Here is a 68160-nt window from a genome sequence, read left to right on the forward strand (position 1 = left end):
AAGATCGGAGAGATGTCAGCCTTCCTCCAGTCCTCAGGCACCTCTCCTGTTCTCCATGACCGTTCAAAGTTTGTTTGACTTATGCACCGTGACTGCCCTGTTTGAATTCTTCACTGCAGACTGCTACCGTGACTCCAGGCTCTTCCTCTCCCCGTCTTGGGGAAAGCGTCTCGTCACCTCTGTCATCATTTCAGTTCTTACCATTATGCTCAAGTGCCCAGTCACTGTGGAAAATGGCTTCTGAGGGCAGGTTTAGTTTTCTGTTTTACCCCTGCAGAATGCTTGCTCAGGTGTTAGGGTGCCATTCCAGGGAGGCTTAAACTGCTCTAGTTTTGGGTTTCCATTGCCTGGCCTCCTCCTGACCTGCTGGCTGTGCTCTCACACCTCAGTCTCTCATCTCCCCTGTGGGCCTGTCCTGCTTAATTTCACCTGACACAACCAGGGACTAGTGTGTAGTTGGTTGACTCCCTGGGCTGCCTCGCCACCTGGTTGCACACACACCAGTGCTAGTGCAAGGCCAAGGGGTAGCAGCATCCAGTGGGGGAAGCTGGAGGGGGCAGGAATACATCAGCCCGCAATTAGATGGGCTTAAGTAGTCCCACCCTTAAAAATAGGTTATTTGCTGTGTACTGTGACTCCTTGATGGCCAGATGGTTCTTGCTGAGGGGACCATACTATGGGTGAGGGGTTGATTGCTGTGGAGTGGAGGACAGGGATGGAGGTAGCAGCTGCCCAGTGAATTTTCATTTAACGTGAGATTAGTCGAGGTAACACGTGTTGCTAAACCCTGAGGCTGGAGCCCAAATAGGTTTTGTTGTAACCTCATAACCTGGTCAGGGCCTTGCTGCCTAACTGTATCGGTGCTGGCAGAAATCCTTATGGTTGCTAATGCTGTAGAACTGGCCCTGACATCCCCGCAGCTGCCACCCAGGGCCCTGGGCTGTGTTGTCTGCCATCTCTGGGACTAGTTCCTCTTTCAATGGCTGCCATCATGCTGCTGAGCCTTCCCATGCCCGTTATTCATGGTTAGAGCACTCAGACGGTGCACGGGCATCCTCTCCTCAACCCTCCGTATCACCCCTCTGCCTTTCTGCTGGGGCTGTAGGCTTACAGCCGCAGGAGGCTGAGGCAGAGCAGAGTTGACAGCAGAGCTTCAGTGCCATGAAATCACGCACACTTATCTCACCGGACATTTGTCAAAACTTGCAGTAACAAAGCTGCAAGTACATTCTTGTCACTGCAGAGATGCCAAGGAGTGCTAGCTGCTCAGCCAAGGCAGACTGGCTACTACTACACCAAAGAATTCAGATTCAAGACGACAAGTTTTGCAAGGGCTGGAGATGCTCTTGCTTCCTTTCAATGACTTTTTTAGTCTTTTCCAGCCTTCCCCAGGTGCCCTCACGCTGAGTGTTTGGCTGCCGTTCTCCTGAGTGTGCCAGGGATGACAGAGTTAATGTTGATCCAAGGCTTGGCAACCTTGTAAGCATGCTGCTGATGCTAGAGCAGACATCGCTGTGTTTGCTGATTTAAAACACCAAGGAATGTCCAGAGGAAGATTCCTTCTGGTCCAAACCAAGGCTCTTTGGGAAACCTGGCATCCTGGGGAGCCAACTCTGCCCTGTGTCCCCCTGCTGAGGTTGTCACTGGAGCCTGCTGGGTCTCTCCTGAAGCAGTTATTCCAAGAGGTTCATTTCTGGTCTGAGTGTAAGAGGGGACATGTCATCCTCAGCATGCTCCACAGAGCAGTTTCATCCTCCTGCACTCCACAAAGCTGATGCTCTTTGGGCTTTTGGAAGCATTGTGCCTGCACTCCTTGCCAGGGCTGCTGCCCAGTGCCCTGTCCCTCTGGGCAGGGGAGAGCTCCGCTGGGAAACTTCCCTGTCCCAGGCCAGTGGTGGGACAGTGTGTCCCATGGTCCTGGCCCAGGGCAGGGGTGGAATTGTCTCTAGTTTGTGCTGCCTGAAAAATGGCAACCAAAAGCCACCACCGCTGCAAAGGGTTGTGGCTGTTGGGAGCATCTCCCTGCCCCGATCCCTGGGGCCGGTGCTGCCTGCACCACCATCCCAAGGGCTGGCACTGCTGCGGGGATTCTAGGGCTCCGTCTGTCTCCATTCCTATGCCCGTTTCTCCATCCCATCTCCATCTACTTTTCCCTCAACACTTCAGGCTGTTTATTTACGCCAAGGCATGGTCACGTTCTTGGTGTGCATGTCTCCCGTTCCCCTTAGAAGCAGCAGGGCTGGGGAGCACTGCCGTCTCCCTGGCTCTGACTCTGCCTCCCTGCGTGGCTTGGAGCAAGATCGTTGTTTTATTTTTTGTTATTAACCTCTCTGTGCCTCAGTACCCCATTTGGGATAAAAAAAGGGGATGAACCCAGTTCTGGAAAGCAATTTGGGAGCTCTGCGTGCCGCGTGGTGCTACGCTTTCCTGGGTATCTACATATCTGGCCGTTAGTGCTTGTGCTCCCATTCAGCAGCTACACCGGGAAGGTGGAAGTGATGCTTGAGTCTCTGCTGGGAAGTAGAGCCTTTTTTCCTTTAAAAAAAAAACCCAAAACAGGCAAGTTGGCAGCACTCATTCACTCAACAGCTTCACCCCTGGACCGCCGTGGTCCCGGGGGCCGATGCCCCACGTCCAGCCCACTTGCCGTGCCGGCCGACTGCTGACCCGCCTCGCCGGGGGCTGCGCCGTACCTAGCGTGCGGGGGGGGTGGGGGAGGGGGTGTCGCTTTGTTATTAAGCGATTTGTTAATTAATCTGTGGTGGGGGAGAATTGCTCTCCGAGGGTGGCATGGGGCTCCGGGCGGATGTGGAACAGATGTCTGCTAATAAAGCCATGAGATGGAAAGCGGACGGTGGTCGCCTCCTTCTTCGCGCCCCCGGGTCCCCCCCAGACCTCCGGGCCCGGGTACCCCAGAGCCCCGCGGTTGGCAGCTTCGCTTCGTGCCGAGGTTTGGTCCTTCTCGGCTACCGTCGTTCTGGCGGGTAGGCCGCCGTCTCCGCCCCTTCTCTCCATGTTTATCTGTTGCCTTGGAGACCGCTGGTTCCGGTCAGCTCGGCCAGCCAATCGCGGCGGCGGCACGGCGGGCGCCGACCAATCAGCGGGAAGGCGGGAGGAGAGTGGCGCGCACGGGCGGGTGGCGGCCATGAAGCGGCGGCGCGGGTCTCCCCCTGAGCCGGGCTGCCTGCGGGACTGGGCCACAAAGAACCGGGCCCTGGCCGACCGCTGGCGGGTGAGATGCGTCCTCTCTCCCCCTCCTTCCCGATCCCCGGGGCTGCCTTTCCCGCGACCGCGCTGCCTTCGGTGCCGGTTTCCATGGGGAGGGTGTCGGCTGGGGCTAGGCCGCAGCCTGCCCGTCGGCCGCGGGGCGGGCCGGTCCCGTCGCCAGGCCGGCGAGTGAGTGTCTCCCTTGCAGGGAGCGCGGTGCTCGGGGGCCGACGGAGCGGTGGCGCGGGAGATGCGACAGCAGCGAAGGGGCTTCGGGGAGCTGCTCCTGAGGATGCAGGGTGAGTGGCGGCCCGGTCGGCTGGGGCTGGCCTGTCCTGTGCCTTGTCTTCATCCTCCCTCCCGCTGCCATCCCGGACCTGAAGCGCGTGGGTGTGGAAGCACCAGGCACTGGTGTTTACCGGCCTGCAGCTCTGGTATCCCCGTGCTGGAAACAAACTTCTGTAAGGAAGTGAAACGTTCCTAAGCTGAACTGGGCCTGCAAAGGGATTAAGGCCCAGCCCCGATCTCTGCCTAATCTTGCTGAGGGATGTGAACAGAACCTTGGGGTTTCTGGAAAGAATGAGGCAAATGTTGTACTGGGAAGCTGGGGAAGGGGCTCCCTGCCATAGCTGTAGTACAGAAAAAGCTTTATGTGAGGGAAAGTGGGAAACCTGTGCAAAAGGGTGAATGTGTATTGGAAGAGGGTAGGCTATTTATACTCTTTTGGGAAAGCTGAAAGATCTTAGTTCTGGAGGACTGGGGACTGGATGTCTAAAGCAGTGTCTGTGCCTGGAGAGGTGACACTTGCTGTCTCTGTAGGTGCTGCAGTTCCCAAGCTATTAAATATCACCACCACAACAACAACAAAAAAATACTTGCTAGGACACTTCTGTTGTTACAAAGCCAGGTGGTGACACCTTAGCATGGATGGTTGTTGGATTTTTTCCTAATCAGCTCAATTTCTTGTTGGGTTGGCTGTGATCGCAGGGCTGCCGGCTGCCCTCCCTGCCCTGCCTCTGGAGCTTACTGTTCTCTACAACTCCCTGCTTTTTACTATGGGAGCATCTGACTCTGCCAGCAAAGCAGACGCTGAAGAAATACGCCAGTGGCTCCTCAGGGGTAAGGAGATCGTTCTCTGTATGGGGGCTCCTTGGGCTGAGGAGATTGTTCTCTCTGCTTCAGAGATGTGTGGTGAGTGGCTGGAGGCAGGGGAGCTGTGAACAAGGGAAGCTTGGCTTTGCTGGGAATGGCAGGAGGTGGGGTGGCTTGTGGCCAAGGATGATGTGCAGGTGCTTGGCTGTCTCCCTGCTGCTTCCCGCAGGGATGAGCCAGAGGTTTTAAGGGAAGAGAGAGTTTTAGTATGGTGTCAAGTCTCTTAGCAAAGTTTTAGTGATGGTAGAAAAAGAGTGTTTTCTTTAATTATGGTGTGCTGTCTTCAAAGAAAGCTCACTGAAATAGGCTGCAGGTCAGAGGGGGCTCTTCAGTGTTGGCACATGCTTGTTCAAGGGCAAGTGACTTTAGGACACCTCAGCAGAGCTGGAGATGTAGTTCTGAACCGTGTGCTGTCTCCTGAGTGTGCTGCTGTTAACTCCAGTGTCTGAGAGCTTGGTTTCCATGCCGCTGAGGCGTAGCGAGCCCTGTAACCCCATTCCTTCCCTCGCTACAAGGAGCCTGAGCTTGCTTGAGGCTCTGCCTCCCTCTTGGGAGGGTGTCTGTTACAGAGCACCAACCTGTTGTCTCCTGGCTGGGTTTTTTTTTGTTGTTTGTTTTTTTTTTTTCAGTTTTGGAGGCTTGTGGGGCATGCGGGCAGGATCTTAGCACCGAAGAATTGTGGCAGAAGGTGCTGCAGGAGGTAACTGTGGAGGAGCTGCAGGGACCTTTGCACCGACTGGGCGCCCTGCAAGCAGCATGGTGGCTGGCAGCCAGCCGCCTGGAAAGCACTGCTGGCCTCTTCAGGCTCCTGAGCAATGATGAGGTAACTGGGCACGGGCGGATGCTGCGCAGTTCCCGGTTACCTGCACCAGAGTGTCTGCACAGATATAAATATCCACGGGTTTGCTAAAGGAGGCAGAGCTGGCATAAATACTGTGTTTGTCATAAACTCCACTTGGCAAAATGTTGCTGTGGCATTTGGAGACCTGAAACTATCAGTGCTGCCTAGTCAGCGTGAGTAATCTTCTCCCTGGTGTCCCAGTGCAGCCTAATGGCCCCCAGTGCCTTAATAGTCCCAGAATATCTCCTCCCTGTTGGGGTCCCGGACCTCAAGGTGCAAGACAGAAGGCTTGGGCAGGCTGGAGGAGGGGTTGCAGGTGGATTTACAGCCTATGTAGGGAGCAAGCTGGGAGCAATGGGATGCAGAGGAACCTTCTCTGCTGATTGTAAGGCTGCTGAGGGGTCCCACCTTGTTGAATGCCCTCCAACAGTGCTTGCATCTGCCTTTCCAGGAGCCCCTTGAGGTACACCTTGCTCTGAGATGAGGAGGTGCTGCCCCGGGCCAGGCAGGAATCACTGCATCGAGGGGGATGTAGTTGAAGTGAGTGGGTGGTAGGATACTGCTCCCCACCACAGAGAGCACTGTCAAAGAGTTTGGTGGGACCTCTGTTTCCCTGTGCCCTGGGATCAGTGTTCCCTGCTCCACTTTAGCATTCCCTGCTCTCTCTCCTCTGTGTATTCACAGGACTCGGGAAGAGCTTGCTGCAGCGAGGGGAAGAATGAACTCCTCTCCCTGCTCAAGGCATGGCAAGTGCCTGCTGAGGTGGCCTCTCTTCCCCTTGTACAGAGCGCCGAGGACTTGAAAGAGATCCTCTGCACTGCAGCAGCCTTCCTGCAAGGTTTGTGTGGAGGAGGTACTCATGCCTGCACAGTCTCTCACTGCCCTCCTGTCCCAGGTCTCCCGCTCCCTGCCCTTATCATGGTTTCTGTTCCCAAGCAAACCAGCCCTTGGGGTTTTCTGGGCTGTTCCTTAGGAAGAGGGCCTGGACTGAGCCTCTGGGTCTCAGCTTTGCTATTCAGTATTCAAAGAGCCTCTCTGCTTTTTTGTCAGCTAAGCCTTTCTCTCCACTGTCACAGGGTTTCTCTGCTTGTCTGTAGCTTTAGGTAGGTGTCTGGGCCCTACAGTGATCTTGTATAAAGCAGAAGGTTCGCAGGGGGCTTATGAGGATTTTCCTTTCTTCTGTCTGTCTTCTGGCACCTGCCTTGTTCTGTCTGTCTTCTGGCACCTGCCTTGTTCTGTCTGTCTTCTGGCACCTGCCTTGTTGCAAGCACATTGTTCCTGTCAGATTATGGTGCTCTGGGAGCCACACAAAGCTATTGTGCATCTTTGTAGGCTGGTGTCACAGGAGGTTAATGATCTCATCCGACTGCTGTGTTCTGTCCTGCTTGTGGTTTTCCTTCGCTCACTGTCTTGACAACCCCAGCAGCTCTGGGGGCAGCCAGTACTGCCTCACTGTGCTTAGGCTGACGTCAGGCTTTCATGCAAGGAGGAAGGGCAGGAGCTCCACAGACCTCTCAAAAGCCTCTAGGGTGGCAATAGCACTTTCATTGGGCAAATGGCAGATGTAAATGTGATGTAGGCATGTGAGAGCAGTCACAGAGCTTGAAATGAGGACTGAAAGAAAAGCAAATACTATTTGCAATAAATACTCATGAATTAATATCCCAAAGTATCCTGCTGGGAAATGGCACAGATATGCTGGAAAAATTGTTTCTGAGATTCTGTGTGTGCTTTCCTATCTGCAGTTCCATTACTGTGGTTGAATGCGTAGGTGGACCTGCCTAACACCTACCTCCGCCCTTGTTCTAGGCCAAGGCAGGCATCTTGGTATCTGGGCTTGGAACCTTGGAACTCTGCTAGACATTTCCATTGAGTGGCTTGTTCTCTTGCAACACCATCAAACCAAAGATGGCAGCTTGGCACCATCCTGCTGTGCATTGCTGGGTGCGGAGGGAATCAGGCAGGTCCCTATGTCATTGGGAAGAAAAGAGCATGTATGCTTGTTTGGGGACCAGGCGGGCCTGGAAGCGGAGCTGCAGAGCTGAGATGTTGGGTCTGTCCTAGGGCTGCAAGAGCTGGAGGCTGGAAACTTCCCCACTGCCCTCTCCCTCCTTCAGGAGGCTGCTGGAGGATTCTGCTCCAAGAGGGTCCTGGCCCAGATCTACACCTGCCTCGGCTGCTGTGCTCAGCGAATGGTAATGGCCAGGCCTCTTCCCCGTCAGTGGGGAGAGGCAAAACACAGCCTAGAGCAGGGTGGGAATGTTCAGGCTGATGTCCGTGCTCCTTCTGCATGGTCGTAGGCTGCTGCAGCAAGGTGATGTTTTGAGCAGAAGTTGGCCTTGTGGCCCTAGCCTCCTTGTGCAGCTGCAAAATCCAGGCAGGGATTTTATCTGAGTGCAAAGGGTTGCTGCAGAGAGAGAAGCTCAAAATCCAGCCTGAGGAGGCCTGCCTTTGGCTAAAGTGCTGCCCTTGCTTACTGGGGATCACTGGGGAAGCAGAGCAGGGACCTGGATCCCACTGAACAGTAAAGATGTCAGCCAGATGACCTTGCAATATGCACCTCTTCCCATCTAACTAGAGCAAGCCTCAGACAGCCCTTCAACACCTGAAACGGGCCCTCCAAGTGGACTTCTGGTGCCTTCCTGCCCTGTCCCATGTGGCAGCAGTGTACCACGAGCTGGGGGAGACCGAGGCGGAGCTGCAGGCCCTGGCTCTGCTCTATGAGGTTTGTCTGCTTCTTGTAGTTCTGGGTTGATTTTTGCCCAGGAGAGCCTGCACATTGCTTCAAGCAGACTTCTCCCATCTGGGGGGCTGTTTGACCCTGGAGGGTTCCCCAAAGTAGGCTACAGCTGATCCAGTCATGGTGCTGCCTTCAGCAGTGGGCAGGAAGGAGCCCAGTGAGGTCTGAAATTCCTACTCAGCACCTGGCTGTTGGAAGTGTCAGGACCTTTGGATCTCAGTACATGTTCTTGGTGGCTTGGGAGATTAGGTTACTCTCCAGTGTCAGAGAGTATCGGTCTCTTAATAAGCTATCCAGTAAAAAGGCCTTTAAAAAGGCAGACTGTGGCTGTGGCAGGGTGTGCGTTAGCTGTGGAAGTCTCGGTCTGCCTGGGAGGAGCAGGTCACAGCAGTAGACCCAGAGTTAGCTCTTTGGCTGTTTGAAATCCCTAAGAAACAAACACAGCTATGGAGAGCAATCTCCCTCATTACAAATTGCCTAAGATCTGGTCTAATTAGGTCCACAGCTGCAATGGGATATGGTGTTCCAGGCAGCTCAGAGCACCTTGAACTGAAAACCTGAGGTGATCTGGGTGACCTTGCACACTTTCTGATGCTGTATGGAGATCAGAAGTCTGCCTGTCCCTGTGTGATCCTGGTTGCTCTTCCTGGAAGTGGCTGTGCTGTACTGAGTGAGAACAGTGTGGCTGTGCTTATGAAGTGCAGCGCTTCTGCTTGTCTGGGTGCATCTCCAGATGCCAGAAGTGGCAAGTGATTGCAGCTGCTCAGTACTTGACCAGTGTTGTGTTGACCACATTTTCTGTTCTTGTTTCACAGGCTCTGGAAAAAAACCCTCCAGCAGCTGCTTTCTCTAGTCCATATTTCCTAATCCAAACAGAGCTCCTTGTCCACACACCAATACTAGCTTCTCTCCTTCGCCATCGCCACCCCTCTGAAGTGAAGTACCTGCTGGCACAGCGGTGTCTCCAGGATGGGAGGTAACAGCGCCTCTGGCCAGCTTGCAACAAGCTGCTTGTTTGGGCTCTGTGCTTTTCTCTGTGCTCCTGGAAACTGCCCAGTTCAGTACTGCTGTTGTAGGTCTGCTCAAGTCACGGGTATCACCACCAGAGCAAGTGTGGTGCAGGGAGAGCCTGTGGGCTAGTGACCCAGGTTCCACCTGAGTGCTGGCACTTCTTTGGGTCCCCCTGCCCCTTCCACCACATCTTCTGGCCCCATTGCAGGGTGACTGATGCAGTGGAACATTACCTGGATTTTCTGGCTCTGATTCAGGACGGGCTGCAGCAGCAGGTAGGTGTCCTGGTAAGGAGCTCCCTTGGTGACATGGTAGATGAGGTTTGGATCCCCTTCCTAAGGTGTGGGCCCAGGTGTCACCCATGGACTCCAGGTTTCAGTGTCTAGTTTGAGGTGTGAAGGAAACGAGGTGGGGGTCCGCACCTCTGACCTGTAGCATGTGTACCTTTGGATTCACACCAGACACCACTTGCCACCGCTGTTTGGAGAAACAGCTTCCCCTCCCCTGTGGGAGCAGCTGTTGGCTTGGTTTTGGATGTCCTTTACTTCAAGAGTAGGGATTTGCAACCTAGACTATTGAGCTGTTGGTGCTTCACAGCTTCTGCCTCCAACAGGCTCCATTGTCTGTGGGAGTGGGTCTGAGTTTTGCTGGGCAGCAACTACGGGTTCCCAGTAAGCGTAGGATCATTCTTCTTGGCTGGGTGCTCTGCAGTTCTGCATGGGTGCACTGCCACTGCTCTTGCACCCCAGGTACCCCTAGACAGTGGCTCAGCTCTGCCCAGGATCCCCGAGGTGTTCCTGGAAGCAGCGTCTGCCTTAGAGCAGGCCGGGAGGTACCAGGATGCCATAACCCTGTGTGAGGAGGTCATCAGCCGGACGACTGACCTGATCCCACGGATGTTACAAGTAGAGGAGAGGCTGCAGCAGCTGGAGTGTGCATCGCCAGGGGCAGGGCTGTCCCAGAAGAAGGAGAGTCTGTGCTGCCTTGCCTGGAGAGCAGCTGGGTACCTGCACCAGGGCTGGGCATGGGCCACGCTGGGCGAGAGCAAGGAGGCCATAGCGCAGTTCAGCAGGTGCCTTGGCGATCTCTTGCGAGTCCAGCTTTACAGATCTGGCGTTGAACCGACAGGTAGGACGCTGCACAGCTGGGACCTGTGTGGGGCCTGGCTTGGTCAGGATCTGCGTGCTTGGCAGCACTGAGTACAGGAGCAAGGCGCCGGGCCCAGCGTCACCTCTGGCAAGAGACGCTTGTCCCAGCGTGCTGAGCTCTGTGCCATCCCAGAGCTGCTGAAGAGACAGGCTGGCTTTGGTTGGAGCTGTGTTTGGCCTCGGCTCTGCCTCCTTCACTGGTGTCCAGGTGACAGTTAAATGGGTTGTGAACCATGAAGCTTCTCAAATCCAGATTTTAAGAAGAGACCTGTACCAGTTGTGTATATGAGCAGCCAAAGGCCAGGCTGCTGCAGAGGTCACTGTTCACCACAGCCATGTAATGTACCAAGCTCTTGGCGTTCTTCACCATCACCCTCTGCCACCTCCCAGCCTCTCCCAGCCTGGTGGAGAGGGTAAGCTCTACCACCAGATGTTCGGGGAGCTGGAAGATGAGTAGCCCAAGTAAATGTTTGGCCTATCCCAACTGCTAACTAGGCTCAGCCTACTGGGATGAGGGAGGGAATGTCTGGAGGATGCTGTCTCCAGGTCCTTGTGTCTTTCTGTGCCAGAGAATATGCTGTCAGAAGTGGAGGTGCTCCAGAAGATCAGATTGCTCTCCCTCATCGGGAGAGGTATACAGTTCCTGGAGCTGGGGAAGCACAAGGAAGCCTTGTTAGATTTCCAGCATGGTTTGCAGATTTCACCAGGTAAGAGCCTCGTTTTGGAGAGGAACAGAGGCAATTTCCACCAGTTTGTCCTCGGCTGCTTTGCTGTATTCAGCAGAAAGGTCATACGCTTTAGACCACGCTTCTGTGGATGTCACAGAATACAGTAGGGCTACTAGCAATGTTACATACTTTACATGCTGCTCTGGGGCCTGGTCAGCTGCCTGGAGAAGCAGACCAAACCTATTGTCAGAGGAGTATATCAGAACCCTGCCCACAGCCTGATCCCTGAGACAGCTTGGAAGATTCTCCCTGCCCAAACCCCAGCCTGGTACAGCCAGCTTTCTCCTAGAGAGGGTCTCTTTGGCAGAACAGAGCAGCTGGGGTCTCACTTCATCCTAGGAAGCGGCATGTCCGTGCCTGGCAGCCCAGAGGCCTGTCAGGGGAGAGGGGAGCGGAGTGGGGAGCCGCATGTGTCCCAGGCACAGCCGAGGCGTGGCCAGTGTTGCTCCCAGGGGTGACCTCCCCTGTTCAGCTCTCCAGCCACGCTGCAGGTCTGCAAGTTTCACCGGGATTGGCCAAACCTGCTGGTCCCAGTCCTGACCGCGACTCACTCCCTTCTGGAGTGGGTGCAGATCTGCCTACAAGGAAAACCCCAATGTGCGTCCAAAAACAGGCGTGGCTGGCTGTGCTGCAGGGCCGATGCCATCCGCCTTGGGTGCCAGCCTCAGGCTTAATTAGAGCCTGTGACACAGCTGGGACGGTCTCCTCCCCATTACATCACCTCTCCTTGGGCATATGTCCTTCACCTGGCTCCCAAGCTTCTTTTGCAACGCCTTGCAGCCCACAACCAGCGCTGGGGACCTGCTCCTCCCTTGCTGAGGACTGAATCTCCCTTTGGGTCTTGCAGGTGACCCAGCTGCTGCTCCCTACCTGGTGCAGGCCCTCTGGAAACTGGACCGAAAGCAGGAGGCGGTGGCTCACTGGCAGAAGTTCTCCCAGAGCCCCCCCAGGGAGGGCGGGCAGGGAAGGTGTGTGGAAGGATAGGTGGGATCTCAGTGGGCTCACACATAAGAGCCTGTGCGAGCAGGTTAGTCCATCTCCCACCAGCCTGCAGCTCGGATGTGTCTGAGGAGCTTCTTCCCTCTGCCTCTGCTCAGAGAGACCACGGGCAGCAGCTCTGCAGGGCTTCCCAGAGACACGGAGCTAAACGGGGGTGGGGGGCAGCGCTGGGGGCTCTGCGCAGTACACCGGGAGCAAAATTCCTCGTCGGATGGCGGCGCGGGAACACTGCCACCGGTGAGGCTGCAGTGCTGCCCTCTCCTGCAGGCCCGTCCCTTTGTACCTGGCCTCCTGTCTGAAGCGGGCGGCATTCCCACATGGAGAGTCTCTTGCCAGGACCATACGGGATTACCTCGGGACCCCGTGAGCTAACCCCGCCTGCCTCCCCACGCCGGAATTTTAAGGCCAGAACCGCTCCCGGATGCAGGGTGCCCGAAGGACTGGCACAGAGCACATCCCCTTTTTTGTAATAAAACCCTCAGCTCCAGTTAACATGCTTTTCTTTCTGTGCCCTTTTTCCCGAGCATCACGCTGCCTGCAGCTGCTGTCAGCCCCTAGGCTGTGCCCTGGGTGCGTGGGACATACTCGGAGTCCGTCTCTGCCTCACGGCCGTGGCCACGCATGAGGCCCTGCCATCTAAGTCACGCCCTGGTCCCTGAGCACCCGCCTCCCACACCTTCTGATTGGCTGCAGCCTTGCCGCCCCTTTCCTTTTGCTCGGGCGCTAGCCAATCGCGAGACGAGGCTAACCTGGATGGCCGTCGGGGCAGGGCCTCCGGCCCGCATTATCTCATTGGTGGATTTTTGCCATTGGCTGCCCAGCGCGTGTTGCCCGGTAGAACAGCCATGGCAGGAGCGGCGTTGCGATTGGCTGATGGGTGTTGCGCTTGGCTCGTGACGATTGGGAAGGGAAAAGGAGAGGGGCGGGGCGGAGAAGGCAGAGCGCCCGTTCTCTTTTTTCCCCCTCGTCCCCCTCCCAGTTTCCGCCTCTCCCACTGGCTGAGACGCGGTCCAGGCGGAATTTTCGATTGGTCAGCGCACTCTGTTGCTAGGCGGGCGAGGCGGCGCGGCGCGGGGCGGAGCTTCCCGCTTCCGATGAGTCGGCTGTGAGGTTCAGTCAGCGCGAAGCGCCCTGACCCGCTACCGCCGCCAGCCCGCCGGAGACCCGCCGCCCGCCGCCGCCGCCCGTCCTGAGGAGCCGCCGCCGCCCGCCTCCCCTCGCCCCTTCCCCCCCAGCGTCATGGCCTCGGGATCCGAGTAAGTGCGGGCCGCCCGCCGGCAGGCCGCGGCCTAGGCCCCGCCGCGGCGGCGCTGGGCCCGGCCCGGCCTAGCTCGCCTTAGCTCGCCTCGGCGCGGCGCGGCGCGGCCCGGCGGCGGGCCCGATCCGTCCCACCGTCCCGCTGTGTCACGCAGGCCCTGAGGAGGCGGAGGCGGTGCCGGGAGGGGGATCGGCCGTTCCCCGCCGCCCCCGGGCCGGGCCTCCCCGGGAAGTGTCGAGTCATGGGGGGGGGGCGGGGATGGAGGGAAGGGAAGGCGAGGCCTGGCCTGGCCGGGCCGGGCCGGGCCTCACGCTGAGCCCCAGCCGTGTCCCCGCGCGTTGCTCGCGGCCGCCTGCCTGCCGTGCCCTGGTGCGGCCCGCGCCCTCCCGCCTGGGCTAGGCCTTATGTAGGGAGGGCTTTGTCTTCCAGGCCCCGGAGCGGTTGGCGGGGCAGCGAGGGGGGGAGGGGGTGTCCCGGTCCCCTCCTCGCAGCAGCCCTCAGGCCAGGGCTAGCAAGTGACTTGGCATTAGCAGAGGCAGACATGTTGTGCCCGGCTGGCTTCCGTGGCAGCTGAGGCAATCGGCTATATTTTCGTCTCCGGTGCCTTGCCTCACTCCGTTTTCAATTCCAGGCTGAGGATCATCTTTCATGCTTCTCAAAAATTAGTTGAGTAATAGTAGTCTCTCAGCTTCCGGCCCACATGCACAAGCCACTTCATTGCCCCTTGCAAAAAGTAAAAATAGAACCTAAAGATAAATTTCCCACATTCAAGAACACTTAAAGTGACTTCATGGACTTGCTAGAGGCACTTTCAGTCTCTTTAGTGTCTGTCGTTTACGTTCACCTTTTCTTTTGCAACTCCTGAAATTACACCTGCTCAGTTCTACTGACTCAGTTCCAGCAAGGCGTGCCAAGAATTCAGTGGCCATGGTAGATTTTCTGACGGAAGTGATGGTCTCAGAGGCATATTTTGCAGCTAAGTGAGGTGAACGGTGTCTTTAGAAAGAAATTTCTACTTTAGCAAAGTTATTTTCACCACACGGGAATCAACTAAAGTTACTTTGCAACTGAAAAACAGTTACTTTTTAGTTGCCATTTTTGGGTCAGTGCAGTTGGCAGCCATCTTGCTGAATTGGGCTTAACATAGCTTCTGCAATGCTACTCGCTGAGGGAGTGCAGTTTCTAAAGGGATACTCGTTTTTTCTGTGCCTACCTGTCTGAAACAGTGATTGAGAACTTGGCATCTTGAGCACAGGTATGGACTCACCACTTCTTTGCCATGTGCTGTTCCAGTAAGTGGTTGCAATCATCAAATACCTCACTTATTTGCTTCAATGGATAAAATTTTTCTTCAATTTTTTTTTTTTTTTTAATACTTACCAGATCAGTCTGTAACATGGATGTTCAGGGTGGTAAGAAACTGGTGACAGGTTTTAGCTTGGAAGCAGGTTCATGAGGATATTGATAAAAAGGCACACCAGCATACAGAAGGCATGACTGTTTCACTTTCATTACTGCAGCTGGAATCGGTTTAGTCAGTGCCTGTTCATTATATTTTTAGCACAGGCTTGCAGGAAGAACTTATTTCCCTAGTTTCAGCGGACCTTTGGAGGTTGGTAGCCGTTTTCAAAATAATCACTAATTGGTAATTACTTTCTGCTCTTGCTCTTGGTACCTCTGGTATAATGCCTGGCCATGATACATGCTGAATGAGGGGAGCTTTGACACAGAGAAAAACGATGAAGTGATGTAAGTGGTAAAAAGTTGTCCCCACCCCTCCCCTGTGACAAATGGGGCTTTTGGACTGTGTTACTGAGAGAGGAAACGGGGCTGAGGATGGGAACCGGGAACCTATTTATTGTTGGTATTTAGGGCTAGTACATACTTACTTCAGTTTTATTGATGTCTTGCACTGCATATGCAAGTTTGGCCATTCGCTGTGCTGGGGACTATGTCCTCACTTCTGGCCTCTGTCTTGGGGCAGGCTTGATGCAGGCTTTGAATTTCCTTTTAATTTCAAACCAGCTTTAAAGCTACATTTTGTGTTCAGTTTATCTCTTTGTTGAGTCAGTGAAAGAAAGGAGTGAGAGGGGAAGTGTGTGAGGGAGCTGACAAAAGGGGTGAGTAAGGGATATGATCTAGAGGATTTGCACCAGGCTCTCTCTGACGGGAGACTCATTGAGGAGCTTTAAAAATTACCTAGGTTAGCTGTCTGTCCTGCCCTTTGCCAGATTTTACCAGCACACATAGGGAGGTTGGTAGGAGAGTCCCAACCCATGCCTTAGGCTTTCCTGCTTGGTATTTTCCATTCAAGCTCTCCTTTGATGGACTGATATTGGGGATTGTCTGCGCGTGGTTGAGGTGCCCAGACGTATTTTGCTCCGTCATCTCAGTTACAGCATAAGGAACCCCCAGGAGAGCTGCAATAAGGGGTAACTGAAGCTGACCTCATGCATTAAGATGCCTGCCTGCTGTTTCTTGGAGATGTTTATTCCATTTTTAATGCCTCCAAGCTTTCTGGTTGCTTTAAGTGCAGTAATGTACTGACAACATTGATCCATCCCTCCTGTATTACTTTGGAAGCTGTAGATTCAGCTCTTCAGTACTAAAACTTTTTTCTCACATTCAGCAGAACCAAGCAGACCTCTTGCTGTGCTCTTCAGCACTGCTGTGTGTCAGGAGGTATCTGAACTTTATTCCCAGATTTATACAGCTTTTGGTTTATTGACAGTTTTTGTCCAAAAGCTTCCACTTGCTGCCCAGTTCCTCTTCTGTTTATTTTTATCGTGTGTCCCAGACTGTTTTTTTAGTTTTTTACAACTCTGCATCCTGAGGGACAGCCACTCAGTTTCAGTGACAGTTTATGTAGCTAAAGTCTGGCAGTGGTTTCTAATCAAAAGGCCTTTGGATCTACATGTCATGTGCAGAAAGATATGAGTTACATTCACACTTTGAACAGCCTAAGTAGGAGTATTGTTTCTTCTGGTCTCCCTTGGCTCAAGTTTTAAAATCTACCTGCTAAATTGATTTCCAGTGTCCAGGCGCTAATGCCGAGGCAGGGTCCTTACAAGTAGGTTGTTGGTTTTATCCTCTCTGGCCTGGGAGTATATCAGTTCAGTTTTCTTATTGCGCATTCAGCTTTCCTGGAAATCCCAGACCTTTTAGGACTCTGCCAAGACCATGTTTTAGGTTGAATCCATGAGCTCGTTCCTGGATGTATCCAGCAGCCTTTCTTCTGTCTTTTTGGCTTCAGAGAAAGGGTCTGTACACCTCACATTGAAAGGGATGGATGTCGATTCTTACCTCTTGCACTTGTTAATGTAGAGAGGAAAAATGCAGCTTTCTCTGGCAGTCCAGGAAAGATGTGTTTTACGACTCCTTCTTTCGTTCACGTAAAATAATGTTGTGTCTCATTTCCACCATGTTTCCTATGCTTCCAGGGCTTATGCAAAGCTTGAAAACCTCTTGGAAACAAGCTTGCTGCCTTCATAGGCTTGCTTGGTATTGTTCCGCCTTTTAAGTGTCAGAGAAAGGAGCCAATACCACATAGTCTGTCTTGGAAAAACCTCTGTCTTGAGGGGCAGGGAGACCAGGGGTAACATCACGCTGTAGGTATGTCACCCCTCTCTGATGTACTTTTAAAAATGCAGTGAGTGTGCCAAGTGACACTCTACTGCCACAGTCTGCATTTGTGCTGTGTAGCTGCTTGCTCTGCCACTTCCACTCAGGATTTGATTTCTTCTGGTTATTTTGTCCCTAAAGCAAAATAGAGCCAAAGTGCATGGCCAACACTGTTGTGCACAAAGCTCCCTGCTCTTTGCTGGTGCTTGCTGCTTGCTTAGGGCAAATGAAGACTTTCTTTTATTTTCTTTGTCAGAATCAACCCAAAATGTGCAAAGTTTTCTGTTCCAACCTTAGACAGTGGCACATCTGGAATACTTGGAGAAAGTAGTCAGGTGCCTAACAAGGGAAGTTACAACAGTCTGCCACTGTTGTGGCAGCTTCCAAGAGCTCCTTGGGCATTGGCTGATTCAAATTCATATTTCTTTCATACAGTGAATTATTTGCTGTATTAGATTTTGAAGGGAATTGCTTAATCTGCCTTTCTTCCATTTCTTTGCTGTTTGATTTGCTCCACCTCGTCAAGGCAAACAAATTCACTGTCATATTTGTTGTGGTGTAGTGGGCTAGAGCTGCAATGACTCCTGTGAAAATATTATGGAAAGGTGCTTATATCCTAAAAAGGTGCTTATATCCTAAAAAGAAAGCCCCATTTTTCATGAGCACTTGACTATTTCTGCAGGCTTGCTAGGTTTAACTAATAGGCCTTGACAGGCTAAACTCTTACAACTCTTCCTGTTAGGGGAGCTGCAGTATTGTCCTGTAATTCCCCTATTTATCTGGGATTTGACACCAAATAGACTTGAACTTTTGTTTCGGTGGCAGTGGTTACATGTGATTTCAGATGAGTCTGACTAATTCTTTTAGGAAAAACATCTTACAGTCAGCAACATCTCACCGACCACTTCTTTTCATAGATAGCTTCATAGCTATTTCCATTTGAGGCTAGTAAAGTAGTTGTATTTACTGACAGAAAACTTTGTGCTTTGAGCTCCTGCAACTAGTGCCTGGGAAAAATGTTCTCCTTTGTCTTACAAACAAGTATAGTTTCTAAACAACAAGACAGCAAAGAAACCTGTAGGAAATGGAGATGAAAACAGGGGGGGTGGCTGGAAAGGGGTGAGCAGTATCACTCAGCCTCATAACTTCTATTTTCTTCACCAGTTCTAAAGCGGATGACTTATCGACTGCTATTCTGAAGCAGAAGAACAGGCCCAATCGGTTAATTGTTGATGAAGCCATCAATGAAGACAACAGTGTTGTGTCACTGTCCCAGGTGCGTCATCTGTAAAAGCAAAGCATTTAATCTGGTAATTTGCAAGCTGTGTTAACTTGAAATGTAACTTTGCAACATGAATCTTAAGTATTTGTGTCAGAAGCTGCAGCTGTTACGGGTAAGGGAGGGTTGTTTTGTTTTCTGACACTCTTCCATGATAAAATGTATTTTGATTATCAATTTGTAGGATTCAGTTGAACTTGTGCCCTTAGTCTGGCTTCAGGATTAGCTCTTGACCAGTGTAGTGGGAGCCACTATCCTTGTGGATTTAGTACATCACTTCCAAGATGTAATTCTCTAAAGTCAAGTAACTCTCCTTCAAATGCTTGAATTCTCATTTTGTCAAAAGCTTATTCTAATGCTATTACTGTTTACAGGCAAAAATGGATGAATTGCAACTGTTCAGAGGAGATACTGTTCTGCTAAAAGGAAAGAAGAGGAGAGAAGCAGTCTGTATTGTTCTGTCAGACGATACCTGCTCAGATGAGAAGATTCGAATGAATAGGGTTGTTCGCAACAACCTGAGAGTGCGCCTGGGTGACGTGATTAGGTGAGGACTCATTTGCTAACTGTTGCGTATTCCTGGGTTGCCTAAATAATTTGTGCGCTGGCTCTGAATTGAGTCATTAGCAGAGGCAGGATCTGCAGGAAGTATTCTTACATCTTCCAGAGTAGATCACAGAAATGTGTTGAAGTGCATGGCTTACATTGGGGACCTCTGTTTGCTTTTGCATGTGTTTCTGGCTGTATGTATATTCGGATTAACACTAAAAAATTACGCTGAAGATTCTTGAAGTCTCTTGAGGACCTTTATTAGCCCAGGTCCTGTCATTAAATTGAATGGTTCAGTTATCCCACCGTTGTCATAGTCATCTGCCCAAATTTACATTGTTGGGTGAACTCTCAAATTTTTCTTGTCTAAACTTTTAATGTCTACAGTGTTAACTGTGGAAGGCATTAAGCAACATTGTAATTGGCCTTGTAGTATTTGGGCTGCCCGCCCTATGGCAAACAGAAATTAAAACTTGCTAGAAATGAGTGATGAAACCACGAAGCAGTCAAATAGCAATATTAAAAATCCCCAAAGGATGTTTATATTCTGATTTTTGTTGTAAAAGTAACTTTAAAATTAGGAATGCTTTAAAAGTGTGGCAGGGATTTTGCTGTGCAACACTTGCAGAAAGTATTGGGAAAGCATTGAAGACTACATCTTTGCTTACGGGAGACAGGTTCCATTCTGTGATAGGAGTGGGGGGAGGGGAATGGGAGCATTTCTTATACATAAATATGCTAATTTTCAGGCTTAAATATGGGAGGGCTGACAGCTCCTCCTCCAGAGCATCTTCCTAATCTGGAATATCCTGCATGTTCTTGAGAAATTTGGAGCCTGGTTTCTGACACTAGACTTTTGGGGTGCTATCTGGAATAATCTTTAAGTGAAAAATGTGTTTCATACAAACTTTGTAGAGTAGAGCAATGAGGCTGTCCACCCATCTCTCTACCACTAGAAAATGTTTTGAACACCACTGTGTTTGGAACAGAACAGTGCGTTTTAAACACCACTGTGTTTGGAACAGAACAGTGCGTTTTAAACACCACTGTGTTTGGAACAGAACAGTGCGTTTTAAACACCACTGTGTTTGGAACAGAACAGTGCTTTGAGGCAGTCTGTGAGTTTAAAATAAAGGTGAATCCTGACTTTAACCTCATGTGAGGTTACTGTCGAGTCATTTCTAGTATGACAGTTCAGCCTGTGCTCTCCCCTTCTGTGCTCGGACCGTGTCCGTAGTAGTTCATGGCCTTCCGAATGTGTTACTGATTTTTGTAGCTTTGTTGTGAGGGTCAGAGAATTTTCACACCTCTTGCCCATAAAGTTTTTCTTGCTGGTCTTTAACTACTTATTGTCTTACTTTCTGTGGCCTGGTTTCTGCCAAAATGCAGATTCACGCGCTAATTGCTTCCTGCTTGTGGGTTGTCAACTGTTTTCCTTCTGGGGCAGTCTGTCTTTTTCTTTACCCTTCTGCTACGTCCTCTCTGTTAAGCATGTGGTAGAAGAATCTATCAAGAGTCTTGAGCAAAGTCCCATATGAAAAGTCATATGCTCAACTGCAGTTCCACATAGGCTTTTCTTCGCTGGCAAAGTCAGTTTGAGCTTTCTGCCACAGCTTGATAACTCTGAGCTATCGCTACAGTAGACTGTTGGCCTACACTGTAAAATAATAGCTGAAGTGTTTATTTAAAACGGGCGAAAGAGCCTTCAGACCTAAATGTCAGCCTCCACAAAGTGGGACTGACAGATGCCTGGCTGTAAGCTGGTTACCCTTGGCTGGTACTGTGAGAGCCTTTGCTCAGAAACAGGATTATCAGCAACAGGGGCTCTGGTCTCTGTAGCAGGTTATGAGAGAGTGAGGAGGGAACAAAGAGCTTCCCCCAGCTCCCTTTCCCTTGCAGTTGGTTCAGCAGTAGCTCCTTGTTGAAACAGAAGTTAGCTTATGACTCTTGCAGGTCTTTAGTAACTTTTGAATGTGCCTTGGAGGTGGCGAGGGGGGCTACAGAAGAGCAGGGGGTAGGAAGAAAGTATGAAACTCCCCAGCAGTCTTGGGCAGGGCTGAGAGGAGTGAAGGAAAGTGTGTATTGCAAAGAGTAGCTCTTGATGGGCATGACTTTCATTTACCTTGTCAGCACTGAGATGTTCTTATGCAGGTGGGAAGTCTCACCGGGGCTTTGGAGGGTCCTTTCTGGCATTTGTACTGACCTGGGAAGGGGCATCCCTGCCTTTTTCATGTAAGTCCAGCATGTTGTGGTTAACTGGAGTTTTCTTCTGTTGCAGCATCCAGCCTTGCCCAGATGTGAAATATGGCAAACGTATCCATGTGCTGCCAATTGATGACACGGTAGAAGGGATCACGGGGAATCTGTTTGAGGTCTATCTCAAGCCGTACTTCCTGGAAGCATACAGACCCATCAGGAAAGGTAATAGCGCCTGTTATTGAAGTCCTGATGGCAGCGAGTGTGAGCTAGTCCTGAGATTGAATAAAGAGAATTTCTAGGAGCTTGCACAGATCTCCATGAAGCATTATACCGACATGTGTAGAGTGAGATTTTGCTGGTACTGATGAAATTTTTTCTTGATCTTCAGAAGAAAGGGTGATTGCTGCTGCTGGCTGGCAGAGCAGCTTGATAGTTCTGCGTTTTTTTGCTACATGGGATGGGAGAGCATCAGAAAAGCCTCAGTTAGAACACAGGAGAAAATCTCATTAAACTAAGTTGCTACCACTTAATGGGATTTGGGAGTTGCCCACATATTAATCGATTGGTTGGATATACCAGCTGGCACCCTGACTAAATTCACTTCTTCAAATTAATTTAATTAATAACTGGAAGAGTGCTTAGAAAACCAAATGCACTTTTAGAGTTGTTTGAGTAGCACTTTTGCTGAAGCAAATAGGTCCTAATACAGTAGAAAGACAGGTTGAAGTTAGCCAGCTTCTGTAGCCCAATTTAGTCAGGAGTCCTACTGCAGTATTAAATATTATTCTGCTTTTGGAGACAACCAGTTATAACTAGTAACAACTAGTTATAATAACTTCAAAATGAATTTTTCATTGTTAGGGCCTTTTGCCTCTTTTAGAAGTGCTAAATTGAAATTGAATGGAAAAGAAATGTGATTCCTTGCCTTTGTGTTTTGTATTTAGGCAGAGTATTCTTTTCTATTGTTTGCTGGTTTTGTTTTCTGGTTTGTCACTGGATGAAATTTGAGAACTTGCAACTGCTGTGGGTCTAAACGATGCTTGGGTAGTCACAGTGCATTCAGCTCTGGAGCTTAAAATGCAGAGTGGTGTTAAAAATGCCAGCAGTGTATGCCTGTGTAACCCACCTCCTTGTCCTCTGAGGCTGTTGGTAGTACAAGGGTTGACATTTTGCAGATGTCGGTTGCAGCAGGCTACTGAAGTGTGGGGTTTCACAGGTGACATCTTCTTGGTGCGTGGAGGGATGCGTGCGGTGGAGTTCAAAGTGGTGGAAACAGATCCAAGTCCATACTGCATAGTGGCTCCGGACACTGTGATCCATTGTGAAGGAGAGCCCATCAAACGAGAGGTGAGCAGATTCCTGCCATGTGGTTCTTCTACTGGATCCCCTCTGTCTGAAATTTGTTTCTGTGACAGTCCTTGAGAGCAGCAGTGTTTGCAGTTCTTGTTTTGGCATTTTGTGTATTGAATATAACGGTTAGAAACTCCAGTTTCAGGAGATGAGCTGCTGCTGAAGATAGTCAGAGAAATGTACTTCCAGCGTCCTTCCTCATATGCTGAGATAGCACCAATGCGTAGGTTTGATGATGAGTTGCCATATTTTGGCAGCAGCTGGTTTTGCATCTGCTTCCAGATAACTCATGCTGGGTTTAGATGCATCTTTTAGTTCCAAAGTTCGCTTGAGGGAGGGAAGCAGGGAGAACTTACAAAGTTGCTAAATTTCATACCAGCTGAAAAGAAAGCAATTATTGCTTTTTCAGTGAGAAATTTGAAAATCTCCAAATGGTTGATTAAAAAAAAAAAAAACACAAACAAACAAATAAAAACAAAATTCCCTAGTCCTTTAAAATATCTATCCTTGAGCTTCCCAAGCTTGAGGCAGCCTGAGTGGCTTCTCTGTCAGGTCTTGGCCACCTTACCATCACAGAGTAGGAAATCTCAGAGAAATGAGCTAAGGTGGTTGTATACTTCATAAAGTAAGTGTCTGCAAATCCGGGTGAGTGCTGATTTGTAGTTGGCTGCCTTATGAAAAACTCACCTCTATGTGACACTTGTGAGACTGTGTCTGGGCACCAGATGAGTCCAGTTTGGGCTCTTCAGGACATAGCAGAGACAGATAGGAGCAAGTTCAGCCAAGGCTACCAAAATGTGAAGGAGTTGGCGGTTAGAATAAATGCGGAGGGGCTGGGAGAGTGGGATGATGGAGCCTAGAGAAGGGAAGGCAAAAGGGCAGACTTACTGGTGGGAAGGGGTAGATGACCAGGCTCTTCTGAGACCTGTGGCCAGGGACAGGACTAGAGGCAGTGATATAAGCTGTATCAAGGGACATTCCCAGTAGATACTAGGAAAAAGATTTCCACCAACCCTGGAGCATGGCCCAGAGGGCAGGAATCTCCAAACCTGGAGACCTTCAGTGCTTGATGGGGCCAGACCTTGAATGACCTGCTTGAGGTAGTAGTTCCTGTGTGTGGGGCTTGGCCCGAGCCCCTCTGAGATTCCAGGCTGTGTTGGTTTATTATTTTAGCATGGCCTAATGTTACAAATAACTAAGGCCAGTAGAGATTTGGACGGCCAAGTGAATGGATGCTGTAATGCTGTACTGAAAGAATTGATTACAGTTGATCTTATCTACGTGTCTGGATCTTATCATTCTGTCTTAATTTGAGTCAATCCTAAAGACAATGCTATGTCTGAGAACTGTATGGTAGCTAGAGTATGTCAAGTAGTTAGAGGTACCACTTAAAGTTTAACAAATAAGTATATTTTATACTGAGCTTCGTTGTCTATTGCTATCTTTGTTAGCCACATCAGAGGGTCATGGAGCTTGTTTTGTAGTCTGTAGGGAACCTGGCAGCAGAGGCTGTCATTCAAGGGGATGGGCTTCAGTGAGGTCTAGGTTTGTGCATGAAATTCTGTTTGTGTGTCTGGGAAGACAGCTAAAAAATAATTGCAGAAGGCACCAGGAAGACTTGAAAGTGAGACTCTCAAGACAGCAAAGAAATGGCTATGAGTAAAAACCTGTGTTCCTGGCTCCTGTAGACTGGGAGAGGTTGTTGAACTATTGTTTTCACTCGCATGTTTAATATATTTCCTTCTGGATAGGATGAAGAGGAGTCACTGAATGAAGTGGGCTATGATGACATTGGTGGCTGCCGGAAGCAGCTGGCTCAAATCAAAGAGATGGTGGAACTTCCACTCCGACACCCTGCACTCTTCAAGGCCATAGGGGTGAAGGTAAGTCCCTGTGTGCACCAGGCAGATGAGTGGGCTTGCTCTTGCAGATAGCTCTTGATCTCAGAAGTTTTATGAGGAATTGGTGGGGGCAATAAGTAATTTTGGGGGGTTTCTTTAATATTGGTGTTAGGAAAGTGGTTCCTTATGTATTCTGGACACAGATTAAAGTACTGGCAACTTGTAAAGTGGAGTGATGCTTTGAATCGGTGCTGTCAGTTACTGGCAAGGTTTTGTTTGTGTGTCATGCAAATTAGTAAGGGTGTTGATAGCGATGCTGGGATGGCAGCTGTTGCATGAGTTTGCATCACAGTTTCGGACTGGCTTTATCAAATGCTTACAATTTCACTGTGAAGCTACTTAGGCATTCAGATACTAGCTCACCACATAAGTCCCTTGCCTTTGTGCTCAGCCTCCACGTGGAATCCTGCTATATGGTCCTCCTGGCACTGGTAAAACACTGATTGCCCGAGCAGTGGCCAACGAAACGGGGGCTTTCTTCTTCCTGATTAACGGTAAGTTTTGTGGCTGCTTTGGTCCCAGATCTGCTGTGTGCTCATTCATCCATCCATTCATGCATCTTATGGTAATGAGTGGTGTTAACAGGACTTGTAGACCCACATTGTCTCCCTGACATCCTTCCTTACCTCTTTCAAGTATGTCTCTGTGGACATTTTGAGGCTATTTGTGTGGAAGCATCTGTAGTTGCACTTCCCCTAAGCTTGACTGTGTTGTAGCAGGGTGGTTGGAAGACAGCTCTGCAATGCAGGGACTTGGAGCCTATCTGGGTGTTCATTTATATTGGTGAGGGCAGAGCTGGGAGTGAAGTGCTGAGATTATCCTAAGTTTATGGGTGCAAGACACTTGTTTCTGTTGCTGTGACCATGTTTCATTAGGAAAAGCAACTGGTCTGCTGTGGATTTCTCTTTCCCTTCAAGTAAAACACAAGACCTGTTTTGTTTCATGGAACATTAAGTGGGAGGAACTTTTCTGAAAGCTATAGTGAGTATCTTGGGACTTAGCTACAAGTGGCAGAACCTCCTACTGATAACTCTCACCTGTAGCAGTTGAGATGGTTATGGGGTTATGGGTTTATGTCCAGTAAGAACCAAATTCTAAATTTTCCTCACTGCTTTTCTGTTCCATTTTACAGCCATATAATCATAGAATTGTTATGGCTGGAAAAGACCTTTAAGATCATCAAGTCCAACTCCAGTCAGTGCTGGAGTACCTGAACATTTGTACTGAAGGAGTGCTGCTTTGGTTTTCTGGTTACAATCACGTACACCCATGAAGGTGATAGCATGATGATAGCAAAGGAGTGTAGAGCACAGGGTAGCAGTGACCAGTGGTAGGGAAGTTACTTGCGTTGTATCTCAAGACATGAGGTGTAAATGGGCTAGTTTTAACCATATGTCGCCCTTGTCATATACATCCTAAGTGTGTGGAAGCTGTCACTGAATGCTAATGAGCCAGCCATTTGTTTAGACACTTGTACTTCTGTTGCATAATAAAAATAACATCGTCAGAGTTAGTGATGCATTCACTGTGTGCGGGTCTCAAGCCTGGAGCTGCAGACGGTGTTGTAGACAGAGCTGGTATGAACTGGTGAGTTACCTGTAGTGAAACACTCTTAGTACCTGCTCACACCAGTGTCTCTGCAGCTGGCATGCTTCAGTCAGCTAGCAGCTTTGCACTCATGGGGCTCAGGTTTCTTTTCTTGGATCTTTTAGAAGCATATTTTCATAACCACTCTCATCAGCGTGATGGAAAAATCTGTAAAAACAGAATACATCTGTAAGTCTGGACTAGTGTTCAGCAGTTGTAGGAGATCTCAGGGGAATGCTGTCCTTCCTTCTGGGATTGATGTGCTTACATATTTTTATATTTTTTTTATTTATTCCTTGAGAGGAGATGGGATTTGGACTTTTGCTTTTTTGTTTTGTTGTTTTTTTTTTAAATCATTTGTAGGATCTTACAGAGGTAAATGTATACCTGTGTAATGTAAGCGCAAGGCCGCTTCAGTATCTTACAGCTTTTTCCTTCCCTACCCTGATAATTCATCACCATATAATTTGATTGCTTCTCTTGCAAGCTAGGACTGGCATTAGCAGTGTGTGGTGGCACATTACAGAGAAGCTCACCAAGTGTGAAATAGGGTAAGGAAAGAGGCAGCTAAAGGTAGCTCATTGATTAGCGCTGTATTCTGTTAGAGTAAACTGAAACATCAGAATAATAATAGAAAGTAATTCCTCTGTTCTTGCCTGTTCAGCTGCAAATTTAGTAAACTTGGTTGATAGTACTTGCTTTGGCTTGAAATATAGATTCTCCCATGTGAATGTCGTATTAAAAAAAATGCAGCTGCATGCCTTGGGGCTAGCTGCCTCTCTTCTGGGTGCCACAGTGCTGCTGTTTTTCAGGTCCTGAGATCATGAGCAAGCTGGCTGGGGAGTCTGAGAGCAACCTGAGGAAAGCCTTTGAAGAAGCAGAGAAGAATGCTCCTGCCATCATCTTCATTGATGAACTGGATGCCATTGCTCCTAAGAGAGAGAAGGTAAAGAAAGTCTGTAGAAGGTAAAGAAATGTGTCCTTTTGGGTAGCAGCTGGTGTGAATCTCTGCCTTTGAGAACAGGGTAAAGCAGTATTTAACTTGACCTCTGATTTCAGTTGGGCATGGGAAGAATCAGATACAGTTCATGATGTTTCTTAACAGCTGGTGGCTGTTGCATCTGTCCGCTTTGGTGCAGTCCTAGCTCCTGTGCTGTATTGTAGAGCTTTTGGCCTAACTACTGCTTTCTCTCTCCATAGACACATGGAGAGGTGGAACGTCGCATAGTGTCTCAGCTGTTGACTCTTATGGATGGACTGAAACAGAGAGCACACGTGATTGTTATGGCAGCTACCAATAGACCTAACAGCATTGACCCAGCACTCAGGCGATTTGGTAACCACGACTGCAGTCTCCTTGTGTATCACATACTTTGTTACAGGATTGGAAGGATTGAGCAGAAATTAATACTAAACATCTTCTATGTGTTACATAAACTATTGACTTGTCTCCAGCTGTTTGTTTGAAATTCATTTCTAGGCTTCCAGCTTTCAGTATAATTTTCTGTGCCATATTAGGTTAGAACTTGTAGAAATAAAAAAACGCTTTGAAGTGGAAAAGTGTGCTAGCCTCTGTTAGGTGAAGCTATTTCAGGACACACTGCAGGAGTAAAAGCTTAAAAGGATGTTCATGCCTTAGGTTGCAGAAGGCTCTGAATTTTCTCATTTCTTTTTTTTTGTATTGATGAGAAATCCAGTAGTATCTGAGATTCAGGTTTTCGAAACTTTGCAGTGTGACTGCGCATATGGTCTATGAGCAGTTGGTAAGGTCTGTAATAGCAAACCAGTTGAGTGTGCAGGGGAAAACAGCCTCTTAAACGTGTAGCGAGGCATCTGAATGCACAGCTATGGCTAGAAGCCAATGATGGGTGTATGTTCTTTAGTTAATATTGCAGCAATACCTAGGTTTCCGGCCTCTCCAGATATTGCGGCAATTCATGTTTTTCACCACTTGGGTACTGCTATGAAAGTTGTGAAAAGCTAAATCTCTCAATATTTGCGGACCCCTTTGATGAGGACATAAAGGTAGACATAAACAAAAATGTCTCATGGTATGTTGGTTCAGGGATGCATATTTTCCTAAAAATGAGGCTCAGAAAAAGTTACTAAACCAGCAGTCCTCTGCGTCATATAATCTTGAACTCTAGTTAATACAGTGGTTTCGCTTTCCCTAAATGGCTTAGGCCTTTCTTCCTTCTCTGATGTGACTCTGCTAGTGTGCTGATAGATGCTTCAGAGAGACCCAAAGCTCTGGCATTTTATGAAATTGTATGTGTTTGTGGCTTGTCATCGTGTTGTTCAGTCAGAGGAAGGCAGCAACTGCAGCTCCTCTAGTTCACAGAATCAGCAGCTTAACATATATTTTCTACTCCCCAGGTCGTTTTGACAGAGAGGTGGATATTGGCATCCCAGATGCCACCGGGCGCCTGGAGATCCTGCAGATCCACACGAAAAATATGAAACTCGCTGATGATGTGGATCTGGAACAGGTGAATAGCATGCTATGAGGAAAGCTTGTCTCTACAGACCAGGCATTCCTGATGCTCTTTTTTGTAGTAGAAGAGTTGTTAAGGCTTGATTACATAAATGTGGTTGCTCGTTTAGGACAGCATGAAACTGTGTAAATGTATGATCTCTGGGCTTCCCTCTGACTAGTTTACCAGTGACCATAAATCCTCACTCCCTAGGTGAGAACGGCATGGCTAAGTGAAACAAATGTGTATCAGTCCACTCTGGAAGTGCCTTGCCAGTGTCCTGTGTTTGTCTTTTGTGGCATTCTCTTTAAAAGCAAAGTGTGCCTGAAACAGCTCACACAGAGCTGAGTGAGCATTGTGGTGACACTGGACACCACATAAAACCTGGATGTTTCCTGGAATCTCTGTCCTGAATGAAGAACTGCAGTCCTCAGGGTTATTGTGCTGCAGACCATCTGAATTCCTATTGCAGCTTTGATCTCAAGTAGGAGGTGGAACAGTGGTGTCTTTGCCTGTTAAATATTGGGTAGCACTTGTCTTGAATCCCCAGCAAGGCACTGATGTTCCTGTCCTCCAGAGCTTTGTTGCGCTTCCTAGTGAGTGACCAAAACATGCATTGCCCTTGCAGAGCGCTTGCTTGTATCCCTGTGAGTCATAGTCAGTGCTCTGCTTTCAGGTGGCAAACGAGACCCATGGCCACGTTGGTGCTGACTTGGCTGCTCTTTGCTCAGAAGCTGCTCTTCAGGCTATCAGAAAGAAGATGGATCTCATAGACCTAGAAGATGAAACCATCGATGCTGAAGTGATGAACTCGCTGGCTGTGACCATGGATGATTTCAGGGTAATGCAGGAGTGCCCCTCTTTCTTTTGAGTGTAGTGTCTAATTGCTTATCTGAAGCAAGTGAACATAATGAGTTAGAATTCATATAATACTGTTCCTTCTAACAATAGTGGGCTCTGAGCCAGAGCAACCCTTCTGCTCTTCGGGAGACTGTGGTGGAGGTGCCACAAGTTACCTGGGAAGATATTGGTGGTCTAGAAGATGTAAAGAGAGAACTCCAGGAGCTTGTACAGGTAAGGGTTTCCAGCAGATTTTTGACTAGTCAGCTTGAAAAATAATTGTAATAATAAAATCCAGAGCAACTTCAGATTCCTGTTTGGGCTGTCAACAGAGTAAATGAGAGGTTTTTTGTGGTACTTGCTTGCAATGGACTAAAGATACCATGCTGTTCCACCTGAGTGAACTTGGAGAGGAAGGTGCTGGGAAGCAGCATCAGGCTTTCTTTAGCTGAGTCTACAGTGGGTGGGTGTTGTGCTACTTGCAGAAACAGCAGCAGATCTGCTTCTCTTACATGGAGACCAGCAGTGGGACCACTGCTGAGAATCCTCTTATGTAGTGGCTATATATGCCAGAAAGTGGATGAAGATTCTCATATAGAGAGCCTCTGAAGGGCTTCCCATCAGTGTTAGCACAGGGACAGGTGAGAAGGAATAGTAAAGCCTACTACAAAGGAAAAGACTGGGACGTTAATGGTTTGTGGAAACACCTGCTGGCTGCATTGGGATGGTTTAGGTTTGATGCATTCCTCCTTTCAGTTGGCACTGTACAAATATCCTGTCTGCAAATAAAAGAATCTAATTTTCAATCTAATTCTCTGATGTTAAGGTCATCACCTATCTCTGACCTCATTGCGGAGGATAAATCCTCACATCAGACACCTGGCCTGTCTCTGGAGAGCAGAACGAATCGGTTAGATAATGAGCTGTTCGGTTTTGCTCCTGCAGGGCAGAGTGAAGTTGGGGTTAAGCATGCTGGAAAACTTCCTGAACTGGTACTTAGTCCTTAGAGGTAGATAGTTTGTTTAAGGCAGCTTTCTAATTTAGCTGTGGTGCTTTTCAAAACTGTGTCCATTTAAAAACTCCAGTAGCACCAAGCAGGCAGGATCTTGTGTTTAATGCACCAGAAATCTCAGGTGGTGTTTCTGGTTGCAGGAGAAACAAAACTGACCTAGAGAAAGATGTCCCTGCCCATGGCAGAGGCGTTGGACTACATAATGTTTGAAGGCCCCTACCCACCCAAGCCACTCTGTGATTCTAAGATGGAGGCCTGTTCTGCCTCAACACGAGAGGTTTTTTGTTTATTTGTTTTGTTCTCCTTCAGTATCCTGTGGAGCACCCAGACAAGTTCCTCAAATTTGGTATGACCCCATCAAAAGGGGTCCTGTTCTACGGGCCACCTGGTTGTGGTAAGACACTGCTGGCCAAAGCCATTGCCAATGAATGTCAGGCAAACTTCATTTCCATCAAAGGGCCGGAATTGCTCACCATGTGGTTTGGCGAGTCTGAAGCCAACGTGCGCGAGATCTTTGACAAGGTAAGTGTTTCTTCTACTCCCTGTGCTATGTTTGTGCTGAGGTATTCCCAGAACTTTGTCTCCACTGCGTCTGTCTTCCTGGCCTGGTTCTTGTTTGTGTCTTTTGTGCTTTCCCCGCTTGCACTGAGAGCAGAAGCTGCTTTCCTGATGGTGGGAAATTAATCCTCTTTGGCAACATAAGTATTTAAACTGTTTTCTCTGAGTGCAGTTTGTATCTGTTCTTATGGGATGATAAATGCCCCAGTGCCTTAGCGAGGCTAGCATTAGGATGGCATAGGTATTCTCCACATCCCTGAAAACTCACCTTCACACCTCATTAGCTGCCACCATCTACAGATTTTCAAAATATCCTGTGGGTTCTTGTCCTGCAGTATACATGGATTAGAAGGGAGCTCACTGCTACTTCCCAGTTGCCCTGTAGATAGTGTTGACTCCTGTCCCAGAAGGTATCTGCATGGATTATCCTGGGAATCTTTGCTGTTGTGGTCAGGGAAGGTGTTGACAGAACAAAGTTGGAAAGACAGTGAGAGAGAAAAGTTCGGGTTGGAAAGGAACCTCAGAGGCCATCTAGTCCAACTGTTTGTCCAGAGCAGGGAGATAACTTGGACGTTGGATCAGGTTGCTCAGCACCTCGTGTTCTGAACATGTGCTATGGGATGGATAATCCCTGTCCTCTCTGGACCTCTGTGCTAGTGGTTGAGCTCTCTTGCTGTGAAGAATTTTTTTTCCTTATTTCTAACTGGAATTTTCTTTGCAGCTATTTGTGCCTGTGGTCTTGTCATCCTTTCACGGCACACCTCAAAGAAAGATCTGGCTCCCTTTCCCCTATAAATAACCATTAGGTATCTGAAGACAACGATTGGATTTCCCCCTTCCATTGGATATATCTTATGTACTGATACTTGAGTGCCTAAATAACCAATTAACATCCCCAGGTCTTGCAGGGAGACTTCTAGTCCAGGCAAACTGGATCCAGCTTTCCCTCTAGGCATGGGAGTTACCACCCTTCTGCCATGTTCACAGTGCTCCCAGCTTTGGGAAAATTCAGCTTGTTGTTCAGGAGAATTTGATTGAGGGTTTGTGCGGTGGGAGGCTGTTCTGGAACAGCTCCTCCAAGTTCTCTTGCAGCAGCAGTGGTCTGGTACTCCTCTGAGCTTCTTTAATGGTAGGGCAGGCTTACTGTGAAATCATTGTGCTACTCACTGGGTGATATTAACATGGAGTAATTGTTCCCATTTGCTTTTTGCAGGCCCGCCAAGCAGCCCCTTGTGTGCTCTTCTTTGATGAGCTGGACTCCATTGCAAAGGCTCGAGGCGGGAATATTGGCGATGGTGGTGGTGCTGCAGACCGTGTCATCAACCAGATTCTGACAGAGATGGATGGCATGTCCACCAAGAAGAACGTCTTCATCATCGGTGCCACCAACAGGCCAGACATCATTGACCCAGCCATCTTGCGCCCCGGCCGCCTGGATCAACTCATCTATATCCCCCTGCCTGATGAGAAGTCCCGGGTTGCTATTCTTAAGGCCAACCTGAGGAAATCGCCAGTTGCCAAGGTAGGATCTGCACCCTGACTGTGTCAGACTTGGATTTGCTGTGTGCCGTATGTGCTCCTCACAAGCTGGGAACAGAGCAGAGAGCTGGTGGCTGCTCTATGCAATACAGAGCTGGGAAACCTTTAGTCCTTGAAGGATGGAAGTGAAGAGGTAGGGGGAGGCTTGAGCTCTGAGGCTAGGTGTCAACGAAGCTCGGTGTCAGGGTGTGAGCGCAGCGAGTCTTTGTCACATGGTGGAGTTCTGCCCACGGTGTGGGAACTGGAAAGCCTGTTCTGGCAAGATGGAAAAGATTCTTGTACTCAGAAAGAAAAGTAAATGTAGAACACGGGGGTGGGAAAGGGAAATTGAAGCGGAAGCATTGCAGTTAATTGTTGCTGAACTCTATCATAGGCAAGAGCTATGTCCCTTGCCTAGGGAGCAGGCAATAATGCAAGTTAATTGGAGAAAAGCAGATGTCAAGTGAGTGGTCAAGCTTTTTTTGTGCCAAGCTTAGCTTTTTAGGTGCTGTTGGGAAGCAAAGTTTCAAAGGAGGCTGCAGTACTGCCCCCTCGGTTGAGGGTAAGGAGGAGGAGGTTGGTTTTCTTGGTCTACTTGTGCCCCGTCTCCATTTCCAGTCTGACAGTTTCATTTGACTCCTAATGCTGAAACGTGAGCAAATCGTATCCTAAATCCACAAGTGCAGAGGCATTTACAGCTACTTCACAGCACCTTGCTGGGTGTGTGGGGGATGTGGCCTGCCTTTGTGTCTGGTTAACTTTTCCCAGAAACAAGAACCTTAACAGCTCATCTTTTCAAAATTGGGCAAAGTAAAGGCAGCGCCTTGGTACCACGGGATCTGGAGACATCGCTCTGTCACCTGAGGCTGCAAGGTGTTAAGGAGAGGTCTCTCTTTTTTTTCACTAGGATGTTGACCTGGATTTCCTAGCTAAGATGACCAATGGCTTTTCGGGGGCCGACCTGACAGAAATTTGCCAGCGTGCCTGCAAACTGGCCATCCGTGAGTCCATTGAGAGTGAGATCAGGCGAGAACGCGAGAGGCAGACCAACCCTTCTGCCATGGTGAGTGGGGCCCTCTGAGCTTTCCCCGCTCAAGTGGGTGAGGCGTGATGTGTTCCTCTCTGTAATCCTTGTATGGGGACAAGTGGGCTCTCACACAGAGCATGGAGCTGGAGCACTTTGTTCTCATCTTGTGGGAGGTTCAGGGCCTCCTGGGGTGCCTCACGGCATTGCTCAGAAGGTCCCTGCTGCAGCCCTGACTCGCGGTCTGCCGCAGCTTTGCTCTCCAGCCCCTGCCTTGGCGGGTGTTGGAGCATCCTGGCCAGGAGGAAGGCTGTGGGTGGTGAGCTCGGCAATGTGGCTCACCTGGGCCCTCTGTCCCACTGCAGGAAGTGGAGGAGGATGACCCAGTTCCCGAAATACGCAGAGACCACTTTGAGGAGGCCATGCGCTTTGCTCGCCGCTCTGTCAGTGACAACGACATCAGGAAATACGAGATGTTTGCACAGACTCTACAGCAGAGCCGTGGCTTCGGCAGCTTCAGGTAACCGTGGGGGAGTTATGGGAGGGCAGCGTGGCTCAGCCGGCCCCAGAGCAGAGCATCAAGGCAGCTTTCTGCTGGATTTTGGGTAACAAACCCCTCTTCCGCTGTGATTTCCTATTCTCCCCAGTATGTACAGCAGCCAGTAGATGATGTGGCAGGTGTAGGCTGTGCTGCAGGTTGGTTGTAGCTACTCTGTTAGTGCTCCTAAGTCCATTGTCTCTTTTTTCCTGAAACACGAGTGACATCCAGCAGCCGTATGAGCATTTTGCGTGACCTGCTGTAAGGCTTCATCCCATTTCTCCTGCCTGTCCTATGTGGCGCACCAGGGTGTTGGCATGGAGGGGAGGGGATGGTGCTGAGCTGCGAGGAGGCTTTTGAACAGTGTCTCTTCTCTCCCCTTCTGCACTGCTGCACACAGGTTCCCATCGGGTAACCAGGGCGGCGCCGGTCCCAGCCAAGGCACAGGAGGAGGCAGCGGGGGCAACGTGTACAGCGAAGACAATGACGACGATCTCTACGGTTAACTTGCTGTCCTCGGTGGACCAAACTCCAAATCAGGCCACGTTGTACAGGGAAAAATCCAATGTTCAGTGGACTCTCGGCTTCTTCATTCCTCAGTCAGAACAGTGTAGCTGCACGTCAGACTTTGTACAGGGAATGTTTTCTGCAAACACCAATCCAGACCGGTGTTCAGTTGGGAGGCAGACAGTGAATTAACAAGGAGGGGAACTGACTTAATTTCTGAGAAATTTCTGTTCTAGTTTATGTGGCAGAATCAGCAGCTTTAGCAAAGGGTACAACGCTAGCCTGTATAAAAAAAATACAAAACAAAACAAAAAAAAACACCAAAACCCACAAAAATAATAAAAAAAAAAATAAAAACCCCACAAAACTCTAGCCAGGCCCCGGCAGTTCCTTTGTGTGGCACTGGTGTGGTCTGTAAACCCGTGTCTCGGGTGTTGTCTGAGCATGCCTCACTCTGGTGGAGTCCAGCTGTACGTGCGCTTCCCTGCTTTGTACGGGGTTGCTCCTCATTCTTAACACCTCTGAGCTTGAGTTAATGCAAGAAATCGGTTTGGCAGTGTCTCTCCCCTGCCCTGGCTTGGCAGGAGGCACTGAGCAAGAGAGACCAGCAGCAGGTCGCTGGCGTTGCTTCTCTGATGCTGACCGTGAGCTGCCCGACCTCCTCTTGCTTTGGCTCCAAGCACTTTTCCAGACACGAGGGGGCTTTCAGGGGTGTGGGAGCTGAAGATTTCTGCAAGGAGGATTAAATGCAGGTTGTGTGGCAGAAGGGTGGCCCGGACTTTTGGGGCTGAGCCATGCTGGAGAAGGCAACCTCCTCCCTGGCAGGAGTTGTGTGAAGCCCCCAGTAGTGGGAATTTCTGCCCCAAAGCCTGGCAGATCCTGGAGGTCTCCATCAAACCAGCTAGATTTAATGGGAGAGGGGAGTCTCAAAATGGCAGGAGGACGTGACTATCCATGAGAGGGGCCTTGTGTGCAGCAGTGGGGAGAAACAATGAAATTGGGAACGCTGCATTTAAATAGCACAACCTCCTGCTGGGGTAGGAGGCCACGAAGGGCCCTGGGGAGGGTGGGCAGCTCCGGTGCTCTGCCCTACTTCAGTGTGCTCTGCCAGTGCTGCTCCTACCTTGTCCTCACTCCACCTCTGTTAGAGAAGATGCTGCTGTTGACTCCTGCCAGGATGAAGGCCGTTGGTGACCATCACCTTGTTCCCTGGCAGGGAGGTTGAGGAGGGGAGGGCCGGTGCCTTCCCTGCCCCTCACTTGCCCTGTTTTGGGGTTAACTGGCACCTGGAAGCTCTGCAGGGACACAGATGGTGGTTTTGCTTTCCCAGTGCAGCTTTTCCCAGAGGCAGCTCCAGACGGGGTGAGGAACCAGCTGCTTTCAGCCTCCTGGGGAAGGGGGAAAGGGCTGCTCTACACCCACTCCAGGGCCTCTCCAGGACTCTCCCCAAAACCTTCCCCAGCTCCGTCAGGGGGTGAGTTTCTCCCTCCTTGCTGGTTTGGGACCATCACCGTCTGGCCAGTGCTGAGAGAAGATCCAGCCTGGCATCTGTCTGCTGTGGAGGCTGGAGCAAGCCTGGCATTGGATGGTGGGGTGCGTGTCCCAGCTCCCAGCAGCCTGAATCTTCCCTGCTGCCTCTGCTAATTGCAAACGCTAATTAAATCCAGGAGGAGGGCTGCAAAACCTTGTCTTTTTTCCTTGCCATCTGTGGGACATGGCTCCTGGTGGGGACAGCACCCACGGGAATCCCGACAGCACCTGCCCCTATCCCGAGGGCCTGAGGGGGTCCACAAAATCAGCACCTGCAGCAGCCGGGGAGCTTGGCTGAGCCCCAGGAGAGCAGTTGGCACCAGGGTCTGGGTTTGTCCCCAGCCCATGCCCCTGTCCAGGGGTGACCCCCCCAGCAGAGACCCCTGGCCTTCCCGTGGCACCCCCTTCCACTGCCCCACACCATGCTGGGGGTCACTGGGCATCCCCAGAGCTGCTTGGGGGAGGAAGGTGCTGGCTGGCTGGATGGTGTGGGATTAGCGATGGGGGACAGGTGAGGGCGGCCCTTTCATTGCCACCATGATCAGCGTCTCCTGCACCCCTAGGGTCCCCTGTGTGGCCCCAGAGCCATGTCCCATCTGTGTCCCCCTGGCCCAGTGCTATAGCTGGGTCCACTGGGGACTGTGCGACCTCATGGGCCACAGCCCACCTGCAGCAGGTGCAGGATGGGGGACCTCTAGCCAAGGCGTTGGGTTTAGGGGCCGGTCCCTGACCCGAGGGGACTGGGGCCATCCTGCAGCACCCCAAAACCCTCTGGGCACAGCAGGCGCTGCTGCCAGCAGAGGGCAGGCAGCGGCCGCGCTCAGCGGGTGCCCTGTCCTGCATCCCTGACCCATCCCTTTGTCCCAAAGGCTTTCCCTCCTTATGGCCATCCCCTCCCCATGGCCATCCGCTCCCCATGGCCATCCCCTCCCCATGGCCATCCCCAGCAGCGTTGCCAGCTCCCATAGCCGGGGTGGGGGCTGCACTGGCTGTCCCCCCTCCCCGAGTCTGCTCACCCTGTTAGCTGCTCTGCTGTGTGGCCTTTAGGGCTGGCTTTGGTTTCACAGCCCTGAGCTCTGGCCTGGGAGGGGGCAGTGAGCCATAGCCCCCATTGGGGGTTTGGCAGCCTCTGCCCTGTCCCCTCCTGAGGCACGATGCTGGTGGGTTTCAGTCTCATCACCTGCCCCTTGTGAGCTGCTCCCGCTGAGAGCTTTTGGGGAAACTTCCTGGGTGTCAGCAGGGCTTTCCCAGGGTGTAACTGGTGCTGCTGCCTCTTACCCTGCCCCAGGGCCCCTCCGAGAAGAGCTGGGCACCGGGGTCTGTCCAGCCCCCACCGGGGCAACCAGCAAGGAACCCCTTCGCCACCCCATCCCCAGCTTCACCACCCCACCACCCATGTTAGCCACGTCCCAAGAGCCTCGAAGGACCACACAGCCCCTGATGGGTTCTGATCCCGACTCCTGGCAACATGGTCAGCACAGCTAATGCTGTTTTATGAGGTGAGTAGCCATTCTCCATGACCCAGCAGGTCACATATGTTGTCTCTCTTCCCCTGGGGTCAGCCCAGCGATGGGGACGACCCCGACACAGAGACCCCCGGCCCCGATGGCTGCGTGGGAGCAGCCCAGCACCTCCCATCACAACACACCCCAAGGAACTATATTTTTTAAAATATTTTATTTCTTTTTTTTTTCTCAATACTGACATTACAAAAAAAAAAAAAGGAAAAAAAATTACAAAAAAAAAGCACTATAAAACATTCAGATCTCACTGAAACCGAGAAAAACAAAGCAGCTTGCATCTGCGCGCTGGCCTGTCTTCTCGCTTGCGGTGTCCACCAGATTTTGCTCTACATTGAAGTCCACAGGGACCAGTGGAAGGAACCGTCAGCATCCCCTCGCCGGCAAAACCGGGCAATTAATTAAGCAGCGCCCAACGGCTCTCCTCACCCTGTATAATACACTGTACAGCTGTACACCCAGCCCTGATGGATGCCCCGTGCTTGCCCCCCTGCCCCAAAAGATCCCCTATTTCAAGTTAGTGATTTATCTTAAAAAAAAAAAGTATTCTTGGGGCGGGGGGTATATTTTGGCTGGGGTTTTCTCGGTAGTGCTGCGGTGGAAGAGAAGCGGTACAAACCCAGGTAGGTTGAACACACCTCCCACTCCGTAGAAGCTCTTTCCCGGGAAAAAAAATACTGGCACGAGGCAGAGTGGGCCGAGAAAGATAAGAAATATAAAAATTCTCCTGATGGAAATCCAAAGGTTTTAAAAAAATACAGCATTTGAAAACAAAGCCACCAAGCAGACTGCCTCATGCACCTCCCAGCTCCACCCTGACACCCAGAAATGCCTCCTGAATGAATTGTCCCTGTAGAAAAATATATACATGTGCCTGTCTCTTCTTATTAAAAACCCTAAGGTTGAACTCAAACGCTAGTGAAACCCACAGCTCTGCTCACGCTTGGCTCTGCTTTTGCACCCAGACTTGTGCTACAAACCCCCCACTCCTCTGCTCTGCGGTTGGCTTGATGTTTGTGTGGCTGAACCATCCTCTCCCGCCAAAAAAAAAAAAAAAAAAAAAAAAGTCAGGGTGCACCACGCCAGGAACCCCAAAATGGGCAGAGAAAAAACCCTTACTGAGTTTATCTAACGAGCTCTATATATATGTATTTATAAAAGCAGCAACGCAAACTCAACACATCTGAACAAGAAAGCTCCACCCTGGGCTTTCCCCCCCTCCTCCGGCCGCCTGGGGCTCTGCGGGCAGCGGGTGCAGGCAGCTGCTGCCCACGGGTACCAGGGACAGCCCCGGGCAGGGGCAGGAGGATGGACGGGACCGTCCCCACGTGCTCCGTCGTTTGGCACAGCCGAGGCTTGGTTGTAGGCTTGGCACAGGAGAGCGGACCACGGTTGGACTCGCTACCGTGGTCCCAAGTGAGAAACAGTCTGGCTACAGGGTGGGGAGGAGGGGGGGCCACCACGGGCGGGAGCGACCCGCACCGCGGTACGGCCGGGACCCCGAACAGCAGCAAGTGTCAAAGAGGGGGAGAGAAAAACCAACAGCGGGGACGCCAGATCCTGCGGAGTCCTATTTACACTGCGCCGGACCCCGACAAGTCCAGCCTCTCGTGGGAAAAGTGGCCTGAAAAGCAGGTGACATAAAAAAACCCACAATGTGACGCACCTCCCCGGGCAAAGGGCCCGCGCGGCTTGCTTGTGCGAGGTGGAAAAAGCTGGACCGCCGGGGAAAAAATAGAGTCCGGCAGCTGGGAGAGCTGTGATGGGCAGGAACCTCCCCGCTGCCGGAGTAGAAAACAGGCCAAGAGGGATGGATGGGGAGAGGGATGGATGAGGAGGGTGGGTTGGGTGGGATTTTTGGGGAAGGAAAGCGGTGTGATGGGGTGGTTTGTTGTTTGTTGTCTTTTTTTTTTGTTGGTTTTTTTTTTTTTTTTTTTTTGCATTTGAAAGTGCTGTGGCACCTCTGCTCCGTGCGGGCCGGGTGCTGCGGCACGTGCGTTTGGAGTATTGCTGCTTGGAGGAGAGTCCCCAGGCTCTAGGAGCACGGGAGGTGCTGCTTGAGGATCTGTCTCGTCTGGGGAGCTATTCTGTCCGGGAAGCGGATTTTGAACTCCACGATCAAGTCTCCTCGCTGGCTGGGGGCCTTGGGGAAGGGCAGCCCCTCCCCACGCAGTCTCTTCACTGTCCCTGGCTTGATGATGTCGTTGCAGGGCAGCGGGATCACCCGCCCGTCGATGGTGGGAATGTTCACGGTGCAGCCGCACAAGGCCTGGGGAGGGGGGGAGAAGAGGAGGACACGCCGTCAGATGGGGCTGACACCCCAAAGCATCCCGCCGGACGCCCCCCGTCCCCCCTACCAGCCGCTCCCTGGGTTAAACCGCTCGGCTCTGCTCAGGTGACGCCCAAGAGCATCGCTCGACGCTCACCAGTGCAAACCTAGGTCTCCACTGGTGACAGCCCAGTCTAACCACCATCAGCTGTGTGGGAGAGGTTGCCCCAGCTGAGGGATGCCCCAGGAGAGGGGTTCCCCAGCCTCATGGTGGGGAAGGATCTCCCCACCCCAACACCTCCTGGGCTCCCCAGGAGGCACCGCCAGCAACTGCCCGGCCACTCGCAGCAACAGGACAGGTTAAATTTAGCCCCTTCCCTTCCCCAGCCTCACCGCCCAACCTCAGGCAGCCGAAAATCCAGCTGAGATCATCGGATGCCGCCGCGGTTCATCAGCTGTCACCCTCTGCAGCCCAACAGCTCTGCCCGGCGCTGGGGGTTATCTATAGCACAGCCCTCGTCCTGCCTCCCCCAAAACAGCCCCCAAAAGGTTACGCTGGGGTGGGAGGGTGGTGTGGCCGCAGCACAGCACCGAGCTTTCCTAGAAGGGGACCTAGAAGGTCCCGGAGGGGCTGGTCCCTGTCACCAGTCCCCATCGCGAAGCCATGATCCGGTTTTGTGGGTGCCCCCCCACTGCACCCCAGCCCCCGGCAGCAGCCAGGGTGGTGGGTGCCGCGGCAGCCGCAAGCCGGCCTGCATTAGCCAGCCACGTGACGCGGGAATGCAGCAAGAAAATCCTTGTGTCCTTAAATAACTCAGACAGCTCTGGCGTACACGTGGGCAGGACCGTCTCCAGGCTTTCGGCAAGGGCTGAGGGAGAGAACTGCGGAGCGATGCTTCTGGAAGGGGGGGCGGGGGGGCGCTGGGGGTACAGCAGGCAGGGAGCTGGCGCAGGCCCGTCCCCTCCGAGCTGGGTCCTGGGGGGCCCAGCCCTCCCAAAATGGCCTGCAAAGGGAGGGGAGGAGGATGCAATTGCTGTTTCTGGGGTAGATGGGGGGTGGGGGGGATGTTCTGCACTCCCCTCCCCAGGAAAAGCCTCCCCAGTGGCAGAGCAGCAACAGGCACCAGGAGAAACATCTCTTCTCCTGCTGGCCACCGGCTCAGGGCCAGCGGCTGTGGCTTCTGTGGCTGAGCCAGGGCTTTGCACCAGGGTGATCGCAGAGGGACCCATGCCAGAGCCAGCTGGTGGGCTCTGGTGAGCAGGGAACAGGAGACATGTGGCCATCTCCTTGCACAGCTCCTCTGCGTGGGGTCTGCTCCTGGGAAGTGTCTCCTCCAGGGATGAGCTTTTCTGGCTGCAGGACGCTCCTCGCCAGCTCCGTGTGAGCAGCGGGTGCTTGGCTGGATCTCCAGCAGGTTGGGGGGGAATTGAAAGATGACCTCCCCCCATATTCTGCCCTGTGCTCGCCCAAGGATGCCGGAGCCTTCCTGCTGGCCAGTGCCCACCATAATGCACCGTGGAGGGTTGTGTGGGTCCATGTGTGCCAGGGAAAGGACATCTCCAGCCACAAAATGGGAAGGAGGAGTTCTCTATGGGAGCGTGTGGATGGGGCAAGCAGAGGGATGCGAGCAGGAGCAGGCGGTAACAGCGAAAGCAGACAGGATCTTAATGTTTCCTTCCTAGAGCCAAGATGCGAGAATCTGAGCCGATTGCTCCTCCACCGTATGTCCCTGTTTTTCATTCTTCTTGTCCAACTTTGCTGGCATTTGGGAAAACGGTTGCTGAATTAACACCAGTAACTGTGGGAGCTGCCCTGCATCCTAGAAAGAGGCTCGGATTATCCCTAGGGATGAAATCACCCAGGGTTTGATAGCTGAGCGCTGTGCTGTGAGAGCAGAGCTTTATCTAGGTCAGCGTCGGGTCCTCCTCCGCTCGCAGCAAAGCTGCCGGGGGGGAGGACGGGGACGTCGCCACCGGCCGCGTCTCCGCCAGGATGCTTCGAGGAAGGTGACGCCAGGTAAAGGATGCAAAGCGGGCGAACGCCGCGGGCAGGCGTGCGGCAGCCGGGCGGGTGCAAGCCCCTGCCAGCAGCGCTGCCTGAAGATCTGCCTCCCGGGAGAGGCAGCTGCCGGTGCAGCAGTGCCATTCCTCCTTCCTCCGGCCTCCCGCTGCGATGCACGCCTGTAATTTTAGGAAGGGACACTTCCCCGCAGCCCACGAGTCCCCTGGGGGAAGCCCTCAAATGCCTCTGTCTCCTGTAGCAGCCGGGTGGCAAACACCTCACGCTGCCCCGGCCGAGGGCACGTGGCACCCGTTGGGGCTGGGACGCAAAGGCCAGGAGGGCATCGCCTCCCCGGGTTGATCGGTGGAGGGGTCTGTGGGATGGAGGAGGAGGAGGAGAGGAGGAAGATGCTCTCCTGAGTGCCCCCATCCCGAGCACCAGGTGCTTTGCTGCCCGTGGCAGCAGGGTGCCGGTGAGGGGTCTCCGGCACAGCCACCAGTCCCGTCACAGCACCCACCGCCTGCCAGCTCTGCCTGCTGGCACCATGCCGTGCCGCTCTCTCGGCAGCGGGAAAGACTAAAGCTCAAGCTAAAAAAGGGAAGACTCACAGGGAGAGAGTGCGCTAGGAGAGTGCCCGAGGCTACGGCCGTAGGCTCAGGTGATGGAGAGGCTGCAACACAATGGCGCTCCGTCACATACTGAGGTGGTGGCATATGGAGTCAGGGATCTCCCAGCATCTGCTCGTGCTCCAGAGCACTTAAGGTACTTCTTCTCATGGAAGATAAAAGTAGCAAAATGTCACCCTGCCCTGTCAAGCAGCAGGCTGGCGAGCATCCCTCAGGATGCTCAGCACGTTGGATTTGCAGCGGAGGAGGACAGAGACCAGACTATCCAGCTCAGAGAGACAAAGAATTTGCCCGGACCGGCAACTTTCCACTTTGTGACCGCCTCGTGCAGACCAAACGCCAGCACGCCCGCCTTGCTCACAGAGCTCACAAGCGCCCAGCACCAGCGCTCCTGGTGCGATAGCACATGGGGCCGGAGCAGGCTTCTCCACTTGGTTCTTGAAGGGCAACTCCAGGCAAGAGTCCCTCCAGCCTGAGCAGCACATGAACTCGGGCCAGTGTTGCCAGGACATCAGCACAGCCAGCTTGGGGTTAAATTTACAGATAGGGGACGGCACAGAAGGAAAGATCTGAGATATGGCATGCATGGCTCCATAAATAAGGCAGCCTCTCCTGAGTATTTCTGGAGCGGCCAGGGAAGCCGGCCACCGCAGGAATAAACCTCTGCACTTTGCACCGCGAAGCAAATTCAGCTCCTGATTCCGCAGGTTAACTCGAGCTGAGTTTGCTCCTGGAGCACCCAGCTCTGCCTGACACACGTGGCTGCCCCTTGCCCCCAGTACACCCAGTCGCAGCCCCAGCCGGGGTGCAGAGCCATCGCAACACCCTCCCAACTTGCTGGCACACTAACGAGCTCACGTTTCCCTACCTCAGGTCTGGCCCATTGAGCTTATTTCCATTAAATGCATTTGGGAACATAAATCTGTCTTCAGAAGAAGAAAAAAAAAAATCAGCTCATTAAGAAGACAGACAGCGTCTACAGTCTGAAAGGAACAGCAAATGGCATCTGCCAAAAACGTCAATGTTAAATGCAGCTGCCAGCAGGGATTTATTAAAAGGTAGTTATACAGCAGCAGCGGCGAACGGCACATCTTGTCCTGGGGTAATCTCCCCTTCCTCTCCCACCTTCGCGCAGCTCGCTGGCTCTGATGCATCCAGCCCCGCTGTGACCTCCAGGGCTGGCAGCCGGGATGTGTTGGGGTTTTGCTCGCTGCCTTAATATTTCATTTGTTTGGTTCTTTATCTAAGGAAGCCAGAATCAAGGAAAAGAGCTGGTTTGGGCTAAAGCATTGCTCTGGGAGGGTGAGGTACCATCTTTCTCTGTGTGACCCTGCTCTCCATCCGTGGGGGGAGGCTCCCCACGCTATCCTGGACAGTAACTAAGCCACAGCAGGCTCAGCTACGAGAACAAGCAGGGACCGGACTCATGCCAGCCAACTTGGGTTTTCCCTTGTTCCTACGGAGGATCTGGGCTCTCTTCCACATGTGAATACACTATGCTAAAATAGAAGGACAAGACATACGGGGAAGGGAGAAAATGGGTAAATACCACCTGTATTGGCTCAAGAATCAAGGCGCGTTCAGCAGGGACCGCAGCACCTGTGTCCTACTCCCCAGCATGGAGGATGAGCACCTCCAAAACCAAGCACGAGTTGGCCTCTGCAGCTTCCCTCTGCAGCGGCCTTTGCTCATATCTCTCATGACCTACCTGGTCCTTCCTCATCAGTGCAGGACAAGGACTGACTGCCATCTTGGCCCCATGTGCCATGACCCAGTGTTACCTCCCACCCCGTGGAATTTCCCACACATACCCACCTCTTTAAGACTGATGTTTGCCGTGTAGACCACATTCGTCCCATCCCTCTTGAAGTGCGAGTGAGGCTTGTCCTTGAGGATGAAGACGATGTCAGCAGGGATGTTGTCTGGGGTGGCATCCCCTTCTTTGGGGAACGTGATTTTGGTTCCCTCCTTCCAACCCCGTTTGATGACAATGTTTAGGATCTTGTCCTCAGTCCGCATGGTCCGGCCATCAGCATTGAGCCTTCTGCGGGTGATCTTCATCCTCTTGGTGGAGCCATGGTAGATCTCTTCCAGGGACACCTTGAGCTCATGGATGACAGGTGGGTCTTGGACCTTCCTCCGCGTATGCAGGGACTCTTGGTGCCGCCGGTGAACCCCGTTAATGCCATTGAAGCCAAACCTACCGAAGGCACTGAAAGGGTCGTCATCGTCATCAATATCCATGTCTTCCTGGTCAAAGCCATTGAACATCCGGGAGCGGCTGCTAGCAAAAAAGATGTCAAAAGGGTTGGAGCCTCCAAAGAAGGATGCAAAGGTGGCATGGGGGTCTCCGTGGAAGGTGTAGTGGAAAGTGTTCCCTGAGCCACCTGAAGAGCCACCTCCAGTTTTGAGACCTGGAAGAGAAGGGGGAAGATGAGACACTAACGCTCCCCACCAGTGGGTGCTGTGCTGGGACCGCACTTTCCAAGCGGGAGTGTGGTCTCTGCTGGCTCCAGGCAGCCTTTCCAGCATCTCCTGGGGGTGCAGGTCACCCCCTCCAGCCCAGCCACCTGCAGAGAGCGTGGGCAAGGAAGGCATCACCCCAACCCACAACACACAGCCCTGCCCCTACACCCATCAAGCTGAAAATCCATTCAGGTTTTGTCCCTGCTGCCCCTACTGAAGTGCTTCTTTGGTTCTCTCCACCTAATCATGGCCTTTGCATTCAGAACATTTCCTGACCGGCCCATCTCCATTTTTCCCTATAGGCAGGCTCCCTTCTGCCCACATAGCCCTAGCTCTTGGGCTGCACTGATGGTCCAGGAGCATCATGTCCTGCAGGTGAGAACAGGCTTTGAGCTCAGCAAGCGACTGTGACTCTGGGTGGCAGAGCAGGTGGGGGTCAGCAAAGCCCCAGGTCGGCACACATCTCCCTGTATAACCCCTCTACAAAATGACAGGTAAGCTCAAGGGCTAGACCTTTTGGGAAACTCCTCTCCCAGGTCCTGGGCTGAGCCTTAGGTCACTACAATCCCCCCAAAGTCCCAAGCAGCTGAGGCACATGACGTGGCCCCCCCGGAGAGGACACACATGCTCTGCAAGGTTATTTTTGATCAGGAGGGGCCAGGAAGGGTTAAGCCAAGGACTATTTTCAGGGCATGTCAGTCACAGTGAAGGGCTATTTCTGACGGGTCCCTCCTGACAACCCACTGCCCCCCCTCAGCAGAGACAGAAGGGGGACCAGCCCAGAGTGGGCAAGTCTGGGGGTCTCCTCTGATCGATGAAGTGAGCTGGGGGAGCTTTCACTTCGCTTTGCTCACCCCAGTGTGTGGCAGCCAGCAGCCCCTTGAAATGTCAATCCCCAAGACATGCTGCTCCGAAAAAAAGGCATCCGATGGGAAACAAAAGCGTGGGGGACCATGGAGCACGACTGGTCTGACAGAGTTCGGCTTTGCCAGGACTCCCCGTCCCGCTGCAACGAGGGGGTGATTTCCCAAATCCTCGACGAGCCCCCACTCCCAAACAGACTGTACAGCCAGGAGGTTTCACCTTCAATCCCGTGACGCCAGCCCGAGCCGGGTCCGATTTCGGGTGCCTCTGGGGAAAGGCAGGTTTCCCACTTGAGACAGCCACTTCTCATTTTACAAGGTGGCAAATCACTCTGCCTGGTGCATCCATCACAGCCCTGACATAACTATTGGGTCGAGAATTAACCCACCACCGGTTAATTCTGCCGGTGGCTCGTTAGGGGATGCACCTGCCCGCTGGCCCCGCGAGAGGGGTTGCCTCTTCCACCCCGCAGCCTGCTCCTGCCAGACCTCCTGCTCTTTTAAGCACCCAAGCCCTGGGCTGATTAATGCAGATGCTATTCGGCACTCTCCTCGAATGGGGTTGTGCTCTTCCATCTTCGACTAATAAGGCCGCCTGCGGTGGAGCAGCTCTCCTCCTCCTCCTCCTTCGTGCCAACCACCAGACAACAGCAGCCTCTTGGTTTCAAAACAAGGACCTATTACTTAAATTGGGAAAAGCTTTGAATCCTGTAGGTCAGCCCGTACTGGGGAGGACAGCAGGACCAGTGCCCAAACATGGGGGGGAACGCGGGCAAAAGCAGTACTTCTCTGCTGGGATATTTAGGTCAACTAAAGGGTGGCTAACAAATTATCCCAGGTATGACTCAGGAGGTGAGCTCCATCCACTTCCATCATCTCAGGTGGCTCCTGGGGGTTTGGGGTGAAGGGCAGGGAGAGCCCAGCCATCCCGGGAAGCAGGGTGGTGGGTTGGAAAGGCGGAGCAGCCCAGGGGGAGAGCAGGTCGAGAGGGGATTTCTGGCATCAGCAGAGCCTTCGCCCTCCCCAGTTTTGTGGCTATTAGCCCCGTTTCGGGGGGCAGGCATGAACCCCAGTGACACCTCTGTGTGAAAATGCTCCCTCGCCTATTAAAACTGATTTTGACCCCGCACCCCTGCCTCCAAGCGGGCAGCGCTCACTCCCTTACCTTCCTCCCCATACTGGTCGTAAACGGCTCGTTTCTTGGGGTCGCTCAGGACATCGTAAGCCTCCGCGATCTCCTTGAACTTCTCCTCGGCGTTGGGGTCTTTATTCTTATCGGGGTGATACTTCAGGGCCATTTTCCGATAGGCTTTCTTGATTTCATCCTCGTTGGCGCCAGACTGGATGCCTAAAATCTTGTAATAGTCCTTCCCCATGACGGCGACGCTGCCGGGAGCTGAGTACTTATTCCTGAAAGCAGAAAGACAGCTCTCTGTAAGGTGAATTATCACTCTGGGGCCACCGGGGATGGGACCGGCACGCACTTATCGCGGAGCCGCTGCTCCCTGCGTCCCACCGGCCAGCAGCACCAGAGCCGGCTCAAGTCCACGCTTCCCACCGGAGGTCAGAGCCCCGGCGCCGGGACCTGCCCTGGCTCCGGTTTTACCCCACCAAACCCCACGGCGGGGACGGGGAGACTCATCTCTGAGGCTGACAGGGAGAGGGAGAGCCCGAGACGGGGCACGGCGTTATTATAGGGGCCACGCCACTGCTAACGTCAGGCCAGGACTGCGTCCCAGTCCCGTCCCCGTCCCGTCCCCCCTCAGCTGAGCCAGGAGGGCTGAGCTATGTCTAAATGTAGCCGCCGGCCCGTGTCCGTCCTCCCCTCATGGTTCTCTCCCAGCCAGGGACCTGCGACCCGAGTCAGGGTGATGACAGCAGGTTTTTGAGGCTGAAAGCGGCAGCAGGGACCATGCTGCTGCCTTCACCTTAAAGGAACTTCAAACATTTTGTTCCTGAAAGCAATTGGCATTCAGCTGGAGATAAGCGCCTCCGGTGTGTCAGAGCCGTAATTTCTATTTAGCGAGGAGAGAACGAAGCCGTTAGACAGAAACATCTTGTGATGGTGGGAGGGATTTTTTTATTTTTTTGTTTAAAAAAAAAAAAAAAAAAAACACCACACTTTTCTAGCCTGACTTGCACTCCCCGAGAGCCTTCAACTACATCTTGCAGTAAGCCAGAAACCCAGGGCTCTCCCCCTCCGTAGCACAGGGGCCGAGGCTGAGGCCATGCCTTACTAAGGCATGGAAAACCTGGTGGCCCTAACCCAAGGAAGGAAAAGGACGGGAGATTAATTCATCCCCCGGTCACAGGGCTGGAGTCGCAGAGAGCCAGGGAGCAGGTGGAGGAGACGGGAGGGCAGCTCCCCTGGGCAGAGGCCGAGCAAGCCCCACAGTCCTCCAAGGATGCCTCTCAACTTTAAGTTATCTGACAGCCAACTCCCGAAGCCCCTGAGCCTGGTTGGTGTCCCCACCTCCCCCCCCACAGCAGAGCTCAGTGCTTGCTGCTGGCCCTGCTCTTCTCCAGGTGTTGCCCCAGCAGCCCCGTTGCTCTCTTGACAAGTCCTCATGCTCACATCCCACTCCTCACTATGGTCCAGGTTTCACCCCATACTTGCTCCAAGTTCTCCTGGGCAGCCCCAGCCCATCGTGCCCCTCCAGCAGATGGATTTCTTCACGGGGTGTGAACTTTGGCTCTTTCCTTCACCACCGGACAAGTTACCACATGTTCCCACTGGCCCTTACTCTATCCATAAGCTCCCAGTGGGGGTCACAGAGGGACCCCCTCCCCGACCACAGCAGCTCAGGTGAAGGTGTCCAGGCACCTCGGGGTGCACATCCACAGCGCTGCACCGAGCCCCTGGCATCCATCCCAAGCATCGCAGAATCACAGAATGGTTAGAGTTGCAAGCGACCTTAAAGACCATCGCGTTCCCACCCCCCTGCCATGGGCAGGGACACCTCCCACTAGACCAGGCTGGTCAAAGCCCCATCCATCCAAGGCTTGCCTGGGGTCGTGCCTCGGGCAATAACCCCTCTGAGGCTTGGTAGCTGCTATGGGGGCTTGGAAATCAGCCACCTTGATTCAAACCACTAACTTCTGCTCTTTTTTGCCCCAGCCATGGAGCAGGTCTTTTGCTGTAGGTGGGGAGGAGCGCTAAGGCACTCAAGGCACCTTTGAAGGTCACGGCGAGGGGAGATGGGGGCACTCGCAGACACGTGAGGCACCTCGGGGGTGCACAGAAGAGGTGGGAGAAGGTCCCTGGGGGCGTAAAGAGCATCCGACATCGTCTCCCACAGCAGCTCCTAGATGCCAGCACGTTTCTGTACCAGCTCCTGCGTGCAGAGCCACCGCCGGCACACAGCCCACGCAGGCGCTGGGGGATGCTCCGTCCCCTGCCCACCTTCCCATCTGCCCTCCCCGCTGGGCTGGGGGGGGGCTGCAGGAGACCCCAGGCAAGTGATGGGAGGGGGGTGAGAGGTGACCCGCAAAAGGTCACCCCAACACCTCCCTACCCCATGGCAGTCTCCAGTGTGGGGCAGGGGCTTCCCACAACCAACACTGGGACCTGGACCAGGATTCGGCCCGTCTGGATGATGCCAACCCTCCCACAGTGAGGGCAAGCCAGGCAGCGCTGAAGACAACCCCATGGCACCCCACCTTGAGAGACACGGAGGTGGCAAACATTCAGTTGTCCCCCCCGCACCCCGAGGACCACAGCACCCAGCTCCGACCCCGACCCCGCACAGCCCAATCTGACGGCACCACCAGGACCCCCTTGCCCAGCCAAAACCCCACGGCACATCCCATGAAAATACATCCCATCCCGGCAAAACGCTGTCACTCCCCACAATAGCTCCGATCTGGACCGCTCTGGGGTCTTTGGCTGGAGTGGGGATGCCCACCGAGGGATGCTCTCCCAGCCGGAGACCCCTTCGCCCATCTGGGATTGGGGAGGGGGGAATTGCTGTACCGAAACGCAACCCGGTGCCGCGGTTTACCGTGCCGGTGAGGACCAGCCGCCAGCGGGTGACCCGGTGGGTTAAGGCACGCTCCGGAGGCGACGCTCACATGCGCGATGATGGTAAAACACGACTCTGTCCCCGCAGAGCCTCCTTCCCTCCCTCCCACCTCCCAGGGATCAGCTGCGCCTTGCCACCAGCTCCTCTCCCCCTTCTGCTCAGTCATCCTCTCATGCCTTCCCATTTAACCCCCTCGGGAGCGGGGAAGGAGGCGGGGAGGGGGGGGGACGACGACGGTACCGCAAGGGGGGTTCAGGCGAGCAAGGCCATTCCTGCATCACCCTCCCAAACCGGACACCTTCGGACAAGCCACGGCCACCGGCCTTGGACAAAACCACAAGCATCCCCTGGCCCCGCTGAGCCAGCCCAGCCTCCATCCTCCTCTTGCAACCACAAAAAAAAAAAAAAAAAAAAAAAAAAAGAAATTAAATCTTTGTTCCGGCCCCACACATGACATCAGCCCGTGTAACTGCTGGATGAGCGCGCCAGCTGAATAGCGATCGCTTGACATAATCCCTCTGCTCGGCAGTCATCTAAGGGAACAAACCCGCCCCGGCAGCGGCACCAGGGAAAGGTTTGGGTTTTGGTTTGGGTTTTTTTTTCCATCTCAGGGTGCAGGGTCACCGCGGGACGCTGGGGACGGGCACCGGTGGTTTAACGAGGAGGCAAGGTCGAGAGACGGAAACCCACTTACCGAAACTTTACGAACACATTCAGAGTCCACGCTGTCATTTTTAAGGGCTCTAGTTTTATTTTAAACATCGCGGTTGTCCGCAGGCGCCGGCAGGTGCTGTGTGCTCGGCCGGGAGGCACCGGAGGGTGGCAGGGGGACGGCGAAGGGGACGGTGCCGGTTCGTGCCGGGGATGCCGCCGCCGCCAAGGGACGCTGGGGTGGCGAGCCTCCTGCTCCAGCTCCTGGGGTGCACCGAAAAGGCAGCTCCTCGCCAGCCCGGCGGCCACGGTTGGCTCCGACCTCCGCTCCCAGGACAGCTCCGAAAAGGCTTCGGTGACGAGCGAGCGGCTGTGGATGCGGTGCTGCCGTGGAGCTGCTGTGGAGCTGCCGTCCTTTGTGTGCTTCCCAGCCGCGCACGGGGGGACCCTTCAATGGAGTCTCTTGCCGAGCCGTAATTTTCCCTTTAATTGGTTTCTCAACGCTTTCTCACTAAACTGCCAGATTAAGACACTTCTGCCGTCAGCTACAGCATCCTCCCTCCCGGCTGCCGCAAGGCGCCCGGCCGCCCCGACACCGTCACGTCCCCCGCGCAGCCCCCGCCGAGGAGCAGGGAGCGCAGCCAGGAGCCCCCTAAAACGTCCCCAAAACCGACTCTGCTGACGCCCAGGGCTCTGCACCCGCCAGGCGAATCGGGGAGGCAGAAAAGTAGGGCGGCAGAGGAGATGTGGGAAAAAAAAAAAAAAAAAAAAAAAAAAAAAGTCACGTTAACCAATTTGCACATCCCCTTCGGATGCGCGGGGGTCCCTGTGTCCCCCTCCCCGGGGCACCGGCACCGGTCCCCCAGCAGAAAGGCTCCGACCACCACGCTCCCACCGAGCAACTGGGGGGCGCCGGGACGGTGCCTCCTCCAAAAACCTACTTCTGAGAAGTCACCTTCAGGCACGCCAAAGAAATCCAATGCCACCACATCCCCATCCCCGTCCCCGTCTCCCCCCGCCGTGTCCATCACCATCACTTGAGGACTGCCAAGAGCATCCTCTCCGGATGCCCCACACCGAAATTGGGCAGCCATACCGGGACATCGCCCGGCATCCCACCGTCGGCGCGCGAAACGCGGGGCAGGCGACAGCCCCCAGCCCACTGCATCCCCAGGGGTTGGGAGTCCCGGCGGCTCACCAGGCACCCAGTACCGGGATAGGTGCTGGGGTGGGTACCGGGATGTGCCGGGATGGGTCCGTACCTCTCGGCGCGGCTCCAGAAGAGCAGGATGGCCGGCATGGCAGCGTGTCCCGGGTTTGGTTAGGAAGCCGGCGGGAATCTTAGTGTGCCGGGGCAGACAGAGCCACCGGTGCCCGTGGCAGAGCCACCCGTGCCCGTGCCGGTTGGCAGCCGCAGGCAACCAGGCAGCAATGTCATGACTACCCGCAATGAATCATCCCCTCCCCGAGCCCCCACACGCACCGCCCGCCTCCCCCTCCCCACCGACAGCCCCACTGGGGTGCCGGCACCTGCGTGGGGACGGGGTTAACCCTCCCCTTGCTGCCTCTGCCAGCACTGCCCCCGCTGCCAGCCTGCCTGGGGAACAGGGTCAAGCCCCCCTTACCATTCCCCCAAAAAGGGTCCCACATTTCCAGCCCTATCGGGTGCTGGATCCTGGGTGGGGACAGGGTCAAGCCCCCCCCCCTCCCCCCCAAACATCTCCCCACGTAGGGTCCCCGATTTCTAGCCCCACTGGGGTGCTCACACTGGTGTGGGGAGGGGGGCAAGCCCCCCTCAATGTCTCTCCATAGAGGGACTCCCACTTACAAACAGCCCCACTGGCTGTTTGGTCCTGCATGGGGACAGGGTCAACACCCCGCTGGCCCCCCAAAAACATCTCCCGATGTAGGGTTCCCCCTTTCCAGCCCCACTGGGGTGCTGTCCCCTGACTGGGGTGACCCCTGCACAGCTCCCCTGGGACCCACAGTCTGCCCCAAAGGGAAAGCGGGTTAACTCATTCCTGCCCAGCTCTCCTGGGGCACACTGTCACCTCAACTGGGGACAGGACTTAACCCCTTCCTTGCTGCCACCTCCAACCCCATTACTGTCACCTGGGGGTTGGGGGGGGCATTACTTGCTCCTGCAGACCACTGGGATACAGTGGTACCCCCAACATGGGGGCGGGGGTGTTAACCCCTTCCTGGCCACACTGAACAGCTCCAAAGGGAACATTATTCCCTCCAAAGCTGGAAGGGAGAGTGGGTTTAACCCTCACCGCCCTCTCTCCGGGTGCCACAGGGATATACTACAGCCCCATGGAGGAGGGGGTTTAACCCCTTCCTCCCAGCCCCACTTGGATGCACTGTTACTGTTATGAGGCAGGGGGATTAACCCCTTCCTCCCACCCCCTTCAGACCCACGGGGACAGGGTGTTACCAGGCAGGGCAGAGCAGTTAACTCGACCCACAGCCCCACCAGGAAACCCCATCACCCCGTGGGGGCAGAGGGCAGAGGCGCTAACCCCTTCCTCCCCCACCTTCAGCCCCATAGGGGATGCCCCATCACTCCGGGGAGGGTGACGGGACTATCGGCAAACCTCCCTTCCCCACCCCCATAGGGGCAGAGGGGCTAACCTCCCCTTCCCAGCCCCACAGCGACACCCTGTCACCCCATGGGGCAGGGGGACTGACCCCCCAGCCCCACAGGGACACCCGTCCTCCCATGGGATGGGGGGACTGACCCTTCCCAGCCCCACAGGGACACCCTGTCACCCCACGGGGCTGAGCTCCCCCAGCCCCACAGGGACCCCTGTCACCCCATGGGACAGGGGGACTGAGCCCCCAACCCACAGGGACACCTGTCACCCCATACGGCAAAGGGATTGATCCCCTCGCCCCCTAGCGACACCCGGCCACCCCATGGGGCAGGGGGACTTACTCCCCAGTCCCACATGGACACCTGTCACCCCATGGGACAGGGAGACTGACACACCCGCCCCATAGCGACACCCTGTCACCCCATGGGGCAGAGACTGACAACCCCCCGGCCCCATAGCGACACGCTGTCACCCCATATGGCAAAGCGATCGATGCCTTCGCCCCACAGCAACACCCTGTCACCCGACGGGACAGGGGGACTGACCCCCCAGCCCCATAGCGACACCCTGTCACCCCATGGGGCAGAGAGACTGAACCCCCCGGCCCCACAGGGACACCCTGTCACCCCACGGGACAGGGGGACTGACCCCCCCCGCCCCACAGCGACGCCCTGTCAGCGCAGGGGGCGGCGGGGCCGCGACCCCGTCCCCACCGGGCTGCCGGCACCGGCGCCGTGGGGGGTCTGTGGGGCGGCGGTGTGGGGCAGCGCAGTGGGGCAGAGCCGCCGCCGCCCCCGGCACTCACCGCTCGCGCTGTCCCGGGGCGCCGCGCGCTCGCTGAGCCGCCCCCGCCCCCGCCCCCGCCCCCCGGCCGCCACGTCAGGGGAGTCCCGCCCGCGCGCGCCCCGCCCCGTTGGGCCGGCAGGCTGTCCGTCGCCGCGCCGCGCCGCCCTCATTGGCTCTCCCTGAGGTGGAGGGGAGGGGAGGCCGGGCGGGCGGTAGCCTCCCAGCCACCGTCTTTCCATTGGTCAGTTCAAGCCGGCACCGCCCCCTCGGGGCGCTCTCATTGGTCAGGGGCAAGTTCGTAGCGGCGGGAACCTTGGGTGGGGAGGGGGGAATTTTCTGGAAGGCTGTGACGTCAGCGGGGCGCCTGTGCGGGTGGGCACGAGTGGGGGCTGCGGGGCCGTGGGTCCCCTCAGCCGGGTGTGCAGGCCCCGAGCCCCGCGGGAGTGAGGCCTGCGTGGGGCCTGGCAGTCGCGGCCGCTCCCCGGCAGGTGCGGGGCTGGCGGCCCCGCGGGGAGCCAGGCCGCAGGCGGGTCTGGGCCGGTGCTGAGGGAGGCTGTGGGGCCGGGAAGGGCCGGCCCGGGGTGGAAAGCCGGGGGAGGAGGCTGGCGGGAGGGGCCGGGCCGGAGGGTGAAGGCCTGCAGGGAGGGAGGGAGGGAGGGAGGCGCTGGAGCCGTCCCCTGCCCTGGTGTGAGGTGGGCCCCTTTGGCCGGGCAGCCCCGGTGGGGTTGCAGGACAGCGTGGACCTCCTGAGAGCCTGTGCTAAGGTGGCACTCGGCTTCACGTGGGGCTGGCTGGGATGGGAGGAAGAGTGAGCCCCTGGAGCTGCTGCGTGGGGTGGTCTGAGGGTATCTGATGGGGACGTTGGGTGAGGCTCTGCTCCCCATGCCCGCATCAAGCACTTGGATGCAGTGAGGCCCATGGTCTGACTTTAGCAGAGGCTTCTCTTTCCGGGGGTTGGCTGAGGCGCCTTGGGTGTGTGAGGGCTCATCCTGGGGTATGATTTTTCATGAGGAAAAAGCTCTTGGACCTCAAAGCTTAGGTTCTGTGCGATGCTTAGAGGCTGTGTTTAAAACCGCTTCTGATGTGCTTGCCTCTGCATCCCAGCGGTGCCCAGCTAGCAGGGAGGCTGCTTTGCTGAACTAAACACAGATGCAGCGCTGTCCCTCTGCAAAGCCCCATCACAAGTCCCCTTCCAAGGGGGCAGTGTGTTCAGGCTTTCACCGTGGGAATCTTCACCTTGATCTTTCCAGCATCCCAGCTGGTGTTAGATCTGGAGTGAGGCGGCTCCTTGTCAGAGGGTCTGTCTGGACCCAGTGTCCTGGATTTTGTCTTAAGAAACCTGCCCATCTCGAGAAACAATCCCACCTCTGGCCCCTGCTGAGGTGCTATGTTGGCGCAGAGCAATGATCCCTCTCGGGACAGCATCCTGCTAGTAGACCTGTCCCCAGACCAAGGGGGAAGCAGCTGGTCTTGTGGGTGCTGCAGCTCATGGGTGAAACTGAGCAGTGATATGAATGGTTGCGGCTGCTAATATGGCATTTGTTGTGATTAGAGGGTGCTTTTGTAACCACTGCACGCTTCCCTTTACTGAGGAGGTGTTTGAATGGGGTGTTTTGGAGTCATTTCTGGGTTCATGGCTCGTGCTGCTCGTCCCACGCCATGCTGGTGCCCTAGGCTTGCATACACTTTTTGTTCCCTTTCATCGGCCTTTCATTGCCGGGGGCGTTCGAGGCCCTGGGGGGTGGGGAGCTGGCACTGGCCCTCCCTGTGCTCACAAATGTTCTGCTTGGTCTGCTGACTGCTTGGGGACAAACAAGGGCTTTGGTCCAGGGACTGGATGCAGCCCTTCTGCCACTGAAAGCTGGGCAGGAGTGGGGTCAGGGGAGACCATAGCTGCCCTCCTGGGGCGCAGTGGGTGTCTTAACCAAAACTGTTCCTCCTTCAGAGCCTGTCTGCCTGCTGGCACATCCGCACCCTTTTAAAGACACGCCGGGAAAGTGCAGGGAGGGGTGGCAGGAATAATTAAAGGTACGAATCTGTTTCCATAGAAGGAACAATTACATAAACTGGCTCTCTTCCGTCTGGGGGAAGAGATGACTGAGGGAGGCATGACGGGGAATAATAAAATCCTGTGTGATGAGGGGGGGGTGAGGGGGGGGGGAAGGTGAGCCGGGGGAAGGGTTGCTCGAGCTGCGTTCCCGTAATGGGGCATCAGTGTGGCAAGAGGCGGTGGCACCTCGGGACGCAAGGGCATTTTGGGATTGATCTGTGGAAATGGTGGCCTCGGGTGGAGGGAAGAAGTGAGAAACTTGTCAGGGGTCAAAAGGCAATTAAGCAAATTCCTGGAAAGAGAAAGCCACCGGGGGTTGGTGATGATGCTTCTGATGTGGGAAATCCCCAGGCTGCAGCAGTGAGGAGCACAGTGTGGTCCGCTTGAGCTTCAGCTCTTCCCGGGGTTTGGCTGTTGGTCTCTGTCCCAGAGAGGATGGGGGGGTGGAGGGCCATGGCCCAGGCTGTTTTTCTGTTAAAACGTCATTACTTGGTGTCTGAAGGTCAGAGCAGTGGACGAGGCCACTGAGCTCTGCAGTCTCCTACCTGAGTACTGGCTGCAAAGTGCGTTACTGGTGGGCACTATACCACTGCGAAGGAGACCTTTCCCCTGTCACTGCCACCACCTCCTCCAAGCTGGATCTGGATCTCCCCGTGGCCGAGCAGATGGGGCAGGAACGAGGAGCGCTCCTCGCTGCGGTGCTCCCCCCGTCCCGCTCAGACTCCCCCGCTCAGCGTGGCGCAGGGAAGTCTCCGGCGACTGTGGCTGGGTGAGCTGGGGAAATGCATCTGAGGACACTGGGCTTGGCAGCAGCGGGGTTTGTACTCTGTTCTCCACGGCGAGAGCAGCACCCACGCATTTGGTGCTGTCTCTCCTTCCTGCCTGTTCCCATCCTTAGAGATGCCGCCTGCCTTTTCCAGCACCCTGAGCTGCAGGATGAGAAAAGGGCTGCAAGAAAAAAAAATATCCATGCCCATGTTTTTTTTGTTGGATTAATGCCCCATTCCCCACCTGCTGCTGACCTGGCTGTGGTCTGAGGTTGATGCATGTCCAAGGCAATGCTGGTGGGTCACCTCCCGGGTCAGACCTGGGTCTTGGTTCCTGCTGAAACTGCTGTCTGTGCAGGCAAGCTCTGACCTGAGGACGTGAGGACCTTCTTCCTTGGGGCTCAGCCAGCTCCTGGCATGTCCCCCAAGGAAACCACTAAACCTGAGTGGCTCTTACCAGCTCCCAGCCACCCTGGCTTTGTTGGTAGCCCCAGCATACAGCGGGCTTGTACCTGCCTAGCTCAGAGCACAGGGTAATCCAGATGGGAGTGGTCCCCAGGAAGTCTCATGCTCCAAGCAGGGTCAGCCACAAGGTCAGAGCGGGCTGCTCGGGGCTTTATCCAGGCTGACCTTGAAAACCTCTGAGGACGGTGATGGCACTGGAAGAGCTTGTTCCAGCAGCATCTCCCACATCCCCATGGCTCTGCGTCTCAACAGAGCCAGCCTGCCCTCCGAGGGCATGCCAGAGGAAGGGGGTGGATGCTGCTCTTAACCATAATGATGGTGTTCATGGCGTTGGGTTTGTCCTGCCCGGTTGGGGCTGAGGATGCCGGCCACTGCCTCTTCCCTGCTAGCATGCAGCCGCTAGGCACTCCGCACCTGCGGGGGTGGCATAATGAGTCGTGTCCTTGTCTCAACCTGCCGCTTCCTCTCCCGGCAAAGTCTGTGCTGCCAGCTGGGTTATTTTTTCTTTCTTTTTTTATTTTTTATTTTTTATTTTTTTTTATCCTTCCTGCCTCTATTCTCGAGTGGTTCCCAGCCGGTGCTGGCACATGGCCCTCGCTGGAGACCTCCTCCTGGGCTGACCTTTACAAACCCCCTCGGATGAGTGTGCTGGGGCTCTCCTGCTGCCCACGTCGAGTGTGCGGGGGAGAAGCGAGCGGCTCTGTGTGGCAGTGGGCAGCAGTATGTGGGAGGACTCGGTCCTCTCCAGTCCCCTGCTGTCCCCACCTGTGCTCGGGCTCTGCTGGAGTGGCCAAAACCTGGAGGCAAGAGCGAGTGGGAGGAAAGGGCAGTGTGGGGGATGCTGCAGTGCTTTTTAGAGCAGCGCCTCAGGAAAAGCAAGGCTCCACTGGGCAGCTTCTGCTTCTGGACACCGTGGTGTGGCTTGTCCTACCCCTCTGGCTCCTACTCTGAAACACCAACCCATGGGTTTAAACGGCACAGAATGCCTGGGCTGGGAAAGCCCCTCGTGGGAGCTATCTCTGCAAACCCCCTGCCAAGCAGGCGATGGAGGAGAGGCAGTGTCCCCATCCCAGCCGGTGAATGCTGGGGCACAGTGAGTTGTCCTAGGTTGCTGTGGGAATTGGTGGCAGGCATGGGACTCAGATTCTGAGCGGCTGGAGTCTGGTTGAGATACTCCCCAGTGAGACAGGACAATGGTAGCTGGTAGCCAGCAGCATCTTTTCGACCCTGGCATCTTCCTCGCTACCCACCTGCAATGTCCAGTGTCCCTCTGGAAGGGAGGCCAGCCGTGCTGGGGAGCCCGAATAACATTGGTCGCCTCTGGGACCTGTCTGCATGTGGAGGCATGCACTGAAGTTTTGCTTGGCTCCATTTCAGCTTCCAGCCTTTGCCTTGCTTTCCTCAGCAAAGGTGCCCTGTAGCACTTGGTGGTTTCTCCTAGGGACAGCTCTCTCCAAGTAATGTTTTAACCAAGTTATTTCCAGTCTGCATTTAAGTGCCAAGCGCACAGAGCTCTTCTAGTCTAGTCTCTTCAGCTACGCCATCATTTGGGAAATTTTGGTCTTGAAATGCATCCTGAGTCCCTGCTTTCCAGGGTAGAGGCATCCACGGGTGTTCCCAGCAAGGATGCTGGCCCTGAAGGTCACAGCTGGAGGTGGGTAGTATCAGGACTGGGCATAAACATTGCTGCCTCTATTGGGACTGTGTCTATGTGCTGCATTTTCTTTTGCAGATCTGCTTGGCATCTAATCCTTGAGTTGTTAAATGAGCTGACAGTAGCAAGATGTGATGGGTTCATACGGACACAAAGTTGACTGCTGTAGGAAGCTTAATACCTCTGTGGTGCTACCAAATCTGTGATCTCTTAAAAAAGTAAGACCTGGGGGTTGTCTGGCAAGGAGGGTTTTCTAGAAGAACAGGCTGGCTTGCCTTTATTCTGGTCTTACCTCTTCTCCACTGCCTCCCAAACCTCTTTCCCTGTCACTGCCCTGGCCTGGTGGCAGGTGTTGCTCAGAGCAACGCAGGTGATATTATGCTGGGGACAGAAGACTCCACTGGTGGCACAGTGGTGGTGGGTTGCTTCCCTCTATACCCATAGCCCATAACTACTAACCCCTCTGGTTTTGCTGCTTCCTGAGCATCCCAGCTCCTTGGTCCAGTGGGATTATGGATGGTGGGTGGCTAAAGCCGTAAAGATTCCCTGTGCAAGGGAGGAGGATTTCCAACCACTCCCTCTGGAGTGCTGGAGGATGCTGAGATGTCCCGGTCTCGTCTTTGCAAGCAACCAGAGATGTATGGGACTGCCTGGCCTTGGGCATCTCAGCTCAGTCTTGTGGGTCTTTGTGCTTGCCAGCCCTGGGACCTGTCGTACTGCACTGTGCCAGTTCTGTCATGGCTCTGTGGATCTCCAGGTCACTGCTGGCTTCTGCCAGCATGGAGCCTCAGCTGGCAGGGAATGGCCCTGGCTGGAGCTTTTCGTCAGGAGCCCAAGACACCAGCCAGCGTTGAGGTTGAACTGAAAGAGGATGCTGTAGTGAGTGAGCTGGGGATGCTGGCAGGGACTGGCTGAGCATCTGGTGCCCTGGCTGGAGGTGGCAGCAAGGATGCTTTTCTTCTGTGCCCGTTCCTTGCTCAGAGGCAGTGTGTGGGGAGATGGGGCAGGGGGTGGTGGTGGTATACGAAGTGACCAGTGGTTTACAGTGTGTTATGAGTCACCATCTGCAAGTCAAGCAGCTTTCTCCTGTGCACGTGGCCCAGAGGACAGTCCTTGGAGGTTTCAGTTTAATCTGGTCTCCCTAGGTGCCCATCACTGTGGTATCTGGGCACATTCATCCTCACCTGCCTGGCAGACATGTCTGTGGTGGCTGCACTCTGCATGGGGTTTTGCTGGAAGTGTTACTCCTTGAGGAATGGAGATCTGTCTTGCCCAGGTGGCCTCGAAGACGTCTGCTGCACTGCTGTCCTGCTCCTCCCATGCTTGCTCAGGATGAGATGAGGCTCCTGCATCGCTTGCCATGGCATGCTCTGTAACGCTGACTTGAGAGAACACCCCATGAGCAGAGAGCCCTGAGCTCTCCTCTCAAACCAGACCAGTGGAAAGGGCAGGGGGTGGCTATTCTCCAGCACCCACCAACATATTCCAGCAGCCCTGTGAGCCAGAACCCTGTAGGGACCTGAGGCTCTTCAGGGTTGGGATGTGCTGGGGATGCTGAGGTGTCTGGAGACCCTGCACAGCTGGCTAGCTGTGGGGCCACATCTGGAGCATTGAGGCTCTTAATTCCCAAAGCCATGTCCCATTGCCTATAGTGAGGATTGCAGAGAGGATTTATCCTGGCACGTGGTTCCCAGAGCTGCTGCAAGGCACCAGGTTAAAGCCGGTTGTGGTTATCTCCAGCTGGACCATCACAATGCAAATACATCTGAGCCTGGTTGGGGATGGCAGTGGGTTAATGTGAAAGTGGGACTTGGCAAACGCCACCCTCCAATTTGCTGGAAGAGAACGAGCGAAGAGGGAAAAGTTACAGTGCCACATAATTAGGGAGCAAATGAGGAGAGCAGCAGCATCTCCGCGTGAGAAGGGGCTGAAAGAATTAACGCTTAAGAAAATACCGCCCTGAATGAATTCCCTGCTTAGCTTCAACCTTCAGTAAGGGCAGCAGCACTGGATGTACAGCCTGAAGGAGGGTGGGGAGTGGGAGGGAGGCGGGGAGGAGAAATTGCTGCTGCTGGAGGGGAACAAAACCACAGAGTGTGTCGGGTTTGGGGAGAGGGGTTGAGCTGCACCACGGGCACTGGTATCACGCTGTGACGGTGGCAGGGCTCCTCTTTGGCAAACCACTGTCTTTATGAAACATCGCCCAGGCTGGAGCGGTATTCCATGACCCGTGTTCATGAAGGAGTGTCTGGTGTCAAGTTGTACGTAAGGTTGAGGAAAAATAAGAATATTCAAAGTCAACTGGGAAGAGCAGCCAGTGAGGGGGCACATGGGGACAAGGTGCAGGCTCTGGGCTGTGGGCGCCGATGCTTCTGCTTCTTTAAGGTGTGTGGTGCGGTGTCCACATCCCTGGGTCATGCCGATGTGAGCAGCCGTCCTCGCTGCAAGAAATCTTCCCTGCCCAATGCAGACGTTGGCACATGTCTGTGGCAGCAATCAGAGGGAGGAACTGAGCAGGGCTTCTGTACATGGGGAGGGAGAACAGGACTGAGGACATGTCGTGACAGCTGACCACCCTGGCTGCCAGGAGTGGGTCGGGACAGGGGCCCTGGTTGGGGTGCGCAATGCCACGCTCGTGGGAGCTGCACATGCTGTCCCGGCTGCTGATGCTGCATGGCGGCTTGGTGCTGCTGGGAGGCTGCCAGGTGAGGGGGTGGGGGGTGGAGATGGGATGTTTTCTCCGGCACCTTGCAGGGCTTAAAAAAAAGAAAAGTTATTCTAGGAAAAGAAATGAGCTGAATCTGCTCCATCTCCCTGCTTGGTGGGGTGGTTTGTCCCACACCAGGTTGGAGTTGCATAAGGATGTGCTGGCAGAGCAGGGTCACGCCAGGGAGCGTGCAGGCTGTGGGCATTGCTCTGTCTGGCTGCTGCCTGGCACTGCCTGCGTCCCTCCCTGTCTGTGCCAATCCCCAAATGGGGTCTGCAGAGCTGTGCATCACAAAGTGTGCCAGGTGTGTGCACACGTGTGTGGGTGAGTGTTGCGTCTGCCTGGGGTTGCTCGCAGCTGTGTGCTGCGAGGCTACGTGTCCTGGGAGAGCATTTGCCAGCTGACAACCCCAGGCTGGACCTTCCAGCTTAGAAATTGAGGCTTTTGTGCATGCACATCCCTTGTGGATGCCATGCACGTGCATGTCCCCCATGCCATGCATGTGCTGTGCCCTACACGGCACCTGCCAGGACTTCTTAAGCTTTTGGGGGTGGAGGGACCCATCTGGCCCCGGTGAGAGGTTTTTGCCACAGCAGAATCCTCTGTAGAAGGGTCTCCGCTGAGCCATGGGGGCAAATGCATTTGTGAATGCTTCTGTGTGTGCTAAGGGGGCATCTCCCAGGTGAGAGACTCTGGACTGGGGAGAAAAAAGTGGCAGGGGGGCTTCCCCACCCCCCAGGGATCGTGGGTCACCTCACCGCACCATGAAGGGGGTCGCACACAAAATTTGCTGTGACTAGGGTTTCCCACCTGCAAAGCTGGAGGGACACGTGTGGATACGGACTGTGCCGCATTTTGGAGCGGGTGGTGAAGCAAGTGGCTGGAGGGGGATTCCTGGAGGGCGTAGGGGTGGGCGCATCCGTCTGCCGCACATGGCTCCCCGCGCGTATGTCTGCATGTACGGGCAGAGCTTCCGGAGAGGGTGAATGAATGAGGCAATTCATTATTTCAGCACTGGCTCTGGTGAGGCTTTTCCTTTAGAGGCAGGCGTGCGCCAGCGCGTGGGCTCCTGCCTGCGTATGCATGTGGGCTCCTGCCTGCGTGTGCAGGTGGGCGTCGAGGGGGCTTCGGGAGATGTTTGCCACGTCAGGGAATTCACTCTGGGGGCTGGCCTGCGCCCCCGCTGCACTCGCTGCCTTGTCTGCTTGGCGCAGCGTTGTGTAACTTCCGATGCCCCTGCCGGATCTCCTTCCCCGGCAGAGAGGGATGCTCTGGCTGCCCTCCCTGCCTGCTGCCAGGGAGACATCCCCCTGGCCAACCGGGCAAGGAGGGCAGCCCTTAATGTCCCCCTTACCTGGGGATGCCAGTGCCTTTCCTGGCAGAGAGGGCTGGCCCTGAGCGGCAGGCCTGCTCTGGCAGACGGAGGGACTGGCAGCAGGGAAAAAGCCCTTGGCAGCCAAAAATGAGAGGGACTGTTTTCCTGTGTCTCCCAAATTTATGCCCTCCAAACAAGGTGTTTGCTCTGGGAGAGGTAAGGCGGGGTATGGGTCTCTTTCTGCAGGGGACCCACAAGGGACATTGGCATGCAGGTGCAGCTCCCTGGGTGCCAAGACCTGTGAGACCCAGGCTGAGACCCAGCAATTCATCTCATGCAATGCTGGGCCATGGGGAGAGATGAGGCTGGTGGGGCCCTGCAGCCCATTGGATGTTCCTGGGGTAGACAGGGCAGCTTTGCTACTCTGGGAGCAGAGGGACCACTGGGCAAGGGGGGGATCTGCCTGACATTTTTGTCTTTCCTCCTGCAGCCGTGTTGCCATGCTGGTACTGCCGTTTCCATGCCAGTACAGCCGTTTCCATGCCGGTACCGCTGTTGCCAGGCTACGCTGAGGGTGTTAGAAGAGGATGTCAAGTTGCTTTGAGGATGAGGAGACAGGAGATAAAGCCGGGGAGATGCTGTGGCTTCTGAATCCCACCTTGCTGCCAGCCCAGGGACTTGCCAGGCATGGGCCAGGTTGGAGAGGACCAGGCAGTGACAGAGGTGTTGCTGCCTGTGGGAGCTGGTGTGGTGGCAGTCCCCAGGGCCTGCCTGGACCAGTGATCCTGGTAGGTCACTGGCCTTGCAGCACTCCCCCAGAATTGCTTGGTGCTCCCCTGGCATTGCTCAGGACTCGGGGTGCTGGAAGGATGACCTGGCGGCAGCCTGGTATGTCTGCAGTGGTGTTTTAGCAACTGGATTTATAAAGTCATCAAATAAAGAAGCCAGGATTATTTGACAAGCCCTGTTGAACACACGGGCATGAAATCACAGTGGGTTATAGCCCCTTCCTTAATTTCCTTTTCTTCACCATCCCGGACCGTGTCTTGTGGTCTGTAGATGTTGAACTGCCGGGGCTCATACCCAGCCTCATCCCCACTCCCTGACCAAAACAGACACATTTCAATTCTGCACCATTGAAGTGAGCCAGAGAACCTTGAGGCACCCCTGGCTGCAAGTTTCGGGAGCTTTCTGCGCTAGAAATGATGCTCCCCTTGAAAACATCCTCCTGGGCTGGGAGGTCCAGAGGGTGTGCAGGTTCCTCGGCTCTGCTCCCCATGTGTGGGGCACGCTGCAGGCTCCCATGACTTCACGTGCCAGCTGGGTTGGGATGTTTGTGCCCCAGTTAACGCTGGAAAAAATCTTTGCAGAGCAAGGAGAAGAGTTGCAACCTGCAGGTCAGCAAGGCAGGGTGGGCCAGCTGAAGTATCAGCAGGAATCGTGGCTCTGTCTGATTGACTTGCTCTTCTCCATCCTGCTGTCAGCTCCTAAAGCACGGGGCTGGGTGAGGGGGGACCTGGGGAGTTGGTACCTGTTGGCTGTGGAAGTGGCTTACGTGGTGGGGTCCCCTTCTTCCCAAGAGAAGGGATTGGCCCCAGAGGATGCTGAGCCTCGGGGTCTCAGCATCCCCTCCTCCTGCCTTTCGTTTTGGTTGTGTGCCCGGTGCTTATGTGAGAGCGCTGCTGTACTGGGCTGGGGCTTAAGAGAGATGCCACACAGCGGGGCCGATTTCCACCTTACTCTTCTTGCCGTTAAAAATTCACCTTGTGGGCACCGAGGCGAATTTTTGCAAGGCCGGTGCCTGTCTGTCCCTTAGCAGCCGGCCCAGCGTGGCACGGTGCAGCCCGTCTGCAGGCATGGGGTTGGCCCCAGCATGGGAGCAGCGTGGCCCCAAGACCATCAGAAATAGCTCCTGCACATGGCCCGCTGTCTGGCTGCCGGCGTGTCACGGGAGGGCAGGGATGGGGCTGTGCATGCCTGGGGACCTGCCCTGTGCAGGCAGCTGCTGGGTGTTTTTCCATGCATGGGAGATGCTGGCTGTTCTGCGGGGCTAATGGCAGGTCTCTGAGACAGCGCCTGGCTGTGGGGTTGGGGACAGGGCAGGACACTGCTGTGGCTGAAAGTATTTTCTCCCCAAAAAGTGAGCTGGCAGCTCCCAGTCCACCAGCTCTCGTGCTGTTTCTTGCCAGCCCAGTACCCGGTGTCCCTCTGGCACAGAGGGGGAATGCTGCCAGAGCATCCCACCCAGCCTCCACCTCCCCTCCACCCATCTCCTTCCAGCCCCCCTCCCGCCACCCCCGCACTCCAGCCTAAATAATTCCTCCTCTGCCTGGCAGTGTGCAGACTGCTCTCCTGTCCTTCCCTTAGTCATCGCTCAGCCGAGCGAGACAGATATAGTTGCGTGCGGCTCCTCACAGATCAGTCACTTCAGCCCCCGGATTGTTTCGCTGCTGGGTCGTGGGGTGCCCTGTGCTGAACACGAGGTGCCTCCCCCTTTACTACCCCCATCATCGCTGCCAGAGCCGCTAACCCCCTGCCCAGGGAGCGAACAGCCCTGCTGATGCCGGCTGGGTTGGCAAATGACCCAGACGGGGCTCTGTGTCCCTGTCCAGCTGTGGGGCGGGTGCCTGTCTATGCCAAGCACAGCACTGGCTTTCTGGGGTGGCTCAGCTCCAAATCCCTGCTTTCCAGGTACGCTGGCTGCCTTCCTCCTTCCCTGGCCAGCCAGGGTACGCCTTGGCCCTGTGGGGCTCCCAGATTAGTCCGGGACTGATGCCTGGTTACTGGTGTCCCCATCAGATGCCTTGACACAGGACTCTGGGGGGGCAGAGGGCACTGTGCGTGCTGCCTTTCAGGTCCAGGGTCGCATCCCAGATGGAGGGGGGTGCTGGTGTGCGCAGCACATGTGTGTTGTGAGAAGGGATGCTGGGGTGCGCAGGGACATGCGTCGCACCGTACAGCTGTCCACTGCTACCCAGAGGGACTGTCAGTGTCTGCTCTGACACCAGCCATGGGGGGCTTGGGTCCTCACAGTCAAAATGGGAGGGCAGGTTCCGCCCTTCACCGTACCCCAAACTATTTCCCTCCCTGCCTTATTTGGCAGCCTATGGCACCTGCCACACCAGCCCCAGTGGTCCATAGTGGCTGCTTAGGGGCCAGCAAGGTGCAGGCAGCTGTGCAGAGGGGAACAGTGGGACATGGGAGCCCCAGGGAGTCCAGGGCTGGGGCCACTGCCTCCCGTGCTACCTCTTGGTCCCACTGCAAGGCCAGGGGGGTGCAGAGGGAGGCACCCAGGACTTGCAGTATTAATGCGTTGCTCCCACATGGCCTTGCACGGAGGCAGGAGAGGACCCGGACACCCTGCCTGGGTGCTGCGTGGGTTGCCAGGATGAGTCACAGCAAAGCTGCTGCGGGGAGCAAGATGCTCACTGTGCCCGGTGCCACGCTGTGCTCCCCCCCCACTCATCACAGGGCCGCCCCTGCACCCCTGGCACATGCTGGCACCCTCTGTCCCCCCCCCCGCACACGGCCGTGCTGCGGGGAAGAAAGCGGGAGTGAGCGTGCCAGGAACAGAAGGCAGCGTCTGGCAGCCCTGCGCCGTGTCAGGGCCACCGAGCCGGCAATGTGGGGGTGGCGGGAGCTGGCGGCACGGCATGCCGGCGGGAAGCCGTGCACAGCCCCCTGCGTGGGCTCCCGTGGGTGGCCCAGGCCACATGCGTCCTCCCGGGAGAGGAGCACACCGCCTCCATGATGGAGTGCCCGCCGGGTCGTGTCCTCTTGGGGCAGCTCATCCTGCTGCTCCCAGCAGTGTGCTAGGGGAGATACTGGGGACACACACCCTATTTCCCCACTCGAGTCCCAAATGGGTCCCTCCGGGCTGCCCTGTGGACCCAGGCAGCATGTGGCTGGTCCCAGCAGGCGCTGGTGGGCGTCACTGTCCCTACCTCTGTCACCATGCCAGTGCCTGGCTGAGTTTCCATCGCTTAAACATCCTTCCCAGCCCTGCGGCAGTGCTGGGTGTGGGCGGACCCCATGGCTGCTTGGGGGGTGCAGTGGTTCTGTGCAGAGGAGGGGGTTCCCAGGGCTCCTGCCAGGGGACACGGAGAGGAGGGGGCTCTGGCTCCCCATGAATCTCGTGGGGAAGGGCTGCTGGGCCTGAGGAAGCCCTGGGCTTGTCTCTCTTCAAGGCCCAGGGTCTCCCGAGTCTTGGGTGCTGCAGAGGATGGAGCCCACCCCAGACTGCAGGAGCCTGGGGCTGCCCAGGCTGAGTCCCAGCTCCTCACGCAGGGTGTGTGGCCCGGTGCTTACCTGCCACGGGCACATAACTATGGAGGAGGAGGGTGTTATGGTGCAGAGACCAGGGTCAGAGACGGGTTTGGGGCAGGAGGAGAAAGGGGTCACAAACTACCCTACAAAATGCCACCTGGGGATTGAAGTGGGTCCCGGCACCCCTCATCCCTGCATGCTCCCGTGGCTGTGGGACCAGTAGCTGGGCATGAGGATGGAGGCATGGCCAGTGCAATGATGCCAGCCCATCTGCTCCACTGGGACAGCCTGGTGGCATGCTCTTGTCCCCTGCTGGCCATGATGTCCCTGTGCCCCCATCCCTGGTGTGGCGGTCAGGGATGGTTCTGCAGTGTGCAGGTCCAGAAGTGGCACGGCCTGCTCGTGGCATGGTGCAGGGGTGACACCCTGTGGCCACCTCTCTGCTAGAGTGGGGACACATGCTTCTTAAGGCTCCTTGCACCCGTTTCCAGCCCCCTCACCCCCCCCAAGTCTGCCCAGAGGTCTCCACAGAGGGCCCTGGTCCCTCTAGGGACCCTGGCTCAGGGTTGAGTCATTCTGGGTGGTCCAACCTCCTCATCTCAAATCCCCTCAGCTTCTCCCCTCCTCACCCTGCTTGCATCTGGAGGGATCCTGCTAAATGGGGACACTTGTCCCCGCTCTGCATGGTCATTCCTGGTCTGGTCTGGGAGGGGAAGGACAGTTGGGGCCACCAGGGTGGTGGCAGTGCCTCTGGGAGCTGTGGCTGTTTGCTGTCACTGTCACTCACTGCCCAGAGAACCCCCTTTTGCTGCTGGTGGTCCCTGGCTTGTCCTGTGGCAGTGATGGGATGGGGCTCTGACATCTTTCCCCAGCGATGGCCGGGTGCTCAAGGTAACACTGTCTCAGCCCAGGGGGTCACCCGTGTCCCCTCCCTGCTCCGTGTCAGCACCGCTCCTCGCACACATCCCTGCGGGCTGGATGGCTCTGGTGTGGGGCACGCCGCTGTCACCTCCCCTCTGGGACGCACCAGACCTGATGGCACCTGGCCAAGCCCCCGGGACACACAGAGGTCCCCGGCCGTGGAGGAGGGTGCTATCCCGCACCCTGGGTGCAAAGCTAAGCGCCCATCGTCCCCGCAAGCAGAGGTTTTTGGGGTGGGTGACAGCCCTGTGCAATGGTCGTGCGTCCCAGCAGAGGGTGCAACTTCCCCGCCGAGCGGGGCACTGCTACCCCCCTGGCGTCCCCATGGGACAGCGGGGACACCCCGACAGGCACCACGAGGTGCTCCGGGCTCCTTGCAAACGGCAGGACCCACGGGGTGAAGGGCGGCCCGTGCTCTGACCGCTGCAAAACCTAACGCACCAGTCGGAGCTGACCCCCCAGGACCCCACGAGGCTGTCCCCGGTCCCAGACTGGGTGACATTGTGCTAGAACCCTACATCTGGGACTCCCCCCGGGGAGCAGCCAAGCAGTGGGTGATGGATTTGGGATGGTGGACCCGTGGGCTGCATAGACACCATTGCTCCAGCATGAATTTACTATCCCTGGGATTTCCATCCTTGT

At 54.5% G+C, this 68160-nt stretch overlaps 3 protein-coding genes across 5 annotated transcripts; 2 read left to right on the forward strand and 1 right to left on the reverse strand.

Annotated features, from left to right (window-relative positions):
- Nucleotides 1–3145: 3145 nt before the first annotated feature.
- Nucleotides 3146–12316, forward strand: FANCG (FA complementation group G; the record flags this gene model as incomplete). The annotated part of the gene is made up of 13 exons (XM_082497204.1): nt 3146–3232; nt 3416–3506; nt 4195–4326; nt 4989–5182; nt 5885–6038; nt 7265–7395; nt 7779–7925; nt 8756–8916; nt 9160–9226; nt 9701–10079; nt 10669–10806; nt 11675–11795; nt 12094–12316. The coding sequence occupies 13 exons, from the start codon at nt 3146–3148 to the stop codon at nt 12191–12193; spliced, it is 1902 nt and encodes a 633-aa protein (XP_082353330.1). The 3' UTR covers nt 12194–12316.
- A 607-nt stretch (nt 12317–12923) lies between these two features.
- Nucleotides 12924–34413, forward strand: VCP (valosin containing protein). Its single transcript, XM_082497007.1, has 17 exons — nt 12924–13082; nt 17870–17981; nt 18359–18531; nt 20812–20954; nt 21949–22079; nt 23834–23965; nt 24375–24477; nt 26383–26516; nt 26771–26906; nt 27947–28059; nt 28721–28885; nt 28996–29118; nt 30206–30418; nt 31668–31976; nt 32880–33035; nt 33362–33516; nt 33935–34413. Exons 1-17 carry the CDS (start codon nt 13066–13068, stop codon nt 34038–34040), a joined length of 2421 nt encoding a protein of 806 aa, XP_082353133.1. The 5' UTR covers nt 12924–13065; the 3' UTR covers nt 34041–34413.
- Nucleotides 34414–37235: 2822 nt separating this feature from the next.
- On the reverse strand, nt 37236–46967 carry DNAJB5 (DnaJ heat shock protein family (Hsp40) member B5). 3 transcript variants are annotated; one of them, XM_082497554.1, is made up of 4 exons: nt 46802–46967; nt 46483–46727; nt 43804–44402; nt 37236–39360 (listed from the first exon to the last, which is right to left on the reverse strand). In XM_082497554.1, exons 2-4 carry the CDS (start codon nt 46691–46693, stop codon nt 39127–39129), a joined length of 1044 nt encoding a protein of 347 aa, XP_082353680.1. In that variant the 5' UTR covers nt 46694–46727; nt 46802–46967; the 3' UTR covers nt 37236–39126. The 3 variants fall into 3 exon arrangements, with proteins under 3 accessions (XP_082353680.1, XP_082353681.1, XP_082353682.1); XM_082497556.1 differs by lacking the exon at nt 37236–39360 and adding an exon at nt 43030–43231; XM_082497555.1 differs by lacking the exon at nt 46802–46967 and having other exon boundaries at nt 46483–46788.
- Between the last annotated feature and the right edge of the window lie 21193 nt (nt 46968–68160).

The sequence above is a fragment of the Vanellus vanellus genome (genome assembly GCF_965231255.1).
Source record: "Vanellus vanellus genome assembly, chromosome: Z".
NCBI classification, from domain to species: Eukaryota; Metazoa; Chordata; class Aves; order Charadriiformes; family Charadriidae; genus Vanellus; species Vanellus vanellus.

Bases quoted from the DNA above. Each gene is read 5' to 3' on its own strand.
- DNAJB5 (XM_082497554.1), bottom strand. From the start codon at position 46,693: ATGGGGAAGGACTATTACAAGATTTTAGGCATCCAGTCTGGCGCCAAC. The intron at 44,403-46,482 runs GTAAGGGAGTGA...CTTCTCTTCCAG, and splicing joins CGACCAGTATGGGGAGGAAG to GTCTCAAAACTGGAGGTGGC. The intron at 39,361-43,803 runs GTGGGTATGTGT...CCCCCTCCCCAG, and splicing joins CAAACATCAGTCTTAAAGAG to GCCTTGTGCGGCTGCACCGT.
- VCP (XM_082497007.1), top strand. The intron at 28,060-28,720 runs GTGAATAGCATG...CTCTGCTTTCAG, and splicing joins ATGATGTGGATCTGGAACAG to GTGGCAAACGAGACCCATGG. The intron at 33,517-33,934 runs GTAACCGTGGGG...TGCTGCACACAG, and splicing joins CGTGGCTTCGGCAGCTTCAG to GTTCCCATCGGGTAACCAGG.